This window comes from Dryas octopetala, chromosome 8, assembly GCF_963921425.1.
Source record: "Dryas octopetala chromosome 8, drDryOcto1.1, whole genome shotgun sequence".
Lineage (NCBI taxonomy): Eukaryota > Viridiplantae > Streptophyta > Magnoliopsida > Rosales > Rosaceae > Dryas > Dryas octopetala.
This window is the reverse complement of record NC_141373.1, coordinates 21,073,785-21,145,692: the sequence shown is the minus strand read 5'-3', so window position 1 is coordinate 21,145,692 and position 71,908 is coordinate 21,073,785. Positions and strand designations below refer to the sequence as shown.

The 71,908-nt window shown below is 38.2% G+C and overlaps 4 protein-coding genes and 1 pseudogene across 5 annotated transcripts in view; 3 read left to right on the top strand and 2 right to left on the bottom strand.

Moving 5' to 3' along the window:
* LOC147277958 (Class II aaRS and biotin synthetases superfamily protein) overlaps positions 1 to 7,872 on the bottom strand; it is a 9,472-nt gene extending 1,600 nt beyond the window's left edge. Inside the window, exons 1-6 of the mRNA XM_086253052.1 lie at positions 6,404 to 7,872; positions 5,748 to 5,927; positions 4,389 to 4,646; positions 3,795 to 3,929; positions 1,524 to 1,805; positions 828 to 968 (exon numbers count right to left, since the gene is read on the bottom strand). Of these exons, the coding sequence (XP_086109178.1) occupies positions 828 to 968; positions 1,524 to 1,805; positions 3,795 to 3,929; positions 4,389 to 4,646; positions 5,748 to 5,927; positions 6,404 to 7,753 (2,346 nt within the window). The 5' untranslated portion in view covers positions 7,754 to 7,872. The remainder of the gene's footprint in view (positions 1 to 827; positions 969 to 1,523; positions 1,806 to 3,794; positions 3,930 to 4,388; positions 4,647 to 5,747; positions 5,928 to 6,403) is intronic.
* Positions 7,873 to 16,788: 8,916 nt separating this feature from the next.
* On the bottom strand, positions 16,789 to 19,284 carry LOC147277957 (DNA ligase-like protein). Its single transcript, XM_086255272.1, has 8 exons — positions 19,233 to 19,284; positions 18,593 to 18,717; positions 18,395 to 18,483; positions 18,217 to 18,312; positions 18,037 to 18,131; positions 17,915 to 17,955; positions 17,695 to 17,778; positions 16,789 to 16,938 (listed from the first exon to the last, which is right to left on the bottom strand). Exons 1-8 carry the CDS (start codon positions 19,282 to 19,284, stop codon positions 16,789 to 16,791), a joined length of 732 nt encoding a protein of 243 aa, XP_086111398.1.
* Positions 19,285 to 19,514: 230 nt separating this feature from the next.
* On the top strand, positions 19,515 to 21,669 carry LOC147277956 (uncharacterized). Its single transcript, XM_086255125.1, has 4 exons — positions 19,515 to 19,656; positions 19,764 to 19,817; positions 19,995 to 20,046; positions 21,313 to 21,669. The coding sequence occupies exons 1-4, from the start codon at positions 19,568 to 19,570 to the stop codon at positions 21,532 to 21,534; spliced, it is 417 nt and encodes a 138-aa protein (XP_086111251.1). The 5' UTR covers positions 19,515 to 19,567; the 3' UTR covers positions 21,535 to 21,669.
* Positions 21,670 to 29,810: 8,141 nt separating this feature from the next.
* LOC147277955 (SNARE associated Golgi protein family) lies at positions 29,811 to 38,489 on the top strand. Of its 2 annotated transcripts, none has more exons than XR_015123815.1 (7): positions 29,811 to 30,423; positions 31,906 to 31,958; positions 32,508 to 32,600; positions 32,691 to 32,915; positions 34,063 to 34,120; positions 37,673 to 37,783; positions 38,242 to 38,489. XR_015123815.1 is itself a non-coding variant. In XM_086253759.1 (7 exons), the coding sequence occupies exons 1-7, from the start codon at positions 29,988 to 29,990 to the stop codon at positions 38,263 to 38,265; spliced, it is 1,008 nt and encodes a 335-aa protein (XP_086109885.1). In that variant the 5' UTR covers positions 29,813 to 29,987; the 3' UTR covers positions 38,266 to 38,489. The 2 variants fall into 2 exon arrangements, 1 of the variants encoding a protein (XP_086109885.1); XM_086253759.1 differs by having other exon boundaries at positions 29,813 to 30,423; positions 32,691 to 32,914; positions 34,054 to 34,120.
* Positions 38,490 to 55,687: 17,198 nt separating this feature from the next.
* Positions 55,688 to 61,891, top strand: LOC147277954 (uncharacterized; annotated as a pseudogene).
* The last annotated feature ends 10,017 nt before the right edge of the window (positions 61,892 to 71,908 follow it).

Genomic DNA, 71,908 nt, shown 5'->3' with positions numbered 1-71,908 from the left:
GATGGCAGTGTTGTGGGTAATTTGGTGGGAGAGAAATAGGAGAATTTTTTAGGAGTTTAAGGGGGACAATATGGGATAAAGTTAGATTTTGGGCATCTTTATGGTCTTCAGTTTCACCAGCATTTTGAGAGCTGTCAGTTTCTGTCATTTTGTTGGATTGGAAAGCTTTAGTTGGGAAGGGCTGTTTCGGGTCTTGTGTTGTTGTTGGGCTGCCATAGGTGTTTCTCTTTACTCTTATAGACGGCAAGGGTCGGGGGGTGATTGTTGTTTTGTTAAGATTGGTGGATATCTTGTCCACTATTTTTGTAAATATGTTTTGTTTTAATAAATTTTCTCCTCCAAAAAAAAAAAAAAAATTGCTTTGGAACTGGAATTTTAAGTATATTGAAATGAGATTCTTGCCTTTAGCCTCTGGGTTTATTATGGCTTGGGTTTTTTTCTCTAAAACTAAAAAAAAAGAGTTGGGGATTAAGGGTGAAAATGACAAAATTATCCTTCAGTATGTATGTGCAAGTCACATGATTACTTCTGTTAAATTTTTAATAGAGAGTAGGATTTAGATCAAATCAACCAAAATTCAGGGACCAAAATGACAAACTTTAAAGTTAATGAGACATTAGTTTGGTTTACCATAAAAAAATGTATAACCCAATAAATTTAAAACTCATTCAGTTTTTTTTTTTCTTTTATTCGTTAGCCATTTAGGAAAACAGGGATTAATCAAGGGATATTCTCAATAAAGAAGAACTCAACTACCAATAAATAAAATTCATCAAAATTATAAGTAGAATATTAAACAACATAGACAGAGACATGTCAAATGTCACCTGATTCTGGTCTTTGTAAAGCTGCTCCATTATAACAAATACTCGCTCAATACCAAGGCTGACACCAACAGATGGAACCTGCTTTGTACCGAACATCCCTATAAGGTTGTCATAACGTCCACCAGCAGCAATTGAGCCAACCTGATGACAAGATCAAATATCTAGGTTATCATTGAAACACATAAAGTTAATGCCAGGAAGCAACCAATAGGATATTTATATTGACTTGTACCATTTATTTGAATAAAATTTTTTTTCAGATGCACTATTCATTTATAGGACATAGTTAGAAGGGAAAGAGAGATACATGTTCCATCTTTATTTCTCTCAAGACCATTTCAACAAAACCTTGAATTCAGCCAGAATACAAATATATCCTGGGATGCAATAAATAGAGCGGCAACAAATGGTGGCAGATCTCAACCCAAAGAAGTTATAGCTGGGTCTTGTGTTTAGGATGATATGGCACATAGCAAGCAACAAGTCCCCACTGCAATTTTTTCATTTACAATTATTGCAATCTAATTCAATTCCTGCTTGTACTATTTAAAATGTCCTTGAATAGCTTTTGGAAGGAAACCTTAACAATGATTATTTTAAATGATAAGATGAGTCAAATGTCACAGGGCTGCACAAATGCCAATAGCAAGAAAAAAAACCGCAAAGATAATCCCAACAGCATTTACGTAATGTTACCTGTGCACCCCCCTTAAAAACAGCTTCATATATTACTCCAGTATAATAATCAAGACCCCTTGCAAGACTCAAGTCAAAAGCTACTTTTCCAATACACTTTGATTTTTCCAAAGCCTTGAATAAGATCTCCAGGTCATTCAATGCTTCTACAGATGCATTGTTTTCTAAAAACTTGCCGCCCTCCTGTTTAAGCTTGAATAACAATTCCAAAGGATGTCCCCGCTCTTTTACATAAGAGCCAATTTTGTCTGCTGTCTCAACACTTAAGCCCTTCTCCTCCACCTAGAAAAGAATCATACATGCCAAAATTAAAATCTCACTAAGTTTAGATACAAAAAACAAGTCTATCATCATATGAAAACTGAACATGAACCGAGAAAAACAATAAAGGATAAGAATGGAAAATGTTTACCCAATGATAATGGAGAAAAACACAACAAAATGATAAACCAAGTATATTGTTATTAAATAGAGAAATAAACGATAAACTATATGATATGGATTCGTATATTAATGAAAATTCAAATCAGCAGATATACTTTTTCTGTCAATTGTAATAATCACAGATGACTTCAACAAACATGATTTACTCATTATTTTGATAGACAAAGGGTTTACCTTTTAGTCATTCAGAAGTTGGAACATGGTTATTAAAATCCATATCATTCAGTGTTCAATATTTGATAATTACTTAACAGATAATTAACAGAAGAGCTTTGGGTTGGCAGGTACAGGACAGCTTTGGGTTGGCAGGTACAGGACCAAAGGCTTTACCTCATGGTGTGAAACTTAAGCAATTTATTAGCCAATTGATTCAGATATTAACCAGGACAACTGTCCAACTAGACAGGAATTCCTCGTCAAGAAGCAGACAGATGATAATAATCAAGGTGTTTTGCATGCACAACAAAGCCTTCCTCCCAACTACCTGGGGTCAGCTAGACAAGTACTTCACACAAATAATCTTATGTAGTAATCAATGTTCTGATAAGTTATATATGTGGAACATCTCCATTTATATGAAAAGCCTTCCTCCCAACTACTTGGGGTCAGTTAGTTAAGTACTTCATAAAATCAATCTTATGCAGTAATCAATCTTTTGTTTTTTTTTATATGGAAGCACGGGAGATTCGAACATGGGACCTCTTTCAGCAAAGTAGAGACACATACCACTAGACCAATAGCTAGTTGGTGTAATCCATGTTCTATTAAGTTATATATGTTAAATATCCTCAATTCATATAAACCTGCCGCTCCTATGTATTCTTTTAAAGGCGGGGCGGAGGCACGGGTCGGGGTAAGGTGTTGCCGAATCGCCTCAGGCGGTGGATAGTTTCGCAGATTGCACATTTGGCGTATGCTTTTCTGGCGAGTCATTGAGAGGCGTAAGCCTTGTGCAGAAGGGGGCACCTTTTTGCAGAACAAGGCCTTTTTTTAAAAAAAATGTTACTTTAATGAGACGACATCGTCTTCTGTTTTCTGCCTCTTTAATAAAACGTGTGTTTCAGCTTTCTACCCCATTTATGTGAAACAATGCATTTTCACATGTCTTAAAACCCCTTTCAATTGAAAAAAATAAAGACAATAGACCCAATAACCTAAAACAGAGGATAACTACTAATATTAAATAAAATAAAATTCCTGATAGAATAACAAGTAAAATAAGACTCCAAATATTAAAAAACATAAAATATTAGTGTAAAAAAATTGCAGGGAGGGTTTCATACTATATTTATAATTTTACACATATACATATACTTATATATTTTATATATATATTATATTTTTTAATTATATAATTTATGTCCCAAAAGGCTTACACCTCGCCTTATGGGACATAAAACGCCTAGCCCATACGCCTTGCCTTTCAAAACATTGCTCCTACATGTTGCAGTAAGAGCCTCTTTAACAATTTAGGATATCTTTTAAATCTTTCTGGAAACAAAGAATGACATGAGCAGTGTCATGTTGCCCATGAAAAGTCATCTAAAAATATTAACTATGAATATAAATATTATGCAAAATAAAAATGAACAAATATAAAACCAATCTACAGGAAAGGAACGGCATTCTGATCACTATAGACAACCGTACATTGAGAGGGAAAACACACCAAAAGGAAATCATAGTGAAGTAGAAACAAACGAAGACCAAAGAATTACAGACACCAAGCCCAAGCACATGCAAAACATAGAAACACATAAACCAAGACACAACAAGGTAACTCAAGCACATGCATGTCAAATATGGTTGCAGTTTTTGAGTCTTTACCATTTCTTTTTTTATCTGCTCAAAAGACTGCTTGTCTAACTTGTCGATGCTTGAACAAATAGTTCTGAATTTTTCAGGAGGCACTCCACAAATTTCCAACATTCCATCCAACAACTTCCGGTGATTCAATTTAATCTGTACAAGAAACACCAAGAAGCAATTAAAAAAAAAAAAACTTAAGCCAAAACAATTAAGGCACATGAAGTCTGAATATTAGTCTAGGAAGCACTTCAAGGAGGGTTTTAAATCATAATAAGGAAACTTGTTAGATTGGCACCTCTTACAAGGTGAGACTCAAATACTATGTTGGAATCCATCTTTACATATTGCTCTACATAAGAGTTAAGGATATGAAAAAATAGAATGAATATTGTTAGTGTATGCATAGCAATAAGCCATGAACACTGTGAGAAGGAATCTTTACTTCAACTCTTTTTATTGTTATCAGATTATTTTTATTAATTTACTTTATCATTACATTGCAACTGTGAATCATAGATATGTTTCACAGTCGAAAACTCTATAGTAGGTTATTTGGAGTTACCTATGTGCGCACATAGATACAAGGAATAAAATTCTAAAGAAAATAGTTACCTCATAATCTCCAATATTCAGCTCATCAAGCAGTTCTGTTAATATCTTAATAACCTCAAAATCTGGCCCCATTTTTTCATATTGGCCAGCAATATCAAAGTCACATTGGTAAAATTCACGATATCTTCCCTTAGATGGATTGTCTCTTCTGTAGACCTTTGCTATTTGGTACCTTTTAAAAGATGTGATACCATTCATAGCTACATACCTAGCAAATGGAACAGTAAGATCATATCGTAGTGATAAAAGCTCTCCTCCCTGTCGAGAAAATAAACACAAATTGCATCAAATATGAGTAATGAATCCAGTTTTATTGTCAATCTAAAACAAATTTGATAGCAAGTTATCCCACTAGGAACTTAGGGCAAGTCTTTATAAGGACAAGACAAAGAAGAAATAACAAGGCCTATCTCACACACCTTCACAAATGATAGTTAACTTCAACTACAGGGACTTCCAAATTTATATATGAAACAATACATATTGGGATCACAAGATAAAGGTGATTATTTCATATTTATAATTACAACAAAACCCATCAAAAGAATTGAAAAGGATAATAATTACAAGAAAAATGCAACCACCGCAAGCTCTTCCCATTAGCCAAACAAGCAATTCTTAAGCATAGCTCCCAAGCTCAAGCAAGAAAACCAAAACTGACTAATCTAAAAGGTATTTGAGGTAGTACTTCATAGCTGAATTAAAAAACACTTGAGGAAACTTGCTAAAAAAAAATTAGCAATGATTAATAGTAGTGGGCAAAAAAAAAAAACTAAGCTCAAAGCCTAGGGCTCTACAGTCTTAATGCCTTTCAGCATTTGTATGCTTGGTTAGACTAATTTATCATCTCGTGACCAAAAAAAAAAAAAAAGACTAATTTATCATCTCAAGAAACACTAAGGGCCCATTTGGTTCGCAAAATTGAATTCTTAGGAAATCAATTCTTATGCATTTTCCAAGCGGAAGGGAATGTAAGATTCTCATTCAAGTGTTTGGCAATGTTGGGAAAGCAAACCAAGAAATACCTTTTTATTTCCATTTCCATTCAAGCAAGAAAACCAAACCCAAGTTGAGAGGAAGGAGTCATTTTCCTCCATTTGAGGGCATCAGATTCCCATGAACCAGGAAATGATTTCACATGCCTGCACTTACCAAACATGGGAATAGAATTATTTTCCCATTCCCAAGCTTGAACCAAATAGGCCCTAAGGGATCACACAACATGGACATCCCAACTGCAGACAGTGTGGTCTTTGGCTAATATAGTGTGAGCACCAAGAATCAAAGTTTGTTATGTTTCTACACAACAAGAACATGGCTTCACTTAAACTGAAAAAAATGTAAGACTGAGATATTTACCTGGTCAGCAAGATCATAAATTAATTTTGAATCTTCCCCATATTTCCCCGTGAGAGTTTCTCTCAATTCAAAAACTGGAGTATCCAGGGCTGTGGCACCATGCCTCTCAAAAACCTCCTTTATTATCGAAAATGCTTTCTCTCTTATTGCCATTTGTTCTTTTGCAAAATCACGAGTACCCTAGCATGTGCAATAATATGTCCAAGGTCAGAATGCGAATAACTATTCATTACAATCCAAAAAGAATCATAAAATCAGTTGAAACAAAAACATAATCTGCAAAGATCAAGTGAGCAACTAAGACGACAACCAAAGCATGGTTGCTTAAAAATAAACATACAGCCAACTGTAATGAGTTGTCAATACTTCCAAATGATCACAGATTACATCAACTTCAAACTTCTGTCAGAATCTAACTACAAACTGACAGTACCCACAGTGCTTTCTAAAAAATTATTTCCAATAATAACGTTAATGTTTAGTAGAATAATAATTTAAGAAGCAGATATTAATAACCCACATGAATGATTTTCATATCGAACATACTTGTTAGACAAAAAAAATATTCATTTTTTCTACTAACAATGAATGTAAGAATAGATTAGAGAAAGCATTTCAGACAGAAATGAAAAGCAAAACTCAAGGTATGTCATTACCTTTGGAAGCTTAGGGAGTCTTCTAGTCTCATTGCTTTCCACTATCTCCTTCACTTTGTTCAACAAACTATCAAACTCCGGGTCCTTGAGGTCCAAAAACAATGAAAGCTCCTCAACCCAATTTCCCATCAACCCCAAACTATCAACAGCATGTCCACCCTTACACTGCAATCTATCTTTCATCAACTGTACTATAACACTAGTCCCTTTCCCCAAAACCACCTTCTTCTTCTTCTTCTCACTCTTCTTCTCCACTTTCACATTCCCTCCTCCATTCGCTTCACCCCCTTGACCCTCCCCATTCAATTCAGATCCCTCCAGAGCCAGAAAAGCTGTTATTGCCTCCCAAGCCACAATTTTCCACACAACTCCCACACACGCATTCAGTTCATGAGCAAACTTATCATAATTCTCTTTCTCTTCAAAAGACAATTCTGAAACCAACTTAAACGCACTTCTCAATCTTTCACCGCTGGGGCATTGCTTCTCAAACAATGCCACCAAACTCGACCGCAAATTCTCACAACCAACAGCATCCACATTCATTTTCACACGGCGCAAACTATAATTTCCCAAGTCCCTCAGCGCCGAGGCCAATGCTAACAACGTCGTCCTCATTGCCTCAGCACTCACGGGCACACCTTTCCCCACTTTTGCGCCCGAATTCAGCTCCACCCGAGCTCGGGAGTGCACCGATTTCACTTGATGTCTCAAATTTCCATGAATTTCTGGAATTTTCGAGACTTCTACAGTCTCTACCTTACCCACTAACTTAGACCCGTTGAGCAAAACCTTTAAATCGCTGGCCACTCCAATCTCCTCTTTGGCAGCAGACCCGTCCCCCGAATCCATCAAATTAAACGCCGCCAAGTCGGCCTTTAACGACTCGCAAGATATCGCCGCTACCGCATCCGAAACCGTAGACAAAGCCGAGGATTGGTGGTCCAAAAGCGCACAAATCCCACCCAAAGCAGAGGATAATTTGAGTTTCTCCAATGCATGAGCCTCTTCTTCGGTCAAATCGAGGGATTCGCGCCCTTCTTCGCCAGAATTGAGGGCTTCTGTGATTTGAACTGGAAGAACCGTACGGATGTGGGGGGAACCGGAGAGTGAGAGAAGCTTGCTGAGGAGGACGACAAGGGAGGCTCTGGATTCCTCAATGGTTGGGAGAGAGGGGAGGAGAGAGACGAGCTGGTAGGGTTTGAGAGGTACAGATGAGAAGGAGGGGAGCCTATCGAGCGCCGAAGAGTCGAGGCGAATCTGAGCGAGGCGATTGGCTATGGTGTAGACAGAGGAGGACGAGAGAGATGAGCCTTTGCCACCTAGTGTAATCGCTGATAGCTCCGCCATTGTCGGAGCTAAGAGACAGTGTGAGAGAGGTTCTTGCTGGTTAGTGAGGTTTAGGGTTTTTAAAAGTATGAGACAGAGAGCGAGTGAGGGACAGACCTGTTTTTATAAGAGAAACTTTTTTCTTTTTTTTTGGTCTTGAGTATAAGAGAAACTTTGTGAGCTTGAGCAGCACGTCAAAATGGCAATGGGAAAGTGAAGCTAGGGTATGCTTGCACGTTTCCTTCAATTTTTTTTGGGTTAAATATAAAAATGGTCTTTCAACTTTACCCATGTTTAAAAGTGGTCCACGAACTTCAAAATGTAATAATTTTGCCCACAAACTTTTCAAAGTGTTTCAAAGTGGTCCTTCTATCCAGTTAGTTGACGGAAGTGGTCATGTGCACCATGAGGGTATTTCCGTCCATTTAGAAAAAAAAAACAAACTGAAAAGAAATTAAAAAACAAACTAGAATAAAATAAAATAAAAAAGCTAATAAAACAAAAAAAAAAGGAGGTCCCCCCCCACCAGTAGTGCTAGATATACCACATTTTTATACCATAATTTCATACCACCTTATGTGGCAACTTACATGGCATTCATACATTGGATACTAAAAAATAAAAATAAAAACCCAAAAAGAAAAAGAAAAACTTTGTCCAATAAAGTAATGACACGTGAGATGGTATAAGAATGTGGTATAAGAAATGTGATAAGAATAGCATTATTCCCCCCCCCCACCCATGGCCTCGTCGTTGTCGCACCCCCCCCCCCTCTCCTCCTCCCCCGGCCCCGTCACACCCCGTTCCCACCACCCACCCACCAGCCTCCGCCTTTTTCACACCCATTCGCTCTCTCTGTCTCTGAAAAATGGTCAAATGCTTGTAAAGGAAGCTCATAAATAGAGAAAATTAACCCACAAACAAAATCCTAGTTTTTTCTTTCAAAACAAAGAAACAGAGCCTCTCTGGCTCTTTGAGTGTATCAATGGCCAAGTCAAATAACAGCCATAATAAGCTGATCTCTTACATTTCAGTCTTGTCTCAGATAATCAACTTTTTGTCTTCATCTTCTCTGCATCCCTGCTTGTTTCACCCATTAATAAATCTTCAAGAAGTAAAAACGGGTACTTGAGCTGCTTCACCAAGTACAGGAGCTAGCCCAAGGTTATGGGTTTTGTTCCTCTTCCTTGGTATGCTGAAGTTAAGTGGATGATTAACCAAGTTAAGTGTTAGTTGTGTGCATTCTGTTTCCTATAATATTTCTCATACTGTGAGATTGTGAGTAACTAGCTAAGCTAGCAACTAAGTTGCCTACCTTCCTGTCTTCTTGGCTAGTAAAGGCAAATGTGGTTTGAAAGAAAATAAAAGCTTCATACTTTCATTCAGTTACACAACCTAGACCATTTGATCCCTTTTTCTCCATACTCATGTTCCACAACTCAGTTACAGGCCTTAATCTCAAATAGGTATTTAAAATCACATATGGATGTTGCCTTAAATGGTGGAAATGGTTAGGAAGTTGAGGTTTTGAACAGTTTGAGCTACTCACAGCAGTTGATTTCAAGTGGGAATTTGAAATCAAAGGTTGGTGGTGAAGATTGAAGAAGCTGAGCAAAGTGAGTTTTGGAAGCAACCAGATGGTTTGGGGTATAGCCATGCTTGGATTTCAGTCGGGAGTATAAGAAAGGGAGTGCATGTACAGTGCAGGTACATGGGGTTGCGAATAGGCCATTGGTGGTGGGGGGGGGGGGGGAACCTCCCTTTTTTTGTTTTTCTTCTATTTTATTTTAGTTTGTTTTTTTTAATGGACAAAAATACCCTCATAGAAGTGATCATGTGTCCCTTGACTGGATGGAAGGACTACTTTGAGACACTTTGAAATATTTGTGAGCAAATTTGTCACGTTTTGAAGTTCGTAGACCACTTTGAGACGCATGTGAAAGTTGAAAGACTATTTTTGTATTTAACCTTTTTTTTTTTAGGTCGAAGCACGTTTCCCTTAAATTACTAGCACTTCTTAAATTTTGGTACCCACCAAAATTTCGATGGTTCAAAAATATAAAATTTTTATCACCAATAGTCCTCTTATTTTCACTCAAACATCAAATTGGTCCATAAAGTGCATTTTCAATCAATTTCATCCTTCATTTTTGTTATCGAACATCAATTTTGTCATTAAACACACTTTGAAAATTCGTCAAAAATAGTTTGGGATACGAAAAAATTCTCCGAAAATTCCTACACTCGTCTTGGCTACTATTTTTATATGGGGTCAAATTATCAAATTGATTTTTCAGAAAATTTGAAATTCCCAAACTAATTCCCCAAATTTTCTGAAAAATACTCAACATAAATTTGATAATTTGACCCCATATAAAAATTGTAGTAGTCAAGATGAGTTCATAGGAATTTTCAGAGAATTTTTTCATATCCTGAACTATATTTGGTGAATTTTCAAAGTGTGTCTCGGGACCAAATTGATATTCGATGACAAAAATGAGGGATGACATTAAATGAAAATGCACTTTGGGGACCAAATTGATGTTTTGGTGAAAGTTGAGGGACTATTTGTAATAAAAAAGCCTTTAAGAAAATATCGATATCTATAAAAATTAGATAAAAACGATATAAATTATAAGAAAATTTCAAAAATTTTAGTTGAAACTTTAAGAGTTGTTTATCTAATCAATTATCTACTCATTTGAAAAAAGAAATTGAAGAAACTTAATTACATAGTAGGTTTCATATGAAATTGGATAAATATAATGTGTATTGTCAAACACTGTTACTTAGAAATTGCTCACTAATTTCTAAAATTTGATTGAATATGCCTTCCTAAGTAAATTGGGGCTTGCAGAGATGTAGATTAAATATATATATATATATATGTACTTAAGATATCAATAATTCCCTTAGACGGACGTCCATACTTCTTTATTTTTATGAACGCCCCGCGTCGAGTGCTCAGTAGTACATTTTTCTTCTTTCCTTAGCGATCGGCACTAGTTTGTAGGCTTTATGTTAAATTTTAACTTTGTGATTTTGGGCGGAGTTAAAAACCTAATATGCAGCCTCCACAAGTCTCATTCTACACCTTAGGAAGTTAGGAGGGTATGGGGTGAACCGTCGGGGAAATACCCTAAAACATTGGTGGAGGAAGCAGCGTCAAGCGCTTGCAGCGCTCAACGTTATAAAAAAAACCTTTTCGATTGCTCGGTAACAGTGGGCGGACAACAAAGAAAAAAAAAACAAATGTCTGTCTAAGAGAAATTTCACTTAAGATATATATATTTTAATTAAAAAAACTTAGGTATCCTGAGGATACCACCTGTGTGGTATCACTAGAGAAAGAAAAGAGAGAGAGAGAGAGAGAGAGAGAGAGAGAGAGAGAGGAGGATGGGGATACCACCTGGATATGCAAATTCTTCTCATAATTTAATATATGTATCAAAATAACTTTAATTAGAATATAAATATAATATATTTATATTTATATTTATTTACTTTAAATAATTGTGTAATTTTTTGTTTTTGTGGAAATAGATATATATATATATATATATATCATTCAAGTAAGGATGTCCTTACTTCAAGAAAAGTAAAACATCCTCTTTGGAACTATTCATGTTTTAGGTCCCTTCTCAAGGGTTATTCCTGTAAAAAAATCAGTCAAATCGATAATTATTTGGTCATCTAAACTATGCAGACAAATACAGTCTGTCAAATAAAAATTGAAATGATGTTGGCTGTAATAAAATGGCTAAACAGCTTTTGATTTGACTGGTTTTTTGCAAGGGTGATCTTTGAATGATGTTCTAGAATATGAGAGATTTTTCAGTGTAACCGATACACCGCCACATGATGTAACCAGTATATGTGTCATAATATGAGTGGATGTTATTAATATTATAGCTATTTACAAAAAAAGTCAATAAAACATTTCATAATTACAAAAAGGTCAATGAACAATTTATGAATCTCAAAACAGTCACCATTAACCTATTTATAATAAATGAAATTATGTAACAAAAACTACAAATTACAACCACTGCCACTAACATCACTAACTAACGTATAAAAATTTCAATAAATTACAAAAAAGTCAATCCACTGCCACGTGGCAATACTAACTAACTAGAAGTTGAGAAGCTGACACGTGTCCATAGAAAACCTAACAAAATAACTAATTAGAGAAAATTACAGATTTGGTTTACTTATTTTATACCTAGTTCAATTTTGGTCAACTATATTTTTTAAATTATATTTTGGTCCACTAATTGTTTCATTTGTTCAATAAAGGTTCATATTTGTGACTTTAAATCTTTTGAGTTGTGTTTTCTTCAATTATAATTGAAGTATAAGTTATATTTCATCATTTTTTAGTCATAAAAATAAATTTAGAATATTAGAATCTAAGAGAATTGAGATTAGGTGAAGTTTGAAAAATTGGCAATTTTGAGTACCCTATTTTGGGGTCAATTATCTTGAGTGTTAGAACTTCAATTTGAATGATCTTTATATGGTTGTAAAGAAGAAATGCATAGCTTTAAAACAAGTATATGTTTGCTGAATTTGGGTGAGATTTGATAGGGTAAAAGACATGTCAAATTTGAGAAAACAAATCTGGACCTTTATTGAACAAGTGGAATAATTAATGGACCAAAACATAACTTAAAAAAGGTTGTGGACCAAATTGAACTAGGTATAAAATAACTGGACTAATCTGTAATTTCCTCTAACTAATTAATTGTGATTAATTAGTTAATACTGTTTAATAATTTGTTTTCCTTTCTCCTTTTTTTACTTGTAGCAACGTGTAACATTTTTTTTTCTTCCCATTTCTCCTCTTTTTACCTACAGCAACGTGTAAGTTTTTTTTTTTTTTTCCCCTTCTCCTTTTTTTACATGTAGCAAAGTGTAATGGTTCCCCCCCTCCCCCCCCATCTTCTCCTTTTTTTTTTTTTTTTTTGCATATTAGACACTGTTTTTTAATTGAAAACTGTTGCACAGTTACCGATTTTAAATTGGAAATTTTCGCACAATTTCGAAAACATATTAGACATTGTCTAACAGTGTCTAATATACTGATTTTAAATTGGAAATTGTCGCACAGTTTTAGAAACATATTAGACACTGTTAGACAGTGTGCATATTAGGCATTGTGTGACAGTTATTGATTCAAAATCAATAATTGTGTGACAGATACTAAAAAATTAGTTTGTAAAAATCTAAACAGATACTGTTACACATATATTGAAACAAATATTGTCACACAGATACTGATTTTGACAGTATCTATAAAAACCTAAATGGATATTATCACACAGATACTGAATTAGATACTGTTACACAAAATTTCAATATCTGTAAAAACCTAAACATAATTTCTAAAAAGAAGTAAAAAACCAAATAAGAATAGGGTTAAATACAAAAATGGTCCATGAAATTTATAGTAAATCTCAATTTGGTCCACTAACTATAAAAAATGTCAATTTGGTCCACGAACTCTTCAAGTTGTACCAAAGTAGTACAAATGTTAACTTACATCGAAAAATTTAACAGAAATTAGTCATGTGCATAACAAGTGACTATATTTTCAGGGGCATTTTAGTCCGTTCATCACATTTTTATATGACTAATTCCGTTAATTTTTGGATGAAAGTTAACTTTTGTACTACTTTGGTACAACTTGAAAAATTCGTGGACCAAATTGATAATTTTTATAATTAGTGAACCAAATTGAGAATCAGTGTAAAATTCGTAGACCATTTTTGTATTTAACCCATAAAAATATCAGAGTCAAAAAATTCGTACTTCACAAGAGTGATTAATCAGGTGAGCAATGCTCCAGCCCTTGTGGCATCAATGACTCGTTCATCATCAATCCGGAACATGTAAGTCCCAACCCAGTGCATGAGAACAAGTACAACTTTGTAGAATTTGATAGTGATTTAACTGATGTGGACATGCAACCGATTCTGGCTATTCATAATTTTCAATAAATGTTAATGCTATTTGTTTGTGGATAAATCCACATGGATTCAACGGCCATTCATAGACCAACACGTGGCTGGTCAGGTCTCATTTCAACTTTGACTTTTCAACGGTAAACTTGGTCAGACTTAACCCTCCACGTCACAATGCCAGCTCAGCAACTTAAACACTGTTCAGATCGGATCGGCTCATCCTCGTGGGTTACCCAAATCCGATCCGATCCAAACCGACTGAGATTTTCTAAGAACCTGAGTGTTTATCTTTTCTTAGATATCTCAGATCGGCTCAGCTCGGAATTTGATGATCTTCTTCTCAAAAGTCCAGTCACAGCTGTTTAGCACTTGAGATGGTCATTGCACCATTCATCGGATCTGTCCTATCCGGTTCATCCACGTCCGATCCGATCACATATGGATTTCATGCTTACGCATGAAAGATGTATATGGTCGGCTCGGCTCGGACTCCACCGCTATTCTAGAAGATCAAAGTTGGGACGAACCGCCATACTCGAGTATCTCTAACATAACTCTCTGACAGATGAGATATCCCAGCTCATAGTCATGACTATTAGGGTATCTCACTTGATCTTCCATACTTGCATTGAATGCAGCATTGAATGCAAAGAAGATAGAGTTGTGCATGCTACTGTTCATGACTGAATGCATGGCCTCTTCTCAACCATTCATCTTCATATAACTTAACACTCACTACTTCCTTTGCCTATATATACTTAGCTATGTGCACAAAGGAAGGGGTTTACACTTTACTCACAAAAGACCACTCAAAATACACAACCAGCTGAGAATATCCCAGAAGATCTTACCTTGTTCTTCATATTCTCCCAAGTTCATCATTTGTTCTTACTAAAACACCTTCAAATACACTTCATTGACTTCATCATCGGAGCGTATTTGACTGGTATCACACCGGTTCTTCTCCTTTGATCTTGTGTTCGTACATGAAGATCTTATCAGCTTCAACCAGCAATTCAACAAATCTTGACCAACATCCAACTCATCATCCAGCAAGGCTTCCAATCAGCCAAATCATCCATCCTTAAATTGTTGCATCTCTCTTACGGATTTTTGCATCAACACTATTTATCTCCTGAATCTGTCCCAATCTTTGATTTTCATCTTGAGAAAATATAAAAAAGAAATGAGAAGAAAAAAAAACCCATGGCTTCATCCTTGTTGAGATATGCTCTTCAGTCCACTTGAATTTCTGAGCATGCAAGTGTAAATTGGTTTAAGTTTGACATTGTAATCAGATGATTAATTTCTTGATTGGTCGCATGGAGGGATGTGATTCCAAAACTAGATACACATGTAATTTCTGATGAAGATGACACCCACAACACAACGAAAAAAAATCTTTGAGTACAACCATTGTATAAACTCCTCTTGCATTCAATCCCTCACATGCTCATCATGAGATTATGTTTGCATCTTAAAATTTGGATATCAAATGTTGTGTTATTACATGTATTAGTGTTTTTCTTGTAAAATAAATGAGTTTTTAGAATACAATTTTAAGATCCCTAACACTAAAGAAAAGCCATTGAATTGCGTCTCATAAACTTGTGGAGACGAGCTACAGAGCAAAGGGACATCTTAATTCAGATAAACTGTGTTCGGTCCACGTGCAAATCTAATACAGCTATAATATACTCATCCATACTCAACCAAGCAATTGAGGCTGCAAAACTTACACAACTAGGAATCTGGAGAGATTCTCTGCCTTAATTATTCACGAGTTTTGGTTTGCAGTAATTCATCATACGGTAAGGAGTAAAATTTCGTTTTTTAGGGGTATGAAAATTTTAACACCATACTAAATTAATTTCGAAAAATTTCGCCGAAATTTCGTCAAAATTTTCCGAAATCCTCGAAATTTCGGCGAAATTTCGATGTAGAGGCCGGAGAGAGAGAGGGGAGGCAGAGACCGGAGGGAGAGGGAGCTGCAGCCGCGTCGTCGTCGGAGGGAGATAAGAGATCGGGGAGGGAGAAGAACTTCTTGGCTGCATGAAATTTCTGATCTGTGTTGGCTGCGAGCCTGCGACTGGGAGAGAGCTGAATGAAAGGGAAGAAGAAAGTGAAAGTGGAAGCCAGGAAGGAAAGGAAAAAAAGAGAAAAGGAAAGAAAAGAAAAAAAAAAAAGAAAAAAAAAGAAAGAAGAAAGTCAATGACATGACATGAGTACATGACTCACGGGAAGGGAAGAAGTGGAAGTGTGGAACATTGGAAGGAAAGAAAAAAAGGAGAAAAAGAAAGAAAAGAAAAAAAAAGAGAAAAGGAAAGAAAAGAAAAAAAAGAAAAAAAAAAGAAAAAAAAAAGGAAAAAAAAGAAAAAAAAAAAAGGTTTAAGGTCTTTGGGCAATTGGAAAGAAAAAAAAGGATTTGGGGTTTTGTTTGATTCTTTTGGAATTTCGTTTGATAATCTTTAAATCCTAAATCATAATACATTTCTATATAAAAAATAATTAAAAATACTCTAAAGGGCATAAATTCTAATATTCTATATCATATCCTAAAGAATATAGAGTATATAAAATTTAATGTAATATTATGGCATATAAAGTATAGAGTTTAATGTATAGATTATAGAGTATAAAAAATATACTAATTTTATTTATTCATTATATTAATTTTATTTAACAGTATTTGCCTCCAGCGCGCATTATATTCATCACATATCATATGAAACCTACCATATAATTTGGTTTCTTCAATGTTTTTTATCAATGTAGTACATAATATGTTAAATAAACATATGGTAAAGTTTCATTCAAAATTTCCGTATTTTGATAGTAATTTTCGTCATTTCCGTCTAATTTTTGTCGAAATTTAAAAATCTTCAAAATTTCCGTCGAAATTTCTATCGAAATTTTTTCGAAATCGGAAATTTTATTCCTTGATCATACCATTCCCAGTGAATTTGGTATCGATTATAAACAGAGAAAACAAAAGAGATGGAAACTCTACCAAATAAAATGGTAACTTTAATGTATGACTCCAAGAGTGCTTAAAAAACAATTGAAGTTCATTGAGATAAACCAGTCCTTTCAATTGATCATGGGACCCAGGTAAAACTTTGGATCCCTGAAAAACTTTGAAAGTACTTCTGCCTTGTCAGATGAAAGGTCTGTGTTTTCCAGAACATGCTCCTTCGATGCCTTGGCAATTGCTTCAATCGAACCAATAGCTTGGTTAAGCTGCACAAAATTCCCAGAATAAGCATGTGAATTCAAAACATTAAGATCACACTGTAGAACTGAAATGTTGGGAGGCTATTCTTTACTCCAATGATGCTACATAGTCCAGAAATGTAAATATTGTCTGACCCATCCTATGCATGCAATGCAAGGACTGAATGGGCCTAGGTAGTGTTAGCATACAACTGTAAATACTATCATGCTCCTCTTTTTCTTTTTGTCCTCTATTTTCATTTGTACAAGGAAAACCATAATATCAAAACAAAACGCCTCCAACAACTTGTACATGAATTCCTCATGAAGTAAAGGTGCTTGCTGTTTAAACCGAACTAGCAAATGTTATATAACTACAAGAGCAAGACAGAAACAGAAAGCTGACATCAATCAGTTAGTTTTAGACCAACAACAAGCCTTTCTTTTCATGAGCACATGAAATTACTTTGAATAATATTATTTCAGAAGTGTTCAGATGATTTTTTAGTTCCACAAATAAGACAATTATATTTCATGACATTCCAACAATCACAAACAATTAGCAAAGTTTTGAATTGTAAAAGTATATCTGCCTTATTCTTCTTAAAATTTATTTTTTCTCCAAAGCCAAAAACATGCAAACAATTTTGTAAGAGAAGTACAATTTTCCCAACATAGCGAGGATTCTAAGAATAGATTAATGAATTTTACTAATAGGGAAGATAACAACATAATATAGTAGAAGATCGATTTCATTCGTTAAAATTATGAGGATTTAAGTACCGCATTTGCATCATGATTGTCAATTCCTGGAATGGATGTGACCACTCTCTGGAACACGCCCACCGCTTGCACAGATTGCTTCCTCTTTTCAAACAAGAACCCCCAAAGCAAAAGCAAAAGAAATGTGCATGTTAGATCATCTGAACCAAAGTATATAAATTCATGACATTGTTAATGTTTGTATTGACATTTAAACTCTAAAGCAGCTTGTAATACCAACCTCAGCCTTCAATTTTGTGGTGGCATCATCTCGCTTGCATACTGTGATTAATGGTTACTTAGACAAAATTACTTGGAAAAATCAATCATTAAAGTGAGTGAGCTTTTGAGAACAAGATTTACCCCCACGAGAGTGAGCTATCTTTACCATCTTTTCAAACCCCATTTCCAAGTCTTTAACCAGAACAAATGTGGGTTTCCCAAGCTCCATTTCGAACCTTCACAGATTGAGACAGACCGAGTAACTCTATAATCAGAGACAGTACATAATAATCAACAGGGCACAAGTTTCATATAACCCACTTGAAGTAAGAACGAACAAACAGATCATTTTGCTCTCTGGTTGGGAGGGTGATCACAACATAGAGATTTGCAAATTGTAGCTTCAGTTTCTGAACTCTGTATAATAAAAAAGGATCACATCAAACATAAAAGAGCCAAACAAGACAAGAGGCACCAAAAATGACAACAACTTGGTCACCTGCTGAAGATTTGGGAGATGTTAGCGGAATCCAAGCTTGTCACAAAAAAAAATGCCACTGATGAACCCCCACAGTTGAAAATGAAGTCCTGCAAATGAAACCATCACAGAACTGAGTGAATGATGAACCAAATCTCATTGTTTTTTTCTATAAAAAATAAAATAAAACAGAAGATATGAATGAAATGAAGGAATTACTGGGGCAATTGGGACAAAGTTAAGACGGAAAGAATTTGCAGTGAGGAAGGTGGAGATGAAGTTTATGAAAGACGGGTGTTGTTCATCCCTCCATGTGTTGCTCATCATACAAACCCCTCCACCACCTGCAATCGCAAAACAAAGTTACTCCATAAATATAACCATTTCAAGTCCAAAGTAAACATATCCTAATCTAGTCGTAGACTGATGTTTAACCAAAGTTCTGAGTAATGAGCTGAAAGCAAGTATCTAAAATTTAATTTTGTTAAATTCCATTTTCTGATACATCAAATAGAAAATTTGCTCTACATAAGGTTAACAAAAGGTGTAAGCTAAAAACTTAACCAAATTCAACCTAACCATACCAAAATTTCAATTCCTTTGATTTCTTTTTTCTCGCGAACCAAACTAGGTAATGCTCGGTTTGGAAAAAAATGGCTTTGATTAAGAGAAGATAATGGCAGAGAAGGTTAGAAAAGACTAAAGGTGGAAATTACGATTTGTTTTTCCAAAATTTTCCAAGGAACCAAACAGAGCATAAGTGAAATCGAACGAAGCACAAAATGAGAGTACCAAAGATTAAAAAGAAAATTCTATGAATAAAAGTGGGTGAATCAGTGAAAACTAAAAGAGAAGGTACCTGATTTTATGGCCTTTGGTGGAATTTGAGGTGTTGCTTTCATATTCGCCATTTTTGAAGCTCCGAGTCTGAGAGTGAGAGAATCAGAGAGAATGGGAGAGTCGGAGAGATTCGGGGGACGCGGGAAAATTGAGGTGGTTAAGTCCAGTGGCCTTTCAAATATGAACCCCGGCGGCCTCTTTTATTTACCAATTTGCCATATCAATGGGCCCAAACAGAGTGCTCAAACTAGGCCCAGGCCTAGTTCACTTTTGGTCCAAAATTCCTCTTCCCCATCTCCAACGTCGAAATCCCTAATTTCAGCTTCAGAGACTGAGAAAAGGGAGAGAGAGAGAATGGAGTCCACCACTTCCTCAATCTCCATTACAACCTCCTCAAACCCACCTTCCAAGCGCCTTTTATTCGACCGCCGTTACGGTTGGGTGTAAGTCTCTCTCTCTCTCTCTCTCTCTCTCTCTCTCTCTCTCTCTCTCTCTCTATATATATATATATTCATGATTAAGCATAATATAATTAATATTGATTTTGCAGAATTGATGAATGGAAAGACCCATCAGAGGAAGCTCTGGCTGGTGGCCGAGGAATGTAAGTTCCTTTTCTTTTTTTTGGCCAATGTAAGTTCCTTTAATTTACATTACAACCCACTGGTTGGTTACTGAGAAAAGAAAAAAGAAAATGGGATACAATTGAGAATGTTTGTCTTGTGTGTTTATTGTAGTCCTCAATTTTAAGCCTGATTATAGTCCTATTGGCTTGTTCAAGGTTTTGCATACTGCCTCTAGCAAAAGCTTTGATAAAGATGGCTTCACAGTCGGTATGACGAATTTTCAGCTCATTCAATTGACATTGGGATTAATTTTATTCTGTATTTCACTAAAATTGTGCCGTTAATTTTTAGTGCTTTGACCCATATATAGTTTTATTCTGCCTTTTCACTTATGTGACTTGCACTTTCTTTATGTATAATAATATTTTTGATAACTTATTTGGCATCAGGCATATTAGTTTAATTAGGATGTGCTAATTGGATTCTGAGCATTTTTATTATAAACCTTTTCATAGGCTAAGTTTAAGCACAATTGCTCTCTGGACTTGATCAAGAATGCTTTAAACTAACCAAAAAAAGAAAAAACAAAGATCAACAATTCTTTAAGTTGGGTCAGTTGTTTTCATAAAGGAAGTCAAGGGTAACTTAGAGTCTCTCCTCTTTGCGAAGATATCTACTAGGGAGTTAGCTGATATCGAGATTCAGGAAAATTATGAGCCAAGAAGGGCAAAAGATCCTTTAATTATTTGAGTGTCTTTCATCTTTATGCGTTAGCTGATTCAACATAGACATTTGTCCTGGAGAGAACCAAAGACTGGCTTTGTGAGATAGAATACAAAAAGCTAAGTTTGCTTGGAGGCTTAGCAGTGATAGACCTGAACTTTAGCAAATACATGATATTTAAAGTGTATTGGTTAAGCCTTGTTATGCCTAACTATCCTGGATTTATTAGACAGTAGTCATCAACAAATACATTTTAAACCTAATGACATCTTAATCTTAAATTGCATAACAGTCACTATACTTCATATGACTCCTCTCCCATATTTTATTTTATGCTTTTTATATATGAAGCAGAATGAGTACGTAATACAGATGAGATCTTACAGATTACGTAGATACAGTAATCCTAGTTGGAGTAGGAAACAGTAGGATGTAGATACACATACATAATTGTTCTCTAATAAGTTCCTTATTAATAAGGTTTTTACCATTAGATTAGACATGTACGGCTAAGACAACTGATATGTGTGGGTGTATTTTGCCTAACTTTTTTGTCTTAATTGTAAAATTTCTATTTGGTCACATTCGGTAAAACTAACTTTTTCAGTAAAGTATTATAAAACTTCACGTATCTTATGTTGTATAGATTATCTCAAGTGGCTGTGCTGCATAGTTTAGGGAATGAATTATGGAAAATTGTGAATATTTGATTATAATGTGTAATAAACATGACATACAAATGTTTAACATTTCTTCGACGCAAAACGAATAATTTTTTTTTTTTAATGTTTTCTCCTTGTTTGTGGACAGATTAATCTTGCAGCCAACTCAGCAGTGAAAGCTCTTGAGAGGCCAGACATGCTTTCACCTCAGCTAATGCAAGCTGGTCTAAATGATCAGCTTCACAAAATTAAGTCTTGTTTGCCAAAACTGGAATTCAACTCTTCCTTACTCAAAGGAAATTTCTCGACACAAGTTGCCAGTTGTAGTTCATGTAAACAAATGGAAAGCAGTACATCAGAGACGACTTAGAATGATTTGATTTCTTAAATCCCTCTTAGGAATATTCATCTATTATTATTTTAGGTCAATTTAGACATGTTATTTAAGGTTGTAAAACCATAATTGTATGTTGCAACAAATGAGAGAGCCTTGTCCGGTTGATTATGAGCCTTAACAGTGAATGACAAGCTGATAAGATAACCATAAGATTAGAGTAAATGATGTCGGAGGAGTTCACTTTCAATTTATAGTACAAATCAAGGTTTAACGCAAAAGTGACAAATTTGAACGTGATAAAGAAAAAACAAAAGGAGGGTTAATTTTAACTAGGCAGCTGAGAGGGGCAGAATAAAGGGCATTCATATTGGGAAGGAGGGTCCATTACTGATAAGGGGGGTGTCCCAAACTCAGATTTTAAAGGAGTTTAATGGATTTTAAAATTCATAGAATTTATCAAAATCCAAAAGAATTGGGTAGAATTCTTATAGAATTTGTTATGTGTAAAAAATGCATTCAAATTCAACCAAATTCATCCAAATCCTTCACTTAATGAAATTCATGACTTTTTGAGGACACCTGGATTTTATTGGAATCCATTAAAATCTAAGTTGGAGACACCTAAAGTTCATTGGAATCCATTAAAATCTAAATTAGAGACACTTAGATTTCATTGGACTTTTAAAATCCAATGAAATTTAAGTTCGGGACACCCCCTTAATGTTCGAGGATGATTCTCTTTTCTTTCTTAATGCCTCCCTTATTAAGAAACCAGGGATTTGACTTGATTTGATTAACCCAGTTACTAAGAGTTGAGATATTGGGGTTATTAGCCATTTGATCTCTCCCGGACGATGCTCTGTGCATTCTATCAATGCAGGATACCACTGGTCACTCAGGAAAAGCAAAGGGGCAGTAATCGCAAATTCCCACTCCTCTCACCACATTCACAACGTTAACAGCCCATTGTGACCCTTTTGCCTCTTAAGAAGGAAAGCATCACCTCCCTTGATGTTTGGGTTGACAATGTTGCTAGCAGGAGTTGGGCGCTCACAATGTTTCAATTGCTTAGAGTCCATTAACTTTAAGGTACTCACGGTCCAAAAAAATTAATCAAAAGTACTTAATCTTACAAATTTAATTTTAAGGTAACATCAACCCATCTATAATTATAAATTTAATTTTCAGGTAACATCAACTCACTCATAACTACAAATTTAATTTTCAGATAACATAAACTCACCCACAGCCCAAAACAACTTCAGCACTATGTAAACAAATTTAATCGTAAAAAGTTTCAATTTTCACCTGCAATTTCAGTTTTCACCGCAATTTCAGTTTTCACTCGCAGTTTCAGTTATGGAGAATACTCTTATAAAGTCGTAGTTTTAGTTGTCTGACACAGTTAACAAACTCAAAAAGTTGCAGTTTCAGTTTGCATTTTTATTTTGCAATTTTAGTTCATAATTTCAATATTTTTCTAGATCTAAGTTTAAGATTTTTTGACAAAAAAAAAAAAAAACAAAGTTTCAGATCTGCGAAGAAGAAGAATAAGAAGATGATGAAGAGGAAAGAGAAAAGAGACATAACGGGAAGAAAGAGAAGAGATAAGAGAAAGACAAAAAATAAGAAATAAAATGACAATTGACCATATTTCAAAATTTAAATATGTGATTAAAAATAACAATACCACGACATAATATCTCTGTTATAAAATAAAGAGAAATGTAGAGAGAACATAAGAGAGAATTGGGGAGGAATCAGAGTATATTTCTCATTCACATAATGCTTCTATTTACAGGCTCTTGGATGACCTGAGATAGACCCTTAAGGTCTCGTATTTTACAATGAATTGGACTCCTCATAATTATCTATACAATTGCTCTAGATAATACATGAGATAAATATTGAACATGATAATGGACAACCACATAATTAATGATATTTACAACACTCCCCCTTGAATGTCCATTGAATATGATAGTTGCCTCATTAAAACCCTTACTAGCCAAAACTCCTATGGGAAAGAGACTAGCTAAGGAAAAGAGTACAATCTTCATGTGTTTCTGATAGATATGATGGGCGTACGATACTGCCTCATTAAAACCTTGCCAGGAAAACCCAATGGGACAAAAACCTTGGACAAAGGAAAAAGAGTACAATGTTTAATGGCACGCTCCCCCTGATGTTGATATATTTCTCCAATCAGTGAATGTTGTCTCGTTAAAATCTTGCTTTGAAAAACCCAATGGGACAAAACCAAAGCGAAAGAAAAAGAGTGCAACTTTTACAATATCACTGATACAATGTTGGATGTGCTTTGCCTCATTAAAACCTTGCTAGGAAAAACCCGGTGGGACAAAAACCTAGTCGAAGGAAAAAGAGTACAACACGCAAAATTGTTGGATGCTCCCCCTGATAATAATAAGCTTTAATTTGACTAGCTCAATAATCTAGCAAAAAATGAAATTTCATATGTCATCTTCTAGATAGTGTAGTTTGGCAATGCTTGTATCAACATGACTTCCATACTTTCAGGGGATACATGTTTGTCATCATTTGTTGAAATCCTGTTGAGGTTAGAGCAATACTAACAAAATACAAATCCACTAAATAAAGTGGTTAGAATTTAGAAACTATTATCTCTAAAAAGAGATAAATTATTATGAAAATACTTTGAGTATTGGAAAAATTACATTACACAATCACCAATGCTATATTCGATCGACTGCATTGTGCTAAGTTAAATAAGGCACATTAAGATATGGTGCTTCTGGACCAAAGATCTTTCTTCCATATCCTTAGAAAGCAAGTAAGCAATGTTAATGCCAATAGACCAAATAACCGTTGGGTATAAGAATTTCACCAGTACTGTACTCGATCTGCAGCTCGAGACACTATTTTCATTTCCCAAGGTCATTAATATCAAATTCAATATTCAAGCATTCAATAATCTTATGAGCTCTTCAAGAGCCTCAATTAATTCATAACTTTATTCAAAAGTTTGAATATGTTGCAACAATTTCCGAATTCGGGTTCTAATCAAAGTACTCAATAAGGAAATTTTGACCATATTTATAGTGTTAAGGTTGAGTACATATTTTGAGCTTCAGGCTCTTTCAATCCTTCAAGGATTTGCTTCAAGCACATAATATTTTATGGCACTTTCAATTTGGGATTTGACTTAGTAATTTGTGCTATATCTTGTAGGAAATCGCTTCTGGCGATATGCTTCAGGCATTTCATAATCTTTAAAGGTTTTTCTCCATATGCAATGAACACATTAAATTTACCAAATTTGTTAAAATGCGGTTGCACCTATAACAGGAGAGTATATAACCACAATCTCATGTTTCTTTAGAGAAACCTTGTGCCATTATAAATAGTGATTTTGTTCACTTTATTTCAAACACTCTATAATCTTCAGGGTTAACTTCTTTGGTGTCTGAACTATAAGTTCTCATTATTCCACGTTTATAATGATGTTCAATTCTATTGGAATTGCCTCTTTTCAGTTTGGCCAATCATTTAATTTTATCGACATTTATAATAAACGTGGTTCCACATTATTATAGCCCATGATGATTTTTAGTAGCTACCATAGACAAAACACATCATCAATATATCAACGATCTCACAATTCTCATTTGCATGCTTTAGATATAAATATATATCTTTGTAATCGGTACACATGCCTCTTCAGGGGCTTTTATAGTCTCTTCAGGGACTGTCATCTCTTCTAAGATGATTTGTGTACAGAATGTGGATCTTTAAATTTAATTAATTGGGCTTGTGTGGACCATTTCATATACTCTCCACTTCTGGGGAGCTAAACTTTGGAACCTATAGATTTGTCACGCTTCAGGCGTGCAATAAACCATTTTCTGCCAAATTGATGAACTACCATGTTAGGACATCAATCCATGTTGGCATATATAAATCTTCTATACGTGACTTTGCAGTTTCGTTGAATATATATGCATCTAGCTTCCAAATAAATGTATTCACTAGATTTGCATTATCATTCATATCTCATTCGCATATTGAATGGTATGAAAAGACTACTATATGCATATTATAATATTTCATGCCGTTCTTCAGGAACGGTCATTTCTCCCCCTAACGGCGGGAAAATTTTCATAAGTGCATATATAAAAATCAATAAAGTGAGTGGTTATACAAACTCAAATGCTTATATAACTTCAGGTTATATAAAAACGAAACATAATTAGGTTTGCAATGCACATGTAGGTATATGAAACTTCTGGTTGCAAATAATTCTTCAACATCTAACTTCAGGTTATAATGTGAATTAATAAATTAATTATGAACAACTATGAACATATATACCAATTTGTTCTAAATTGAAGTGATGAAACTTTAAGTTTCTATACAAAATATAGGTAGAACTTCAGGTTCTTGAATTTTGTGTAAGCACAGAACTATAAACTCTAATGAATCATATGAATAAAGACTTTTTGCTTAATCGAAACTTAATCAAGAACTTCAGGTTCATAAGAAAAATTATGGAGTTATGAAAAATTTGAGTTCTAAATCATGGAATGATAGATCAAAGAACTTCTGGTTCAATTTGATTATATAACATAGAGCATGAAGATCAAGGAACTTCAGGTTTTGACTTGATTAAGTAATGCACATTGAACTACAAATTTTAATCAATCATAAGAACATTAGGTTCTATCGCATCTCCAAATTTTATCCACTTCTGATAAAGAAACAAAATGTTAAAGAACTTCAGGTTCTTATTTGACTGTAGAACTATATGTTCTGATCATATTTTTCAAGAACTTCAAATGTCTCAGGTTTTGAGTAAAACTAAGGAATAAGGAACTTTACATTGTATACGTTAGAATATCAATTTCTTCATAAGTTTGATCTCTTCATTCCGTGATAGGAGGTATAAATACAGTATAGATCAAAGATTTAGAACTTCAGGTTCTATATAAAGAAAATGATATAGCCAACTAGTGTATATAATGAAAATGATTAATTACCAATGTACAACATCTAAATTTATAGATCTGAACTTTTGGTTCAATCAATATTGGGAAATTAAATACAAATAATATGTTCTCATGTATTCCCAAAACCTCAAATTTGGAGTAGGTTAGAACTTCGGGTTCTAAATATTTGCTCATCAAGAGTCATAACATGAACATCATGTTACATTAACATATTTCTGAAACTTCAGGTTCCAAATTCAAAACATAGATTTAAATTTAATTTAAAACTTCCGAGTCTAAAATGTTCGAGCTTTGAACTTCAGGTTCATATTTAGACTTCAAGTCCTTATTTTCCTAATGTTTGTACTATGTTAGAACTTCTAGTTCTTAACAAGATTCATATATTTTGAACTTCAGGCCAAAATAAATTGCTCAAAAACTTTAGATTGAGGCTGCATTAATTAGAATTTCAAATTCAAAAGATATCTATACTCGAAGCTTCAAGTTCGATGTTTAGGACTACAGGTCCATATAAAAAGAATGATGAAATTCTGCATAGCTAAGAATTAAAATAAGGAAATAAATAGAACGACAAAATTAAAGAAGAAATTGTAAAACATTGCATTAAAATAAACTATGGAAACTTCTAGTTCCAATAAAAAGAATCAACAAACTTTGGGTCATGATTTGTATACGAGATTGAGAAACTTCAGGTCCTCATTTAATTACACGATTGGATAAAGATTGAAGAATTTCGAGTCTTTATTATATATAATAAAAACAAGACACTTCAAGATTATGATTTGATCACATGATAAGAACCAAAGAATTTAGGGTCCTCATAAAAATGGAAGAACTTCAAATCTTCGTATGATTAAATGATTAATCAAAATTAAGGAGCTTCAGGTCCTAATATAATATGTGATAATCGTCGTGTATATCATATATAAAGCAAAATTGAGTGCTCAACAATATCAAGACCTCAATGATCGAATATGTCATATTTGTACTATCATCGAACGTGTACTTCATTGCATATTGTTCCAATATTGACCAATCATCATGAAACTTCAGGTTTCGATTGAGTCATGAAACTTCAGGTTTCGATTGGATCGTATGATAAGGAACTTCAGGCCTTAATCTCATTTATGTACGAATAATCATATATTTAGTGCATAATAATATAGAATGGGTAGTGAAATATAAACATAATTAAAATAATACTGACATTAAAATTGCATAAGAAAATTCATATAATATAATCATATTAATTATGAAACTTCAGGTTCATAATATTATGATCCATAAACTGTAGGTCATCAGTTTTGATATATTCGAAACTTCGGGTTCGAAATTTTGGTACCCATTAGAACTATGGTTCTCAAACTAGGTATTAGAAATTTAAGACTTTTGTATGGATCAAGGAACTTCAGGTCCTTGTATGTTAAGTAATAAGGAGCTTCAGGTCTTTATCTTATTTAATTGTATAACATGCAATTGAGGAACTTCAGGCCCTTCTTTTAAGGAACTTATAACACTCATTTGATTGTACAAAAACTGAAGTACTTTGGCCCTTATCTAATTTTATGAGGATCATTAGGCCCTCAATTTAATGATCAAAGAACTTCTGGTCTTGATCACAATTGTGATAATTAAGGATCTTCTTGCCCTTAATTAATTTTAGATATATATATATCAATTTAAATCAATAATCTCATAAGCAAATTCCCAAAACAGGAAATAAGTAACATAATTAACCAAAAGATATTATATATGTCGCAATATAAAACTAGAAACACACAATATTGGTTGTGCCGGAAACAACACACGCATGAATAAAGTAAAAGATGATAGCCCTTACTTATAGTTCATGCATCTCACTTATATATATGCCCAGAAATCTCCATAAATATTATAATATAATATTGCCATATATATGTATACGAAAGCACAAACTAACTGGAAGCATACCAGCCGGAGATTAGATGCAATAAGATCATAGATATATTGATCGTATATAAATTGTTATATCATCACTAACAAACTCATGAAAACAAAATCTCAATGTTGAGAATAAGGACATATGCGGCATATAGCTAGGCAACAAACTCCATCCTTTTAATCTAAATTGAAAATCAGGATTGTAAATTATAAGATGAAATAACATAATAATATAAAAGGTTGATATGTATATAGAAGCGTGTATATATAACATACTTGGAAACATATATGTCAATTTGCAAAAAACGTGCAAAAATCAATAAATAAATAAAAAGGTTTGAATCCTAAACAGTCGAGTGGCATATGCACCCAATAAGTAGAATCAATAAATATGGTGCTATTCACAGCATATTGAAAGTATTCAATATAAACATATATACCAATTTAGTAGAATAAATCAAGCATATGTGGAATTTGGGATGGTGGTACATTAGAGATCTTTGCCAACCAATGCTCAGCCGAATAAACAATATCACCATCAAGACTATCGTGAGTTTGCATCAAATATAAATAAACACAACAGTCTAATTTAAATCCAACATATGAATAAAATTAAATCCTATGATCAAGAGTATTGGACATTAGCAACTAAGTTGCTCCACATGACTCTTAGATTTAGAAGAGTTTATGAGAGAGACTATCGTGCTGATAACGTGTTATAAAATAAAGAGAAATGTAGAGAGAACATAAGAGAGAATTGGGGAGGAATCAGAATATATTTCTCATTCACATAAGGCCTCTATTTATAGGCTCTTAGATGAGATAGACCTTTAAGATCTTGTATTTTATAATGAATTGGATTTCTCATAATTATCTATACAATTGCTCTAAATAATACATGAGATAAATATAGAACATGATAATAAATAGCCACATAATTAATGATATTTACAACAATCTCAAATATTTAAGGAGAAAATATTAACTTGTCAGTGACTATGTTTCTTTAATACCAAACTTACACCTTAGGAGAATAATTTGTCAGAGAAAAAGAATAAGAGAGATAGAGAGAGATATTAAGAAGGGATACACCTGCCTCTGTCACCGGGACACGTAAGTTCCTCAACGCACCTTAGTTGCTTTAAGTGGCACAAATAATGATCCGAACTTCCGAAGTAATGGCCTCCACACTTTTTGAGTCTATAGTCTTTAGACTCTTTTTTTTTTTGGCCAAGATAGTCTTTAGACTCTTAACTCTTTACAAACCAAAGGTGAACCAAAAGACTACATGGCACTCCCTCTACCACTCTTTTACTCCTACTCAAATCCGAACCACAATATTTTCCCATAAATGATTATATAATTATACATGACTTTAACTGCCATCAAATCAAATCCAAGTCGGTCACACACACACATTTCAGATTTCCAGTCCATTCCAAAATTTTTAAAAACCACTCTTTTTTGTTTTGCTGCTGCTTTCCATTTCCCTCATAATCCCATCATCCTTTATCCCATTCCCATACATGGCAGTGGTGCCTCCTCCTCCGGCCTTATCCTACACACACCCCGCCACTTAAAATGCGCACCCTCCTCACTCTGAGGCCACCATCAATACCATCACTACTGCCATGCCTCTCTTCCTTCTCTCCTCCCCCTTCTTTCCTCCTCAGCTTCAGACCCAGCAACCGCTTTCACTTCCTCAGCCCATGCTCTTCACTCAAGCAGACCAAGAAGAAGAGCCTCCAGAAGACCACCACCAGGCCTCCCATTGCTCCTCCTCAGAGTCTCCGCTGGTTCTTTAATAACCCCAAGAGTGATGAAAACAGTGGTGGTGGTGATGATGATGATGATGGTGATGAGGGTGAGAGTGGCATCGACGGTGACACTGCGGTTAAAGGTACTATTTTGGCGGGTCTCTTGCTGGTTGGTTTCGTTGGTGGGTTTGCCGGTGTTGGGTATGTCTACAAGGACCAGATCAATACCTTCTTGAATCAGTTTTCGACCTTCATTGATGGTAAATTTGCGAAATTTGTATACCCTTTTGAGGTTTATTTGAATTCTGCTTGGATTTTGTTGATTGGGGTGTTAAAATTTGATTTTGTAACGATACCCATTTGTGATTTTATGCGAATTTAAGTGGGTGTAGGATTGGGCTCTAGTAGATTGCAATTTATGCAAATTTGGGTTGTAGCTCGTAGCTTTTATCAGTTTAGAAGAGAGCAACATGAGGATATTGGTTCCCTATTCACTTCTTAAATTAGTGAAGGCATTTACATACTATTTGGGAGCATCACTCAGTTATCACAACTAGGATTCATTCCCACCTTTTCCGATCTTCGTGGGATTCAATTTTGATTGTATGAATTGGCATATGAAATATTTGCTTATCTGATTGTAATATGAAAATATTTGAAATATTCGAGGTGGATTATATGTTTTAACTCAGTACCCCAGCTCTCATTAGATTTAGCCATGTGGAACTGTAGGTGTCTGAGCTGAGAAGCACTAGAAGACCTTTTAGCCTATTATTCACATTTTCCCAATTCATTCATGCCACTGCTTGGCATGAAAATCTCTGGCAAGGCACCTAACAGTTTAATCATTCATTGCAACATAGAATTCCCATGTTCATCCTTTTTTTCCCCGTTGAATGAAACTTTTATTCAAACCAAGAGAACTAGCAGCAGGAAGAAAACAACACTACAAATAGAACACAGGCTACCAGCCTAACAAAAGCAGAGATACAAATCAAATAAAAAACTGGACTGGAAGTTGCCACTTAAAACATATTCTGTTGTTTCCTCTGTTTCTCTGAAATGGCTATGAGGAAGGATCTTCATTTGAGTAGCCTCCATTATGATGTGAGCTGGATCATCCGCTACTGTTTCTCTCTAGCCAAACGTAGTATCCTTAAGCAGTTCAAGCTATCATTAAAATCGGAGTAGAGAGCTTTCTTTCCTTCAAGTTAGCAGTTGCCCACCAAAGTTCCCAATCCTGCAATTATTTTACTAAGAAAACAATGCTGCAGAAGTTACTGCCTTATCGGCTTGGCTCTGTGAGAAACAAATGGGATAGCTAAAAGGGAGAACTAGAGATCCCTTATTTAAAATAAGAAATCCCATTATGCTTATCCAAATAAGAAATTTCAAAATCTCATCTTTTTAAATTCCATCATTTTGAAATTTCTTGGTACTTTCAAACTCCCTCATCCAAACACACCATTAGAGTGCTCTTGCAGTGTCATTTTCCCTCCTATTTCTGTAATATGAACGTAAGACCTATACCTACCACACTCAACCCTTACCACGTGGTCCGAAAATAGGAAAATCTCTTCTCCGTATGTTATCTCTTGTGAAACTCTGGAATTGTCAGTTCTTGTCCCTTGAATTATCTTTTAATAAAAACAGAATCCTAGCTTTACTACTGGGCTTTGAGTTTCTTTTCTTTTAAAATAATGGTATATATGACCTAATCTCATGTAGCTTTTGGTGAACAGGTTACGGTCCAGCTGGATATGCGTTGTTTATAGCAGTTTATGCAGGACTGGAAGTATGCATTTGATACCCTTCCTTGAATATATTGCTATATCTTTATGCACTTTTAGCCTTTAATATGTTTTTTTTCCCCTCTTGTATGTTTACCTATGCTCAGTATTTACATTTCCTATAAAGGACAAACAAAACTAGCCATTTTACTTTTGATGGATCATGAACAAATATTTGTGTGACCACCTATGTGTCTTTTAAATTCATTTTAAAAATTATATAATTGAGGAAATAAGCTGGTTCTCTGTGGGCTATATTGTAGATATCTATAGACCTATTGGAATAAATTCAGATGTCTATTCTTCTCCTTTAGGAGGTAATTTATACTATACATCTGATTAAACAATAGGAAGGTAATTAAGCTAAGAAGTAGTATTTTCTATATACAGCAGAAAGCACAAGTCAACATATATGATTTGATCGCGATTCCCTCATATCTCTTTCATAACAATATTTAACACTTTTATAGCATCTATTTATAATTTCTGATGATATAGAAAAGCATACCAGTCTTCTTTCACCTTCTGATACAGTGAAATTTATGTTTTCCTAGATCCTTGCAATTCCAGCTATTCCATTGACCATGTCAGCTGGTGTTCTTTTTGGCTCGGTTATTGGTTCTATTCTTGTCTCTATAAGCGGAACAGTGAGTCAGTTTCTTTGCAAGTATACAAAGAAAAAATTATTATTGTATGCACCTTTTTTTTTTTGTTCTGATATTATTTTCCGATTGCAGGTAGCTGCTAGTGTTGCCTTTCTGATCGCTAGATATTTTGCTCGTGAGAGAATTCTTAAAATGGTTGAGGGAAACAAAAAATTCCTTGCAATTGATAAGGCTATTGGAGAAAATGGCTTCAGAGTTGTTACTCTCCTTCGTTTGAGTCCATTGCTTCCTTTTTCTTTGGGGAATTATTTGTATGGATTGACATCTGTAAAGTTTGTTCCATACGTGTTGGGAAGGTTTGTTGCCCTGCTTCTTGTTCAGTTAATTAAAGTTCTTGCACGTTAAGTTGGTTGTTATACAAATGTTCTCATTAGCTGCTATTGAGAGTTAGGGCTATCATTCAGACGGGCTGAGCCGAACTTAGGACCTGTTCAAGCTCAATTTTTTGAGGTTCTTAGCTCGAGTTCAGAACGGGCCGATTATGAGGCCAAGTGTTTAAAACATTCTTAACGTGCCTACTATGATGGGTTAAAGGCCAATTTGGGCCAGAATGAAGTGCATAAGGTCTAAATGGTTTTGGTAATTTTAACAAGATTTTCTTTTAGCTTTGTGGCTTGAAGTGATTAGCTTTAGGTTGCTTTGAAACGACTCCACCACCAACTTGCAGACAGCCTTTAGTTTAAAGTGACAAAAGATAATATCCGTATATAAAACTTAAGATCACTCTGAAAAATACATTGGATCCACCTACATCAGGTTGAGCTATGTTAAGACTGAATTGATGCTTGGGTTCTAGATGTCCGAAATCATCTCAGTCGAAGCTTAAAGTGAGTTCAGACTGAAAATTTTTGGAACACACCAATTGGATGAGGTAGTAAGCTCGAGCTAAAAGAGATTCTGGAAGGCTTCTATGCATGCATGTTTTAGTCATTGCTTTCCCTCATAAGGGCGGACATTTTCATGTTTGTTCTTCTCGCGCAATGCATTATGCTAGCTCTTCATATTTTCCATGAAACTATGTAATTAGAGCTCATGTATCTGCTAGTTCAAGGACTTCATTTGTTCCATGTACTTTTTATCCTGTTTACATTGAATAGTCCCAACTTGTGATAACACATATTGTCAGTTTTGAAGTTATAGAAGCCTGATAGTTTCAGTAAAAAGATGATTATGCTCCTTCTCAATTTTGTAAAGATGATTAAGCGTATAAAAGATGTAAGACTGAGATATCTTTTAGACTGAGATAAATTAGGCATGGTGGCAGTGGTCCATTGGAAAATTAATAAATTAAAGGAAGAGAGTATGATGGTCATGTCAAGCAGTTTACCTTCAAAAGTAGTTGATTTTTAATATCATGAATTGACTTAAACATGTATAGCCTGTTTGTAACATTTTTCACTCTATGATTCTAATTCAATCTATATTTGTCTTGAAGCTGGTTGGGGATGCTTCCAGGAACATGGGCTTATGTGAGTGCAGGTGCATTTGGGCGAGCCATAATTGTGAGTTTCTCTCTGTTTTTCCTCTATTTCTGTTCCGGTGATTCTCTCTTTATACAACTAGACCTATATTAATATGTTTATTCTCTAGTTCTAATTATTCTCCCGCTGTCTGGGGGAGGGGGGCGGGATAGGAGAGTGAATATAAAACAAATAATTAATATACTACTATACTGCAAAAGCGAAAAAAAAAATTAAAATCAATATGATATTGACTATTTGACATTCATTAGATCAAAACCCAACATTAGAGAGCAGAAACAATTACTCTTATGTTTTATTTTAATCATACTAATTATTGTTGAACCAAGCATCTGACTTGATGTTGATAGATGCTATGCCTAGTCTTTCCATGGTAAGAATCCATTTAAAACAATAAAAAAAACTGAAGCAGTCATATATAGAACAAATAACTGAATTATTGCACGTCATATGGTTATAAAAAAAAAAGGAAAACACTATTGGCACTCCAAAAAGGTCATCCTGCACTCCAACATGTACAAATTTTCTCTTATGTTTTTTTAAAATTGGAGTGCAAGATGACTTTTTTGGAGTGCCAATAACATCACCCTAAAAAAATCTGAATTATATTTCAAATCTGTAAGGTCTACGAATTAGGGGCTTTCTTTGCCAGCTTAACATGTGGCAATGTGTTAATATATTGTAGCACAGTGAGGAATATATTGTGGATTTATTTTCTCAATAAAATAAACTGGTAAAAAATAATGGCAGTTAATCAGGAGTAATGTGAAGCAGTAGGTGTAACTTGGAAAATCAATAATAACTATGAGTGAAAATGATTAATGTAATACAAATTTAGAGAAATCTAACCCTCCCACACATGCAGACACAGCTTCCCTAAATTTTGAAGTGCTATTAAATTAGTCCGTGGCCGGCTAGGAAGCACTGATACGGGTATGGCACCGATACGTGACACGACACCGATACGCAATATGGCAAATTTCTAAAAAATAAGAACACCGATACGGCTCGGATACGGATATTAAAATTATATATATATTTAAACTTAAAAAAAAAAAAATCACATATCATCTAAATATACCAAATAAAACACACCATAATTCATAAAATATGTTCCAAACAAAACACAAAATAAACAGTAGCAACGTCAACAGTAGCTAACAGACCCAACCCAATATTATTTACTATTCATATTTCAGAAAAACAGTGACAGACCCAACCCAATACTATTCATTATTCAGATTTCATAATTATATAAAAAAAAAAAACAGTAACAAACTATCCAATACTATTCATGATTAATTGATTACTGCTCAAAACAAATAAACCCAAACCCAATACTATTCATGATTTCACTTTTTTGAATTATAAAATGAAACAAACAAAAGTTATACATATACACTTATACTGCCGAATTGGGACCAGACCAGAAATTCAGAGAAAACAAACACAGCGTCAGAGCCAAAGCTAACCTCGACGACGATGGCTGCTCGACGGCGATGGCTGCTCTGCTCGACGAAGATGGCTGCTCTGCTCGACGGCGATCTCTACTCGACGGCGATGGCTGCTCTGCTCGACGGCGATGGTTGCTCTGCTCGACGAAGATGGCTGGCTGGCTGCTCTGCTTGACGGCGATGGTTGCTCGACGGCGATGGCTGCTCGAAAACAGGTTTCTCGACTTTTTGAAATTGCTATTAGACCCCCCATTTTTACAAAAAACTTGAAAAAATACCCCATACGTATCTAGACCGTATCTTGACCGTATTGCTAAAGTATCGCTGAAGTATCGCAGCCGTATTGAGTAGTCAAAGTCAACAGATACGTTTAGGATGCTTTCGATACGCGTATCCCCGTATCTAGTGCGTATTGGTGCTATCCTCGGCCCCGATACGACATACCTCAACAAATTTGCGTATCGGTGCTTCCTAGGTGGCCGGTTATATTTTATTGGGCAATTACATTTAGATCGAACTCTTATTCTTTATCTGGTAGTTTTGAATAAATAAGATAACTACTAACAGAAAAAGAGTGATAGAGTGAAAAAGTGTGATGCCCTCGTAGGTTCTTTCTTTATATGATAGAATATGTAGTTACCAGACGTAAGTCGGGTATCAACCTCTATATTCTGTGGTTGGTATAGTTACAAGTCTGGGAAATGGAAAGGTGCCAGATCACATCCAGATGCGTTGGTGCTTTCCATGCTGGCATCTGCAACACTGGGCTCTACACATGTATCAACGCATGTGCTTTTCATGCAGTTACTAACTTGGATCTTCTAACAGATTAGTTAGACTTGTTTGCAATTCTTGTGACTGGGGAATTTATAAAGTGAATATTCAGAAATTTTCAGCAACCATCAAATTGGGTTAGAAAAAGAGATAATTGATTTAGTTTATCCATCTTTTTGTGGGGTTCATTGGACACATTGGGACTATAGGGTTATAGAACTGGAGGCATCTCTCCTATCCCATAAACCACCCATCCTTTGGGTGAAGGCAGGAATAATTCCTAGGTGTCTTGTATGACAAGACACTTCACAAGCCGAAGCAGCTGGCAATTTCAAGAGAAGATTTTGATTGATTATATCTTTTAGCAGCTATGGGACACTATTTACATGATAAACTTATAACTATGGAGGAAGAAAATCTGCGTAACATAATTGCAAAGAAGCATCTCCTCAAGATATTTTGCATCCATTTCACTAGTTCAGGAGTCCAAGTTGTATTTTGGAAGAAAAGGGTAACCAAAGGAAAAGCCGAACAGCTGAGAAAGAATCTGGCTTTACAAGTTTCCTATTTGTATATTTACAGAAGCCTACTGGAAACATATCTGTAGATTAATTTTCACATTCAAACCAAACATTATTGATCGAAAGGAAGATTCAAGAACATTGGATGGGTGAAGGGTATTTAACATGAGTGGTTGAAACCTACTTTCCTAGCTTTTTTACTATTGGCAAATGGCAATAGTTGAAGATAGATGATATCATATTAGTTCTTATCTTATAAAAAACAATTGGTTACATAAGAGATGATTGTTAATTGATCATAAAAAGAAAAGCATCATGCTCACATGATTATCTTGAAAGCTAAATCTTTCTTTGCATTGAGGATTGAAATCACCATTGAGGTTGTGGTTAGTCCAAGTCAATTGACTGTATTGACTTAGCATCACCTTTATCAGAAGCTATGTATGCCTTGCATACGCAATCAACATCCTGGTGTTGCTAGGTGTATCAGTAATTTGAATGTGGAGGTTTGTGAGTGAAATTTAGGGAAGAGCCTAGTGTTATTTTTCTAAGGACTTGAAATAATTGGAATAGAAGTTTATCAGAATTATTTTTCATGAATAAGTAATAAGCAGCTGGTGCTCTTGAAGCCAATATGGGATGTTTTACATACTAACTTCACTCTGCGAAGCCCTCCAGAATATGTAGTTGTAGATTGGTGCTTCTCTCTTTTATCATAAGCTATTTGAGAACTCAGCATTTCCTTCTACTGAAGTTCTTCAATTAGGGAAATTAGTCGAATTCCATCTGGTTACCTGAATTTTACTTCAATTCATTTATTTCAGCAAGAAGAATCTGATGTTGGTTTACCTGGAGGAAATGGTCAGCTACTGACAGTAGGGCTTGGACTGCTAGCCACAGCATTAGCTGCTGCTTATGTAACACGACTAGCAAAGGTAATTCCCAAATTGATAAGCATTCTCTTTTTTTTTTTTTTTTTTTTAAACCAGTTAATTACTTATTCAAATCATAAAGGCTACATAGTCCATGAGGTAATGTTTATTTATTTATTTATTTTTCACAAGATAAGTCAATTATGATGCCTAAACAGTCATTCCTATCCAATTGAAGTTAGTGAGCTCTATTTGTAATGCTGCTAGTAACTCTGAGGCAAATTTATGGAAAAATTTGAGTTGTTAAATCTTGGGGTGGTTCTAGTGTACCCATGGATACGGGAACATGAGTTTTAGCGGGTTATAAGTAAAAGCGTGAGTAGATACCAAATCCTGGTATTAATACTGCCGGTATTATATATTTAGAATCCCAAATCTTATTGTTCTTATTAAATACTGGATGGCTAAGAAGGCAATATTTTTTCCAAGTTGAAATGATTGTCTTGCTGGTTTTGGTGCAGGATGCTGTAAAAGATCTCGATTAGGAGACAGGGTCTCAGTCTTCCCATGAAGTCTACACACAAATGTTTGAAACTTAAAAAAAGGAAAAAAGAAAAATATGACAGTACTGCATCACTGCCGTGTAATTAACTTTTGGCAAATTGAATAGGAAATGTGTTAATATTCATTCTTGAATTGTATTATTAATCTGTGATAACAATATGCTACATAAATAATTTAGCTGAGTTGTAGTTATATTTTTACCTCATTAATTTCTTACCTTTCTCTCCTATTACGTGACCTCTTAACATTGAGAAATGTGATTCTGCATGTGTAGTAGTGTTGTAATTTTTTTCCCAAGATATGGACTTAGTAATTTTAGTAGTTAAGTGCATTTGTATAAACCGAGTTTGAATTATTTTTTCTCCAACATAGTTTATAAAATAAATGTAAATTTATACAACAAGAATTAAAAAAGGCTTTACTTTACCTGGAAGGCCAAATTGAGAAATTTTTTTTACCCATAATTCACTTGGCTCAATAATTAACTTTTAGGACAAAATTCTTACCAAGTGCTCTACAGTTCTTGTTGAGCATTCGGCTGGCTGCATTTGTAACCGAAACACAAATTGCATATATATGCAACCTCAAAATATCCTAAAAATTACAGATGCAATTTTAAAATTAGCTCCAAATGCATCTGTATCTCAAAAAAGTTGTAGATGCATGCTCATGCAGATGTAGGTGCATTTGCAATTACTCCCAAGTACAAAAATCACAAGGTTCTTAATTAGAAATCCAAAAAAAAAAAATTAAGCCAAAGGACATTCTATATTGCGTCCACGCAATTGGCAGTGTAAAATAAGTTGTTGAGTGCTTGACATTCTTTCGAGAGCTCGACAGATACAGATGCTCCCTGCATTTGCATATGCATCTCTTTTGAGATCTGCATCTGCAGCTAATTTTGGAGTTGGATTTGCAGTTTTTAGGAAATTTTAAGCTTTAAAATGCAGTCTGCATCTGCAACCTCCAAGTGCTCGGTAAGAATTTTGTCCAAGAAGTTAAATATTAGGCGAGTGAACTGTGGGTTAAGTTTCTTTCTTATTTTGACATTCCAGAAAGGTGTTTGCCTGTGCCTTATTTTTAAAGGAAAAACAATGAGTTTTATATTGGTCTATTCAGTCATTATTAAAAAGAAAAAAATGATTATGACATTCGTATTTAAGTCATTTTTTGAATGTCACATTAGACTATTAACACGTCAACATTTTTTATTTTCTATAAAAATATTCATTTTTTTTAATATCCAAATTGTCTTTCCCTAATTTTAAGCTAATAATTATCATTTATTGTGTAATTTTTGTTCAACATTATCTTCTTTTTATTTTTTATTTGTTTAAGCAATATTATCTTATTTTGAATTTCAATTTAATGCATGAGATAATTATCATCAGAATATACTTCTTTATTTTTCCCTATCTTCTTCTTTCTTTTTGCATATCTTTCTTTTCTCTACCAGTGGCTGATCCAGGATCCCTAACCTGGGGGTCATGGTGTAAAACGATGACTCCCCGACGAGATGTGGTTGGGTGTTGGTTTTGAGGTTTGGTTGGTTAAGACTTGGAATTGGGGGCTGGGGGAAAAGGAATGGGGGGGTGGGGGGCTTGGGTTGGTTAAGCATGGGATGTTTGTTTTATTTTTTATTTTTCTAATTCTTGACTCAAAACGACGCCATTTTGAGCAGGATACTTACAAAAAAAAAAAACTTAATCTTGACTCAAAATAACATCGTTTTGGCCATGCTAAATTAAAAAAAAAAAAAAAAATAAAATTGCAAAACCCAGAGGGTCTATTCGCCTGCTCAGGGAGCATTTCATTAAACAGTTGATGGGCGCTAGGGGGTCACGTCAGTTGAGAAAGGTGTTTCAAAGGGAGGGGTCGCCGGTGTTGGGGGGTCGCCCAACCCCCGGTGCATTTCTCTCTCCCTCTCTCATCAACCCTCACTGCCATCACCATCGTCATCATCACCATCCTCTTCATGATCTCATCAACTCATGCTCTCGGCTTTGAATCCACCATGACCATATATTATGGTTCAGGCACCGTAAGCAATGTGGTTTTAGACCAACCAAGTCGGCGCATCGTCATAATGTTTTTTGACCAAACGAGTTTACTATTCTATTGGAAAACCTTGTGGTTAAAATGCACCAACTCAAGTATTAGTACAATTGAAATGTACCAACCCCCTTATAGGTATAATTAAAATATACCAATCCACATATCGGTACAAACGAAATGTATCAAAAAAAATTCCACGGATTGGTACAAATGATATGTACAAACCCTTTTACTGGTACAATTGAATTGTACCAACCCCTTCTTGGTACAAATGAAATGTACCAATGCAACAAACAAGTACATACCCAAGACTTTTTAAGGGTTTAGGGATTAAGCTCTTGGATGAACATTTTGGAGCTTCTAATTTAGGTTTTAAAATAAATTTAGGGTATAAGTTTAAGGATTAGGGTTAAAATATCATAATTTGTGGGATTTTAAAATTTAAATCTCATATAGTTTGAGATTTATATTTCTTAAATTGTAGGATTTAAATCCCACATATTTTGGGATAATTATTAGCTTAAAATTTGGGAAAGACAATTTGGATATTGAAAAAATTAAATTTTTAGAAAAAAATAAAAAATGCTGACTTAGAATTAATAGTCTGATGTTGCATTCAAAAAATGACTTAAATACGAATGTAAAGGACTTGACTATGAATTTGAAATCACTGCCGACTTTTGTCTAAACACTATTTTTTTAAGGGATCTAAGCCTAATTATGTACCTTTACAATTAATTTGATATGCACCACTCTTTTTAGCCTATTAAAATGTGGTTTCATCATCAAGGTGGTCTATTTTTTAAGAGTATATTATATTTATAAAAAAAGTCAAATTGAAAGTCATTTAATTGGTTAATTATCTTCAAAATCATTTATATATTTAATAATAAAATTGGCAATTTTGGAATACAAAAATCCTAAGTGGCATAAAAGAACTTGATTAAAAACCCTAAATCACTATTGGTTTTAGTTTATGAAGGGCTTATAAAATAGTAGATTTGATCAGGTGCGCACCAACGAACATGCGCACATGTTACTAATCACTTGGTGGCTTCGTCGAGCGCTCGACAATGTTTTTTAACACAAGCGAGAGCTGCAAGCAGCGTCGAGCTGCTTCCTCCGTCGAGTTTTGAGGGTAAACCCCAATTTTTTCACCTTATCCCCTCCTAGAGTATATAGAATGGGCTCGGTAGAGATATTATGTTAGAGTTTAATTCCAGGATTTTGGGCGGACCCGAAGCTCAATCATAACATAAACGCCGACAAATTAGCACCGAGTGCTCGGTAGCTGCAAAATTTTGCACTACCAATATTTTGCAGCTATCGAGCACTCGGCGTCAGGTGCGAACGTGTAGACGTTCGTACCTAAATGTGCCTGTATAAAATAGACTAAACTCTAAATCTCCTTATATTTTATTGAGAATATATACTATATTCATTCAATTTGTCTGACTTTTGGTATAAGCGATTTTTGAAAGAAATTTAAAAAATAAGCAGTTTTAGATTGTACAATGATCTTGGGAGGCAGGCTCGGTAAAAACCATGTTAGATTATAAATTGGTATGTGCTTAAACATTCTTTATGAAGGTCATGATGTTTCCATAGTTTGTAGTATTATAATCGTGTTTATTTGTTCCATCTCATGTGCGCTCTCTCAAGCCATCAGAGTAGCAAAACCTTTCGGCCGGATAATGCAGTCAAACCTTAGATTTGCTGCATGCCCATTTTGATCGAGTGTCATTGGTCTCCTCATGTGATATTGTGATACTGTCAGATATATGGCATGTTTGGCAGTGACCAAATGTCTCCCACATGCACCTCAAAAATTAAGTATAAATGCATTCATTGCTTTTACCTCATTTATTATGTGATAGGGAAACACTATAAGAGAGATAAGAAAATTGATGTGTACGATAAATATTACATTAAATTATATACGAGAATGTGATTCAGCATTTACATATACAATAATATGAAGGTATCTGCCTAGTTTGTAATATAATTGATTGTGTTTATTGAATTTTTAAAATTAGTCCAAGAGATGAAGGAAATATACTAAAGTAAATCAAGATTAAAATAAGGTCAAGACTTTTTTTCTTGTCAATTAAGATCAAGACTCGTTTCTTGTTATATAATCAAAGTTGGTGTTTATTTGTTCCATCTCATGTAGCTCTAAATTCTTTTGTTTTTTGTTTTTTGTTTTTTATGATTTTTCATTGCGAAAGGATGTTCCATATATAGGATATGTCATGAAAGATTTTCTTTTGGTTTTCCCATTGTAAGAGATGTCGTTCCATAAATCACCATTCTTCTCCACATGTTGCTCTGTCTGCTCAAAGTATGTTTGGAAGTGACAAGTGTCTTCTCCTATGCACCTCCAAAAATTACCTTGAAACACTCAAACCCATTGAATCACATTCCTTCATTCAGATTGGTTTTTGCCCTTTTTAGCCAGTTAGGTTCACATGAAAGTGCTCAAGCTCTGCCACGACTTCACCTACTGCATGCAAACAGATCCCTCTTTATGCCACTTGTCGTTGCGTAATAGGATATAAAAGTAAAAACACACCTCATTGGATAAACAATCTGTTGATGCAAATTTCCGTAAGAGAGATGCAACAACTTAGAGGTAATGACCTGGCTGATCCGAAGTCCTGCTGGATGATGACGTGAGATCTTCCTGTAAGGGAAAACAAGATCAAAGGAGATGGACCGGTGTGGTACCAGCCAAACACGCTCCGATGATGAAGTCAGTGATGATGTTTGATGGTAGGTGAGGAAGAACAAAGGATGAACTTGGGAGAATAGGAAGAACAAGGCAAATGTTCTGGGTTTATTCTCAGCAAGTTGGGTATGCTCTTGGGTGAGTGGAAATTTTGGTAAGTGTTTGTCTGGTGAGGAGTTGATAGCTAGATTTATGGATTGATCCCCCCATTTGTGCATATATGGTGCCTTATATAGGCAAAGGAAGACTTGATGAGTAAGTTACCTGCATATGAATGAATGGTTGCCAGAGACCCACGCGCTTGGTCAGAACCAGTTGCATGCACAGCTACTCACCTCCTCAGTATTCAATGCTGCATTGAATGCTCCATTAAATGCAAGGTTGAAAGGTTCAGACAAACTACCCCAATAGTCATGGATGCAGGCTGGATATTCCATCTGTCAGAGGATTTGTGTCAGGTGCATTTAAGTGTGGCGGTTTCGTCTCAACGTGATCTTCCTCGGAGTGGCGGCGGGATGCCGAGCCGAACCGAACACATGTTTTTATGCGTATACATTAAGTCCATATGTGATCGGATCGGGCATGGGATTCCAGATCGAGCCGGTCCAGTATATTGGGGTCCCTCCGAGCCCTGACTAGTCGACGCCAGAACTCGAAAGGAGATTATATCCGTGCCGAGCCGAGCCGAACCGGGATGACCATGGAAAGATGAACACTCAATCCCTTGGAAGATCATCGGTTCGGCTCGGACCGAGCATGGAGGACTCGGCATGGAGATCCGACCTGAGCTGGCGGAGGAAGTGCTGAGCAGTGATGATGTGGAGGTCAAAGTCTGACCACTGGGAAGTCAAACATTGAAGTCAGGTCTGACCAGCCACGTGTCCGGCCCTGGTTGGCTGTTGGATTGGTGTGGGTTTATCCACAAACAGGAGTCCCCCAGCTTCCGATCCGAGCAGACAGTGGTGGATTGGAAGTTGAAGTGTAAGGACTTTCCCAAAGATAGCATGTTGCTTGATCCGAGCCGAACCCGACAGGCCCATGTTCCCGAAGATCCGAACACATGACGACTTGTGATTGGCCAAGATATCTCAGGGACAGGTGAAGGGACGTTTGGTGTCTGCATGGGGGAACGTAAGGGTCACATCATTTATGGGTATTTTGAACGTTTGACAGGTGTCAAGATCTGGGATTTGAAGCGCCAAAAATGAAGGGTCGGGATCTGATTTGCATGGGGTATAAATGGCTACTTTCTCTCTCTTCCCCTTCATTTTCTGTCTTCAGTTTCCAGAAACCACCTCTCTCTCCCTGCGAATCTCCCTCTCTCTTCGCGACTGAGACGGTGGTCCGATCCCAACTCCGACGAGGTATAGCCACAGGCGAGGTGGTTCCGAGGGTATTGGGGGCGGAGAGATTTGGCCGGACAAAACCAGTAAGTGATTCTGTCCACTTTTGAGTTTTTTGCACTTTTCGGGTTTTGGGTGTGTGTTCTTGAGTGTTCTTGAAAAAGCACACTTTTTGATTCAAAAAGCGAGAGAGAGAGAGAGACAAAAAGGTGTTTGTGATGTCTGAGACCGATTCGAGCGGTCGGCTCGGCTCGGGGGGTGCCTTTGAGGGTGATAGTGAGGCTGAGCTGAGCCGAAGTCCGCCAGGGGGTGAGGCAGGCTGGGATAGTCTGTCCGAAGAGCTGAACGAAGTCATCTCGACCTTGGATCGGAACCCGGGTGGAGTGCGCCAACCTCGGGGCGAGGAGGAGGATGATCAAGCCGAGCCGAGCCCAAGAGTTCCGAAGAGACTTATCTCGGGTTCGGAGGAAAGGGACAGGGGTCATGAGGCGTCGACCTCGGATCGGCTCGGATCCGTGATGGGGAGTCCGATCGATCCGGATTTCTACGAGGAGTTGGCGTGGAAGGCCGATCAGATCCCAAACGAGATGACTGAGTTTCATCTCGAGGATCTGAGGGCTCGGTACACCGTCCCCGAGGCCGTGCTGATGAGGCTGCCGATCGAGGGAGAAAAACCGAGCCGACCTCCCAAAGGATGGGTGACCATGTACCCTGAAATGTTCGAGAATAGGGTTCGGCTCCCCCTACATCCCTTCCTTCAGAACTGGCTGGCCATGATCGGCACGGCGCCGCACCAGCTAAATCTCAATGTGTACAGGATCATCCTGTCCATGCATATCTTGTGGCACAAGGTGCACAAGTGTGTGCCGGACAAGGATATCCTATTTTGCTCCTACGCGCTGAGGTCGAAGCAGACCGAGCTCGGCTTCTACAACTTGCAGGCCTACTCGGGGCCGTTGTTCTCGGGAAATCCCTATTCTCAGAAAACCTGGAAGAGGAGATATTTCTTTGTCTCTGGGGATTGGGAATTCGCCGATCCGAGCAGCTCCACCCCGGCTCGGGTTCCCAGAGCCTTTAGGATTCCAGGTGGGCATTGGAAGTCCGGGGCCGATCCGAGGGCAACTTGTATATGTTTTGTGATGATTGTATATATATATTTTGTGGCTAACTCCTTTTTGTTTCATCTCTGCAGTTAGCTGGGGCAAGTATAAACTCCGAGGCGAGTTGAGGGATCAGATCGCTGTGATCAGGGACTCGCCGGCAGAATATCTATCCACCAAGTTCCTGCTCGGGCAGACCCAGATCAGGTCAAGCGGGATCTCCTGGTTTGTACCCAGGTGGAATCCGCGAGCCGAGAAGGGGATGAGTTCTGCTGAGATGGAAGCTCGGCTGAGGAAGAAAGCAGAAAGAAGCGCCCAAAGGAAAGCTGCGGGTCGGACGCCAGTCGAGCTGATCCCGACGCCCGCCGCGGCGGCAGCCCGACCTGGTCCCTCCATGCCGAGGCCGGACCGGCACGGAGAGAAGAGAAAGGGCCCTGCGACTGAGGCCCGCCCAGAAAAGAGGACCCGGGCCGAGCCCAGTGGTACCGATGCCGAGGTTTCTGGCTCGGCATCCATGAAGGTGGTGGAGGTGGACTCCTCCATCGAGCCATTCGTGACCGGCTTCAAACGAGTGGTCACGCCGAAGGTGGTCGAAGGGCTCTGGGCCGGTCAGGAGACGCCGAGCTTCGGGAGCAAGGCACTGAACACCTCTCGCCAGGCCATGATGGTAAGTATCCCTGACTTCGGATTTATGCTTTTCCCAGTTGGCTCGGACTAACATTTTTCTCTCTGTTGTGCAGCTCGCCCTAAAGCAATTTGAAGCAGCCCAGGCCGCAGTCGACGCCGAGGCGAGGATGGGGAGGCTTCGGGAGAGGAACGGCGAACTGAGGGAGAAACTAGTCGAGGCTGAACGAGAGGTCAAGGCCGAGTGCGGTCGGTCGGCCGATCTTCGTACCCAGTTGGCCGAGAAGGAAGCGGAGGTGGCTCGGCTCGAGAAGGAGCTCCTGGAGTCTGAGAGGAAAGTGGTCGACCTTGGTCAGTTCGTCGGCGATCTCCAGCGGGACGTCGAGGCCGCCGAGCGGAGAGCCGTCGAGTCTCGGCGTCAAGCTGGGCTGCCGAGCGTCCAGGCACTTACCAACGCCCAATTCGAAGGATACCAGGAGCTGCTGGAAAAGATCCGGTCCAAGAGGCCGGACTGGGACGTGTCCTTCCTCGGCGAGTCCGACGAGGAAGGACACGTCCCAGGCCATGATGGTAACTATCCCTGACTTCGGATTTATGCTTTTCCCAGTTGGCTCGGACTAACATTTTTCTCTCTGTTGTGCAGCTCGCCCTAAAGCAATTTGAAGCAGCCCAGGCCGCAGTCGACGCCGAGGCGAGGATGGGGAGGCTTCGGGAGAGGAACGGCGAACTGAGGGAGAAACTAGTCGAGGCTGAACGAGAGGTCAAGGCCGAGCGCGGTCGGTCGGCCGATCTTCGTACCCAGTTGGCCGAGAAGGAAGCGGAGGTGGCTCGGCTCGAGAAGGAGCTCCTGGAGTCTGAGAGGAAAGTGGCCGACCTTGGTCAGTTCGTCGGCGATCTCCAGCGGGACGTCGAGGCCGCCGAGCGGAGAGCCGTCGAGTCTCGGCGTCAAGCTGGGCTGCCGAGCGTCCAGGCACTTACCAACGCCCAATTCGAAGGATACCAGGAGCTGCTGGAAAAGATCCGGTCCAAGAGGCCGGACTGGGACGTGTCCTTCCTCGGCGAGTCCGACGGCGAAGAGGACATCCAGGACGGTCAGCAAGAAGACCTTCCTCCTTCCGATCGCCAAGCTGCCGCCGAGGTGGTTGTGTCAGTTGCCGTGCCGACGCCGGAGGATCCTCCGCTGCCTGAGTGCGAGCCGATCCCGACTCCCCCGGTCCCCGAATCCGATCCCAACGTTGAGATGCAGATCGGCGGGGTCGAGGTGGTGCAGATCAGCGAGGAGACGCCCGAGGAGTCCACCGAGCCGATCTTGGAGAGGCCTGCCGAGAGATCTGCATGATAGCTGATTTTGTTATGTTTTTACTTTTTGTGTTTTCCGTTTTCTCCCCGAGCCGATGTGTGGCTCGGGTTTGATTGATTTTGGAACAATTTGTATTTGGATTTATCTTGTTTATTTATTTTATCAGTATTTTCTTTTTATGAACCAAGTTGTTGTCAGTTCAGCTCGGAAATTAAGCTAAAGACATAACCAAGTAACACATGAATAAGAAAATGATAAAAGTAACAAACATAAAGGTATTTTGAGATCGGCTCGGCATACCGATCGCAATGAAATGAATGGTAATGATAAATTAAAACTTGTCTTCGGATCAGCTTGATAAGCATAACGAAGATAAGTAAGAATTTGAAAAACCTAGTGATCCCGGATGGGCTCGGCACACCCATTGAGATATTTAGGAATTTTGTTTTTTTGAGAAAAATATTCAAACCTACTTTCAGATCGGCTCGGCATGCACGATGAAAGTTTTGGTTGGAGTGTATATTTTCCTTTTAGAAATATCCTGTTGAACGTTAGGACTGTAGAAAGTCGCTTCGGCTCGGACAGGGATTTTTATAGACCTGATAAGTCTGTACTATGTCGAGCGTTGGGCCGGAAAAGTGGCGCGCCAGCTCGGCACAGGAGTTTATAGACCTGATGAGTCTGTAATATGCCGAGCGTCGGGCCGAAAGTGGCGCGCCAGCTCGACACATGAGTTTATAGACCTGATGAGTCTGTAATATGCCGAGCGTCGGGCCGAAAGTGGCGCGCCAGCTCGACACATGAGTTTATAGACCTGATGAGTCTGTAATGTACCGAGCGTCGAGCCGAAAATGGCACTTCGGCTCGGCACATGGGTTTATTATTTTTTTGAAGGAAACACTTAGATCTTTCCTCTTTGTTGAAAGTGTACAGGAGTAGAGTCCCCAGTGTTTGCTTCGAAAAATAAGAAGAAGATGAGTCAAAATGTGTTCATCCTTTCATTGATTGGAATGAGTGTTAGGTCGGACAGTCCCCGATCCTAACTACATTTTTACTGATAATAAGTCTTCAAGTGTTCAGCGTTCCAGCTATGCTTGAGAGGCTTCCCGGCCAAAGTGGCCAAGTTGTAAGTGCCAGGCTTGACTATGCCCGTGATTCTGTATGGTCCGGTCCAGTTCGGATTGAATGAGCTCTCCTTGACGGCAAGGGGATTCTTTTTCATGACGAGACTGCCCAATCCGAAGCTCCTAGGCCTGACCCTTTGATTGTAGTATTTGGCTACCCTCTGTTGGTAAGCGGCTCGGCAGAGATTGGCGTCAGTTCGCCTCTCTTCGATCATGTCCAGGCCGAGCCGAAGTCCGATGTCATTGGTCTCTGGATTGTATGTACCGGTCCGGAATGAAGGAGTCCCCATTTCGACCGGGACGACAGCGTCAGTTCCGAATGCCAATGCATAAGGTGTTTCCTTCGTGGAGTTGCGATAGGAAGTTCGGTAAGACCAAAGCACCTCTGGCAAGAGTTCAGGCCAATTCCCCTTAGCATTATCAAGCTTAGTCTTGAGGGTCTTCTTGATGATCTTGTTGATGGCCTCGACCTGTCCGTTCGACTGCGGATGGTAAGGAGCGGTGAAGCGCGAGTTGATGTTCAGACGTGAACAAAAACTCCTGAATTTCTTGCAGTCGAACTGTTTGCCATTGTCCGCAATGATGGTGTGCGGCATGCCGAACCGGCATATAATGTTCTTCCAGACGAAGGTTCCATCCGTTCGGCTGTGGTAGCGGCTAGATGCTCGGCTTCGGCCCACTTGGTGAAGTAGTCGACTGCTACTACGGCCATGGTGACTTACCCTTTCGCCTTTGGCATAGGGCCGATCAGATCAAGTCCCCACTGCGCGAATGGCCAGGGACTGGATATAGAGGTCAGCAACTGGGGAGGTTGATGGGGGACCGCGGCAAATTGCTGGCATTTGATACAAGCGCGAGAGAGATGATCTGCGTCTTTGTTCAGCGTCGGCCAGAAGTAGCCCTGCCGGATCGTCTTGTAGGCGAGGGCTCTTCCTCCAGAGTGGTTTCCGCATATCCCCTCGTGGATTTCTCTCAACACATCCTGACCTTCTTGGGGGGTGACACACCGCAAGTAGGGTAGGGAGAAACTTCTTTTGTAGAGCTGACCGTCGGTCATGCTGAACCGAGCCGACCTCGTCTTGATGAGACGTGCCTTGTCCCTCTCTGGGGGGAGGATCCCGGAGACCAAGTAGCTGATGATCGGCGTCATCCAGTTCGGCTCGGCCTCGGTCTGTGCAGGATTTCAACTGGAACGTGCCTAGCGGATCCGGTGTCTGTGGCCGAAGCCAGGCGTGCCAAGGCGTCGGCTCTGCAGTTCTCTGCCCTCGGGATTTGGGATATTCTGTACTTGTGGAAGTTCCCGAGCAGCAAACGAGTCTTCTCGAGGTAGGCAGTCATGCTAGGTTCTCGAGTCTCATACTCTCCCAATATCTGGTTGACGATGAGTTGGGAGTCGCTGAAGATGTTCAGTTTGGTCGCGCCGAGCTCTTTTGCCAGTCTGAGTCCGGCGATGAGTGCCTCAGACTCTGCTTCATTGTTGGATGCTTGAAATCTGAAGCGAAGAGCATACTCCATCATAACTTGTTCTGGGGAGATCAAAACAAGCCCGGCTCCGCTGCCCATGGCGTTGGAAGATCCGTCCACGTAGAGGGTCCAGGTGAGAAGATCAGCCTGGCCGCGATCGCCGTTGGTGTTCGGATCAGATGCGGTTGGTGTTGCGTCGGCGCATGGTGGATCTTCCGTTGCGTCGACTCACAGATGAAGTCTGACATGGCCTGACCTTTGATGGCCGTCCTGGGACAGTAGGTGATGTCAAACTCGCCAAGCTCGATTGACCACTTGATGAGCCGACCCGAAGTCTCGGGTTTGGCCAGGATTTGCCTGAGCGGCTGATCGGTCAAGACAGTGATCGAGTGGGCCTGGAAGTAGGGCCTTAATTTCCGAGCCGAGGTGACCAGAGCGAGAGCCATCTTCTCGAATTTTTGATACCTGGTCTCGGTATCGGCGAGGGCTCGGCTCGTATAGAAGACCGGGTGTTGTACACCGCCGACCTCTCTCACCAGAACTGAGCTGAGAGCCGAGTCAGAAACAGAGAGGTAAAGAAAAAGTTCTTCACCTTCCTCTGGTTTGGATAAGATGGGAGGTTTCCCCATGTGCTTTTTCAGATCTTGAAAGGCCTGCTCGCATTGGGGGGTCCATTCTATGCCCTTCCCTGCTCCCCTTAAAGCTTTGAAGAATGGGAGACACCGGTCAGTGGACTTCGAGATGAACCGGTTCAGGGCGGCGACTCTTCCAGTCAGACTCTGGATTTCCTTGCGTGTTCTCGGGGACTTCATGTTGATCAAAGCCTGGATCTTCTCCGGATTGGCCTCGATCCCCCGTTGGCTGACCAGATAGCCAAGGAACTTGCCTGACCGAACTCCAAAGACACACTTGGCTGGGTTCAGCCGCATCTGATATTCTTTTAGGACTCCGAACATGTCTGAGAGGTCCTTGACGTGATCGTCCGCCTTTATGCTTTTAACCAGCATGTCATCCACGTAAACCTCTACGGATTTGCCTATGAAAGATCTGAACATGTGGTTGACCAGCCTTTGGTAGGTGGCTCCGGCATTTTTGAGACCGAAGGGCATGACCTTGTAGCAGTACATGCCGCGATCTGTTTTGAAAGATGTGCCTTCCTGGTCGGATTTGTGCATGAAGATCTGATTATACCCAGAATAGGCGTCCATGAAGCTGAGGAGCTGATGTCCTGCTGTTGCATCGACGAGCTGATCTATTCTGGGCAAGGGAAAGCTGTCCTTGGGACAAGCCTTGTTCAGATCGGCGAAGTCTACGCACATCCTCCATTTTCCATTGTTCTTTTTCACCATGACCACGTTGGCAAGCCAGTCGGGATAGTTGACCTCCCGGATGAACCCGTTGTTTTGCAACTTGGTTACCTCTTCAGCCATGGCGGCGTATCGAACCGGATCATATGACCTTCTCCTCTGACGGACCGGTTTGCATCCCGGGTCGATGTTCAGCCTGTGGGTGATCACGTCAGACGATATGCCTGGCATGTCATCGTAAGACCAGGCGAACACTTCCGCATTGGCACGAAGGAAGTCGATTATGGCAGAACGCTGTTCGGGACTGATCTGAGTCCCCACTCGGACGAGCCGATCCGGTGTATCGGCCGAGATAGGCACTTCCTCCCAGGCCTCGGCGGGAAGGGGCCGAGAGTCTGGGTTCGGCTCGGAAGTGAAGTCGAAAGTTTTCGCCCTCAGCCACCTGCCCGAATCGGCGATGGAGTCAAGTTCCTGTGAGTTCGGCAGCTGACCCTTCTGCTTGATTGAAGTGGCGTAGCAAGACCGAGCTGAGCACTGATCTCCCTGAATGACAATGCAATCGTCGCCCACCGGACATTTGATAAGGAGGTTGGCGTAGTGGACGATACAGTCAAGGTCGACCAGAGCTGGTCTGCTCAGGATGATGTTGTAGGCTGACTGCCGCTTGACGACGATGAAGTACGTCATGCAAGTCTTTTTGATCGGTCCTTTCCCGAGCGAAAGGGGAAGGTAGATGTGTCCGAGGGGCTGAACCACTTCTCCCCCGAACCCGACCAAGGCGGGAGTGTCAGTCTCTAGCTTATCCTCGCCGATGTCCATCTGTGCGAACGCAGAGTGGTAGAGGATGTTGACTGAGCTCTCTCCATCGACGAAGGAGCGCGCGATGGTTGTCCCGGCCACCTCAGCCACTATGACGACCAGATCATAGTGGGGGAAGATGATCTCATTCGCCTCGTTCGGCTCAAAGGTGACCGGTGCCCAGTCTTTCCGTTGTCTTTTGGAAGTGCTGGGCTGACCCGCTTGGATCGACAGGGACTCGTGAACTTGAGCCGCCTCTCTGACATACTCCTTCTGGGATCGGTTTGAGTTTCCCACAAAGGTTGGCCCCCCGCCGATCGATCCGATGGCAGCATCCCGGACGTCGATGGTGTTGGTGGGCTTCTTCAGCGCGGCCTTAGGTATCCTAGGCCCGCCGGCCATGAATTGATTGATCTTACCCGCCCGGGCAAGAGTCTCAATCCCGTCGCGGAGAGCGTAGCAATCACCCGTGACGTGGCCGTGGTTGGAGTGGTACTTGCAGAAGACGCCCTCCCTGATCTTGTCTGGGGGTGGTCCCTTGATCTCCTTGCAGCTGGGAGTTGGTCCTTGATTTTGGAGAAGATCGTCTCCAGACCGGTGTTGAGGGGAGTGTACTCTGTGTACTGGACGAACTTGGGCCCCTTGCCCAGAAGTTGGCGTGGCTCCTCAACTCGAGACTTCTTGGTTTGGGCCTGAGGCTTAGGGCTCGCGACCTCTCCCTCCTTCCGTTTGGCCGGGGTCGGCTTGGAATTCAGAGCCTCCACCTGAGCATCCCACTCCTCTTCCGTTTCGTGGCTTCAGCAGAGAGCTCATCGTAGGTGGATGGAGGGTTCCTCATCAGATGGGAGCGGAGTCCCCCGGCGAGCAGACCTTGCATGAGAGCGTTCTTAGCCGATCTGTCGTCGCAATCATCACACTTCGTGTATTCGATGTTGAAGCGGATCAGATAGGTCTTGAGGCTCTCCCCTTCCTGCTGTTTGATGAGCGACATATCGTTCAAGTTGTAGAGTCGTTCGGATACAACCCGATATCTCGTCAGGAAGGCTCTCCGGAGATCGGAGAAGGAGTCGATGGAGTTCGGCTGGAGAGTTCGGAACCATCCCCGAGCCGAGCCCTTTAAGGTTGAAGGGAAGATTCTGCACTTCGTGGCTTCAGATGCCTGGCGGGCCTCCATGGCGTATCTGAAGCTGTCAAGATGGTCGTAGAGATCTTTGGTCCCGTCGTACTGATCCATCATGGGGGGTTTTGTATCCCGGGAGACTTCAGCATCCATGATTCTGCTGGTGTACGGGAGGGGAAGCTCTTTCCCGTGGTCGGCTCTACCGGTATACCCCCTGGAGATTTCGACCTGGCCAAGCCGATCGTGGACACTCCGGATTTGGCTTTGGACCAAAGTCCGGACAAGATTTTCCACATTGGGTGGGGTCGGCTCGTCCGCAGTTTCCCCCGAGCGCTCGGTCCGGTTACCGAGTCTCTCACTCACCGGCTGACGAGTGATCCTCTCGTCTACCGGTCGTCGATCGGACATGACCATGGTAGATCCCAGCCGGTCACTCACAGATCGCCTCCCCGAATGAGCTCCTGATGGGGGAGGATCTTGGCTGGTGGTAGGGCCGAGTCTATCCCTGATTGGGACCCTGGGTTCGGCCGAATCGATTGGACTGATGGCCCCCAACCTGGATCGGGTCGGGGGTCGCTGACTTGTTTTCGGATCGGCACGGTTTCCCCCCAGGCCCTCAGGGGAATGTCTCCTAAAAGCCGTTTGCTTCTGCTGGAGGAGGCGGTGAGCTTTCAAGAACTCGACCTGTTCGGCCGGGGGCATGTCCTCGAAGCCTGGAAATGTACAATCCATGTTTTGCCGAGCCGATCGATCGTCCACGTCGGCCGGGGTGCTCTGCCGAGAAGGAGATGGTGAAGAAACCTCCGGCTCAGTTCGGCGCGATCGGAAACCCGATCTGTCGCTGTTCTCAAGCTGAGCACGATGACGCGCAAGTTCCTCGGCCAGTTCGGCCTGTTTTGCGAGCAGCTCATTATTCTGCTTGAGGAGCGCATTCTCAGCGGCCAGATGTCGTTGGCTCTCCTTAAGGAGTTTGTGAGCAGCCCTGATTTTTGAGGGACCTTTGGACTTTGGCGTTCTGGGGAGTTGTGCTCCCCTCGTCTTCTCAGGTGTCTCAGGCTGATGTTGTTCATCATTCTGAGACACTCCTGAAGAAGAACTGCTGTCACGGAAGATGGTAGCCATGATAACTTGTTTGGAGGAAGAACTTAGCACTTGTGGTGATGAACACAACGGCTGAAGATGATCTTCCCACAGACGGCGCCAATCTGTTGATGCAAATTTCCGTAAGAGAGATGCAACAACTTAGAGGTAATGACCTGGCTGATCCGAAGTCCTGCTGGATGATGACGTGAGATCTTCCTGTAAGGGAAAACAAGATCAAAAGAGATGGACCGGTGTGGTACCAGCCAAACACGCTCCGATGATGAAGTCAGTGATGGTGTTTGATGATAGGTGAGGAAGAACAAAGGATAAACTTGGGAGAATAGGAAGAACAAGGCAAATGTTCTGGGTTTATTCTCAGCAAGTTGAGTATGCTCTTGGGTGAGTGGAAATTTTGGTAAGTGTTTGTCTGGTGAGGAGTTGATAGCTAGATTTATGGATTGATCCCCCCATTTGTGCATATATGGTGCCTTATATAGGCAAAGGAAGACTTGATGAGTAAGTTACCTGCATATGAATGAATGGTTGCCAGAGACCCACGCGCTTGGTCAGAACCAGTTGCATGCACAGCTACTCACCTCCTCAGTATTCAATGCTGCATTGAATGCTCCATTAAATGCAAGGTTGGAAGGTTCAGACAAACTACCCCAATAGTCATGGATGCAGGCTGGATATTCCATCTGTCAGAGGATTTGTGTCAGGTGCATTTAAGTGTGGCGGTTTCGTCTCAACGTGATCTTCCTCGGAGTGGCGTCGGGATGCCGAGCCGAACCGAACACATGTTTTTATGCGTATACATTAAGTCCATATGTGATCGGATCGGGCATGGGATTCCAGATCGAGCCGGTCCAGTAGATTGGGGTCCCTCCGAGCCTTGACTGGTCGACGCCAGAACTCGAAAGGAGATTATATCTGTGCCGAGCCGAGCCGAACCGGGATGACCATGGAAAGATGAACACTCAATCCCTTGGAAGATCATCGGTTCGGCTTGGACCGAGCATGGAGGACTCGGCATGGAGATCCGACCTGAGCTGGCGGAGGAAGTGCTGAGCAGTGATGATGTGGAGGTCAAAGTCTGACCACTGGGAAGTCAAACATTGAAGTCAGGTCTGACCAGCCACGTGTCCGGCCCTGGTTGGCTGTTGGATTGGTGTGGGTTTATCCACAAACACAATCAATAAAGTCATTGACTAATAACTTTTTTCAAATGCTATAAATATAAAACCACCCATCAACTCTGTTCTCTCAAATCCTCCATTAGATTGATCTCCTTCAACCCATTTGAAGTTGACCTTACAAGTTCAAACAGTTTCTTCCTATTAGCAGCAATTCGTTTGCAATGGAAGCCTACTTACACACTCTTCAGCTGGTAATTTCTACTACATTATTGTGGGAAATTTTCTTTTGTCTATCTTACCTCGTGAGATTGCTAATGTGGATCATATCATTAATTAAGTAGAATTTTACTTGTTTAAATGTGTAGTTCAGATTGATAGTCTAATAATAACATGCTAGATATCTAGTTAGATAATATTGATATCCAATTAAGTTTTTAATTTCTCCTTGGTTTCGTTAATTAATCGATTGAGTAATTTGGGTGTAATTCACATGCAATATCGCTAGTTGATATCTCATCCTGTTATTTTCTTCAATTCAGTGTAAGGTTCACAATGATCAAGACATTAGCCATGGAAGTAGCACAAAGTAGTAGAATCATAGAACCAAAATGCATGGAATTCATATCAGCTTTGGCAGCTGGAAAAGGAGCAAGAAGTGTTAGGATTGGTTAGTACATAATGGAAATCACAAACAGAAACCAATCAAGGAAATAAACAAGAAAATAGAGACACCAAAGATTTAGTGTGGTTCGGCAATATGCCTACGTCCACAGGGCAGCAGTAAAAATATCTCCACTATAAATAATGGGTACAACAATTAGAGAGTACAAGAGGAACCCCTAAATCTCCAAGCTACACACGTCTTCAAGTAAAGACACAAAGAACACTCTCTCTTTTGTCTTCTCTACACTCTCTCTTTCTCAATCTTTTACTCTTATTGTATGAGTGGTATACTATATCTTAACTGAATACTTATCCAAAGAGATGACTTTACCTCTTTATAATTACAGGTGTAAGGCTCAAGAAACAGAACATTAAAACCAACTCCACCGCCATGCAAATAAGGAAGCAAATGGAAGGCTAAAAGCCTTGTTAATAGCCCAATATACTGACAGAGTGATATTGATCATTACACACACTCCACCAAGGGAATAACCCACGTTGTATCCTTCTTTCATCAATTAATGCAAGACATGCATTAATTGGAATCCCAAAGGGCATGGGCTGGAAAGCACGCCCAACAATCTCCCCCTCCAGACCATGAGGGAGGAAAAACCAATCATGACTTCGAATTAATTGGAGCTCATCCCAACAATCTTGATGCAAAACTCTTGCTTGTGTTTAGGTACAACTTTTGTGAGCATGTCGAATGGATTCTTATCAATGTGGATCTTCTTTAATTGTAACAACTTGTTCTCAATTGCTTCTCTTATCCAGTGGTAGCAAATCTCAATGTGTTTGGTGCGAGGATGAAATGTGGCATTCTTGCTCAAATCAAGAGCACTTTAACTATCACAATGAATCACATAGTCATCTTGCTTCAACCCCAGTTCTTGTAGGAACCTCTTTAACCACAACATCTCTTTACTAGCCTCAGTAGCAGCAATATACTCTGCTTCTGTTGTGGAAAGAGCTACACACTTTTGTAATTTAGATTGCCATGACACAGCTCCCCCTACAAAAGTAAACAAGTACGCAGAAGTGGACTTTCTACCATCGAGATCACCTGCCATATTAGCATCTGTAAATCCCTCCAAGATTGGTTTAGAACCACCAAAGCACAAACACACTTTAGAAGTGCCTTTCAAATATCTGAGATCCATTTAACTGCTTCCCAATGCCCTTTTCCTGGATTAGAGAGAAATCTTCTCACCATACCAACTGCATGAGCTATATTCGGTCTTGTGCACACCATTGCATATATAAGACTTCGATCCCACTGCTGAAGAATACGGTGTAAAGGCCATTTTCTCCTTTTCTTCTTCTATCTTTGGGCATGACTTTTTGCTGAGCTTGAAATGACTAGCCAGAGGAGAGCTTACAGACTTAGCTCTTTTCATGTTGAACCTTTCAAGCACTCGTTCAACGTAACTTTCTTGTGACAACCATAGCTTCTTAGCTTTTCTATCACGAACAATCTGCATGCCCAAAATCTGCTTAGCTGGCCCTAAGTCCTTCATGTCAAAGGACTTGAATAAATCTTCTTTCAACCTGCGAATCATGGTGGCATCTTGACCGACAATCAACATATCATCAACATAGAGCAACAAAATAATAAAATTACCACCAGGGAAGTGCCGAATGTAAACACATGAATCGGCATTAGTCCTCTTATATCCATGACTCACCATGAATGAGTCGAACTTCTTGTTCCATTGCCTTGGTGCTTACTTCAAGCCGTATAAGCTCTTTTTCAGCTTGCAAACCATGTGCTCTTTCCCTTTGATTTTAAAACCCTCTGGTTGTTCCATGAAAATCTCTTCCTTTAAGTCACCATGCAAAAATGCAGTTTTCACATCTAACTGCTCCAACTCAAGATCCATACTTGCTGCCATACCCAATATAACACGGATAGAGGTCATTTTCACAACTGGTGAAAAAATCTCATCAAAGTCTATGCCTTTCTTCTGCCCAAAACCTTTGACCACTAAGCGAGCCTTGTACTTTGTTAACTCCTCATTGTCATCTATCTTCAGCTTGTACACCCACTTATTCTTGAGTGCTTTTCTGTCTTTTGTACGCTCCACTAACTCATAAGTACCATTCTTTAATAGAGAATCCTTCTCTGACTCCATGGCCTTCATCCATTTATCACCGTCTTTAAGAGACTTGGCTTCTTCAAAGTTCTCAGGCTCTCCATCACTAGTCAGCAAAATATATTCTGATGAGGATACTTGGAAGATGTTTTACGCTCTATAGTGGATCTTCTAGGTTCAGGTCTTGGACTTTCATGTTGAGTTGGCAGCTCCCCCTGATCAAGCTCCTCCTGATTTTGCTCCCCTTGATTGGTAATTTCTGGAGGCATCTCATCATCACTCTCTTCAGTTACCTCTTCAGCTTCATCATCTTGTTCTTCTACATTCGTAGTAGCATGTTGTGATGCATCTGGGGTCAAGTCAACAACGCTTTTGATTGGGCTTCTTGGTTGTCCATCATTGTCAAATATCTCATCTTCATGGAAAATTACATCTCTGCTCCTTATGAATTTCTTCTGCTTTGGGTCCCACAGCCGATAGCCAAATTCTTCATTTCCATAGCCAAGGAAGATGCATGGAGTTGACTTATCATCTAACTTTGTTCTCTGTTCTTTGGGTACAGGTGCAAACGCCTTGCAACCAAACACCTTTAGATGAGAGTAGGAAACATATTTCCTTGTCCAAGCTTTCTCTGGAACTTCAAGACCCAAAGGTGCTGATGGAGATCTATTGATAAGATAGTAGGCGGTCCTCACAGCTTCAGCCCAAAAGTGTTTGGGTAACTTAGCAGTCCTTAACATGCATTTGACTCTCTCCATAATAGTGCGGTTATACCTCTCAGCCACACCATTGAGTTGTGGAGTGCCAGGAACAGTCTTTTCATGCCTTATGCCATGCTTCAAACAATAATCTCTGAATTGATGAGAAGTGTACTTTCCGCCATTGTCACTACGAAGACATTTAACAGATCTCCCTGTCTCTCTCTCCACCATGGTATGAAACTGTTGAAACGTCCGAAATACCTGATCTTTTGACTTCAACAAATACACCCAAACTTTGCGTGAGGAATCATCAATATAAGAAACAAAATATTTGTTACCACCCATTGATTCCACCTCCATCGGACCACACATATCAAAATGCACAAGATCAAGCAAATTTTCTTTCTTTGTGGAGGATTTAGAAAAACTTAATTTATGTTGTTTTCCATATAGACAATAATCACAAGAGTTCAGTGGCATACCTTTGGCAGAAGGAATGAATGACTTCTTTGCCAAAACATGCAGACCTTTCTCACTTATGTGGCCTAATCTCTTGTGCCATATATCTGGAGAAAGATCATCCACTGCATTCAACTCATTCTTGATTATCTTGCCATGTGTTTTGTATAGGGAGCAACAAGCCTTGCCTCTTAGCAACCACCAACGACCACTTTGTGAGCTTCCACTTGCCATTTGCAAAAAAAATTCTCAAAGCCTTGGCGATCAAGAGCTATTCCAGACATCAAGTTGAGACGTAAATCAGCAATGTGTCTCACATCCTTTAGCATCAACTGTGAGCCAAGATCGGTCTGGAAGCAAATATCACCAATTCCCAAAATTTTGGAATGACTGGTGTTGCCCATCTTTACTATACCAAAGTCACCTTTCTTATAGTTGGTAAAAAACTCCAGGTGAGAAGTAGCATGGTAGGATGCACCAGTATCAACGATCCACTCAACTCCTTGGTCACCCATATGCAAGCATTCTTCTCCAAAAGAAAGGATTTCAGCTTCATCATTGGTCAAGGCAGCAGTAGTGTTGTTGGTATCTTCTTTCTTCTAGTTGTTGCCATTGTTCCCTTCATTTTGCTCTCTTTTCCACACTCGGCAATTCTTCTTTATATGGCCTTCTTTGCCACAATGGTGGCAAGCACCTTTAAACCTTGACTTGGATCTGTGTGAGCTTTTGCCACGACCCCATGATTCTCTACTCTTGCTCCTCTCTCTATTCTCCATGACAAAGACTTGACCATTGTCTGTACTTGAGGTCTTTTTCCTTGTCTCTTCATTAAACATGTTATCTTTAACATTATCCATAGATAGAACACCATTAGAGGCAGAGTTACTTACAATCACCACAAAGGTCTCCCAACTATCTGGCAAGGATCCAAGTAGCAGTAGCACTTGTAGCTCATTCTCAATATTCATGCCTATAGTGGACAACTGATTGAGCACATTCTGAAAGTTGTTTAAGTGTACGGCTACACTAACACCATCGTTGTACTTCATGTTCACAAGTTCCTTGATCAAGAATGCTTTCTTGGCTGCAGTCTTTTTCTCAAACAAAGACTCTAACTTTAACTACATCGTCTTAGCATCAGTCTCCTTGGAAACATGGTGAAACAGACTATGATCCACCCATTGTCTAATGGTGGCAATTGCTTTCTTGTTCAACTTCTTCCAATCGGCATCAGACATATATTTCTGGCTTTGTTGCAACCCCTTCAATTGGCTCGTGCAAATCCTTGCAGATTAGGATGTCTTCCATTCTTGTCTTCCACATCACCCAGTCTAATTGATTAAGTTTGAACATGGTGTTGGACTCTTCCATATATTCTAAAAAACCAAAGCTCTGATACCACTTGTTAGGATTGGTTAGTACAGAATGGAAATCACAAACACAAACCAATCAAGGAAATAAACAAGAAAATAGAGACACCAAAGATTTAGTGTGGTTCGGCAATGTACGTGCCTACGTCCACAGGGCAGCAGTAACAAATATCTCCACTATAAATAATGGGTACAACAATTAGAGAGTACAAGAGGAACCCCTAAATCTCCAAGCCACACACGTCTTGAAGTAAAGACACAAAGAACACTCTCTCTTTTGTCTTCTCTTACACTCTCTCTTTCTCAATCTTTCACTCTTACTGTATGAGTGGTATACTATATCTTAACTGAATACTTATCCAAAGAGATTACTTTACCTCTTTATAATTACAGGTGTAAGGCTCTAGAAACAGCATTAAAACCAACTCCACCGCCAAGCAAATAAGGAAGCAAATGGAAGGCTAAAAGCCTTGTTAATAGCCCAATATACTGACAGAGTAATATTGATCATTACACACACTCCACCAAGGGAATAGCCCACTTTGTATCCTTCTTTCATCAATTAATGCAAGACATGCATTAATTGGAATCCCAAAGGGCATGGGCTGGAAAGCACGCCCAACAAGTAGAAGAATGCTGCAAATCACATCTGAAGGTATAACCCCACTGACTGTTTCACTGGCTGTGGCTGCTAAGCAGACTGGAGGCAAGCTAATTGTTTGCATTAACAATCATGATGTGCAGAAAATTAGCAAAACCCTATTTGTTGAAGATGGTCTTGATTATGTTATTGAATATGTTTATGGCATTGATCCTTGTCTAGTACTGGCCGGTGAAGTGGTTCAAGAACATTGACTTTGCGGTTATTGACTGCAAATTTGAAGGGCCGTTTGAACTGTTGAAGAATATGAATCTTAATCCAAATAGGTGTGTAGTGGTAGTGAACAATCTTGAATATCACTCTAAAAGAGAGATTGGAGGTCCATTTTTTGATCAAGTTTTTAAGGGAAAGAAATGATCGATGTGAATATGTGACCATGCCTATTGGCAAAGGAATGGAGTTGAGAAGATTCAGAGCAATTGGCAAGTGCCTCCAGAGCAAGAGATATAAGAGATTTCATGTAACATTTGAAAATTGATCAATCAAACTTTTGTATGTATTTTCAGGTTTACTAGCTTTGTAAGAAATTTGATTTCATCCTACGAACCAAAACACCAATGTTTGCAATTGCTATCTGCGACGGGCGTACGGCGTGCTGGTATTGTGCTTCGAGACAGTAAGGGGATGTTGTGGTTGCCATAGCCCTTCCCCTTCAAGACATCTCGTCGCCCCGACATGCTGAGATATTAGCTATCTCTCGTAGATTACAATTGTCCAAGATGCGAGATATTCTTCTGTTCATTTACAGATGAATACTTACTACTTAAGGCCTCGTTTGTAGTTCATTATGGGTGTATTATCACTTGGGGAGGGGGTGGGCTGATATGGACTAAGAGGGAAACTAGGAAGAACAATGAAAATTTGTAATTTAGGGGTTTATGGAGAATCCGTGACCTCAAGAAACAATAAGGCTAACAGAGGAGCCTTTGACCTCTAAGACTTTTATGCCTCAATTGAGAATTTAATAATTTGATGCCTTTACTCATGAATAACTCTACCTTAATATAGGTGAGTTTACAACAGGTAATACAGAAAAACAAGCAACTAATAGCAACAAAGCAATAACTAACCAACAAAATACGAACCACTAACCTACTAACTCACGTTAATAAGGTTCACCCCACCTACTAATTAACTCTTATCCAAACAACTAACTCCACCTCTTTCTAGCATTTATCATAGCAAACACTACTAACTTATTCAAAACTAGGATAGGTAAAATTAAACATATTACAATTGTAAATGAACGTAATATGGGCTGTCTTGGTTTGCCTTTCTTGATTTTCTTCAATAAAATGCTTTGGAAATAAATTTAAAAAAAAATTGTTCATCACATCATGATGTCAACAACCACAAAATAAAAAATATAACAGAAGTAAATTAATTGTCACATGCTTTCACAGTCTCACATATTACAATGCCAATCACATGCACAAGATAAAATACAAAATAACAATTTGTGCAACTCCAAATAGGTGGGTGTACTTGTGGGTTTATAGTTCCAGCACTACAAAAAATGTGACCAAAGCCCACCTTCATTGGTGGCATAGAATGAGGTGACAATTAGGAAATAGGGACTGAAGTGCCTTGATTTTAACAAAAATTGATGGCACTTGGGCAATAGGGACTAAATTTCCCAATTGCCACCCCATTTTGTGCCACCAATGAGGGGTGTGCTTTACTCACATTTCTTGTAGTGCAGTGTGATGTTGGGTGGCATGAGCACACTCAATAAAATTGAGTTCAATACATGCATGATCGAATTGTCTGTTTTGATACAATGTTGAAAGGCCACAACATGCTGAGCACCGAAAAAAAGAAAAAGAAAGGCCACAACATGCCAAAAGGTTAGGGCTTTGTTTATTCGGATTTTTGAGTTCAGGTAATGCAAAAGTAACCCTTAAAAATCTGAATAAACAAAGGTCTAAGCCATTTTGACATGTCGTGGGACACAAACGAACCAAAATAACCCTTAAAAAAAAGTCACGTGCAATGATGTGCTTCTTTTTTATGGAAATACTAACAGGTTTAGGTCATCAGGGGATGTTGTGGTTGCCATAGCCCTTCCCCTTCAGGGGATGTTGTGGACACCTGATGACCTAAACCCCTATCACTTTAGAAAATGACTTTTTTTTCTTTCCAATTGTAATGGACGTACTTATTATGATTACAATCATATGGCTTATTTGACACTGCTTTTAGAACTGTTAAAAGTTTTTTCAAATTAATAAAAGCATTTTTGGTATTGTTTGACAAATATAATTACAAGTGTATTTTTGTTATAAAAGCACTAGCTTTTATGTAGTTTTTTAAGTGAACCCAAATTTTTGTCAAAGTTTTAGTTAATTGAGTGGTACCTGAATCATGTTTAAATACAAATTTGTAGTACCAATTAATTGTGGTCGAATTAGCTTCTTTTTGTTACAGTTTTGAAATGGCCGTTATTCAATTACAGTCCATTTAGTATTATTATGTTATATATTGTCGTGAGTAAGAAAGAAGATGAGGAAGAAGTTAAATATATTAAAATTAATTAATGTATTGACTGATATTATAAAATATAACAACAAATTATTAGCGCAATGCTATTTTGGTACATTTTGTGGCGATCTTCTTTCATCTCATCCATAAATGTTAATTGAGTGTCTAATATATTAAAATGATTTTTCTTCACTACAAGAAAAACCTTAATACATATCACTATTTTAATATCAGTTTTTATATAAACCGATATTATAAATTTTTAGATATCAGTTAATTTTTTAAACGATGTCTTAATTCATTAACATATCACCATTTTTTTTTTTCGATATCTTAATTTTACATTTTTGATTAACAAATAAATAAAACTGATATGTAAAAATCATAACTGATAACTATATTTCACCTTAAAATCACGTTTCCCCCAACTTAAAAATTTTGGCTGAGTTTTCTAACCCAAGTCACCATATCCCTCGCTGGCCTCTCGATCAAACACACACATTCCCTCACACTTGCATCGCACGCCTCCCTCGACCCTCAGCCTCTAGCTCTCTCTCTCTCTCGCCATCGTCGCCAGATCTCTCCCCATCGCCGTCGCCGCCAGATCTCTCCCCGTCTCCGTCGCCATAGCTCTCTCTCTCTCGCCACATCCTCTCTCGTCTCATCCATCTCTCTGTCTCACGTAGTCGCCGTCGCCATTGCTATCGCCATCGCCGTCGTCTCCCTCCCTCCGTCTCACCACCATCCTCTCTCTATCTCATCGTGGCCTCCATCTCTCTGTCTCACCACCATCCTCTCTATTTATAACCCATCGTCTGTCCCGACTCTCACCTAGTCACCCATCGCCAATCTAAGGTAATTTTTAATTTAGGTTTCTGTTTAGGGATTTCGGTAATTTTTAATTTGGGTTTCTGTTTAAGGATTTAAGTAATTTTTAATTTGGGTTTCTGTTTAGGGATTAAGGATGTAGGGTTTCGATTTCTATGTTCTCTGTTAGGGTTTCCAAGTTACATTTTGATTTAGTGATTTTGATGCTAAATTTCTCCAATTTTGTCTCAGATTTTGTACAAATGAACAAGCAGATATTTACTTTCTTGGGTGAGTACTTCCTCCATTTGTTGGTCCTATATCATTCTAAGTTTCTTCCTTAACATAATCCACTTGGGCATATGCGTTCAGTGGCTTTGTATAGAAAAAATTGCATATGGGTAGACACAGATTTCCTAAGGCATTTCATCATGTAGATTACCTTGGGAAACCGATTAGAAAGATCTTATTATCTCTTCATTGTTTGATGTACAATATATTCTATAGAGAAACACTAATTCTTTCCATCAGTAATATCTGGCTTGAAGAAGCCCTATGTGTATTGCAGTTTGGTATGTTGATTGAATTCCTTTTTGAAAAGTTCCCAAACTCGGATGATGTTAGTGACTGTGAAACAGCCATTGGTGGTCTGCAGGTAAGTGATTCTCACTATCCTTTTGTCATTTAAATTTCTAGCCACATCCCTCATTTTGCATTATGACCGAGCGGTTACAAGTAATTAGTGATTCAATCATGTCCTTTTTTTAATTGGATCAGCTTCATGCTCTATAAGACGATATTAAGCTCTTTATGCCCATGAACAAAGACGACTTCTCAATTTTGTTTTTTTGTTGTATTCCATTGGGGTGAGCCAAGGACTAAATTGACTGATAGTTGGGCAGAGCCTTCATTAGACAGGAAGTGACACATTTTTATGCCGTTCTTTTGTGGTTAATGGCATTCTGTGATGAGTGGATGATTGTATTATCAAAACTAAGCATTGTCTTATGATACTGTACTTTTATTGTATTATTGTTATTACCACATTCTGTTTTGTGCTTTAAGATGACTCAGAAAATAAAATAAAATAAATCATTACTTAATAGTGACTTTAACTGAGTGGTATTCTATTAGGCATTTTATAAGGTATCAAAACAGAGATTTGATAGTGATCCTGATTTTAAGGAGAGAGCACAGCTGGCTGTGGTTCGCCTTCAGGTGAGTTAAGAAACATATGAGGTTGATGTCTTTGTCCATGATGTAAGAAAGCATTTAAAATTTTGGGACACTGCCGTTTGAATTTATCTTTGTATCTTGTTTGTATTTTGAACTTTATTTTCAGGGTGGGGAACCCAAGTACCACAAGGCATGGGTGCAAATCTGTGAAATCAGCTATAAAGAATCACACAGGGTATATTAATTGATGCCTTGAAGTTCATTTAGAGGAAAGGGTATGTTCTAGCTTTACAGGCTACAACTTACTGGTTTTCTTTTCTTTTTTTTTTTTTTTTTTGGGATAAGAACAAGAATTGTATAGAAAATAAGTTAAAAAGTACAAGTAATGAGAGAAGGACCAGTAGTCCATCCAATGCTAACAGAAGCTTTTGAAATATGTACTTCATTATTAGCATGCAAGTTTTTTTTTTTTTTTTTTTTTTTTTTTTTTTTTTTTTTTTTTTTGTCTGAGTGGGCCATTAGAAAATTTTGTACTTCTTGGTTTCCTCCTAGATTGGGCATTAAAGGAAGACTTGTTGTTTGTGCAATTACTGTATGATTACAACAAGATGATATCTTAATGCATATTATTGCAAGAGAATGAAGATAAAATTAGTATATATTCTGATTGGCTCATTTGACATAAGGGTAGTGATGAGAATAGTCATTAAACTTGTTTTTTGGTTGTTTGAGTTTGGGGGTGAAGGAGTTTCAAGTAGTTTGACAAGAAGGTAATCTATAGCTGAGCAATGCAATGTTCTCCATCAGTTTGGGTAGCCACAGATTTTCTTTTTTCACTCTCACTTGCAGCTGAGAATACCGAAAAATCAAGAGGCTTCTTCAGAAGGAGGGGAATGCTTGCTATTCTACTGCTGTCTGGTTTGCTAGCACTATTTTTCATCATGTTTGCCTATTGGTGGCTTATGAAACAGAGAAAGACAAAAGGTATGAGAGTTTCATCGCTAGTGAAAATAAATTCCATGAAGGAGAGACAATTTATTTGGTCCATTAGTGTTTGTAATTAATTTTTATCATTATATTGTCAATTTTCTCAGGTGAGTGAGAAGAAAATGGTGCAGACAATACTTTCATTTAATTGATTGCATTTAGTCTATTGTGGCAGATGAGCTAGAGGACACTAGTGGACACCCAGAGATATATGAACAATAAGTAAATCTTATTTACCTTTTCTATGGACCCTATTTTTTACTTATTTCTTTTAGTAAATAAGATACTCAAAAATTGTTGTTATCCATACATTGGTGAGTGAGATTGTTCTAAACTCACGCATTATATGTTATATTAGATTAGATTGATGTTACAACAGAACCTTTGGACTAATTAATAGCTCTCCAATGAAACTAACCACTTCAACTGTATTGGTATGTCGGATATGAAGGAAGAGAAAAGTACAAATCATGCATGCACCTCTAGTGAACCAATACCTCATTTGGAAATAGTAAACCAAATTTTTCATCCATATTGTGCTACACAACCATTGGACCACGTGCATGTATATACCTATTTTGGGCGTGTAGAGAGACAAATGTTAGACAATATTACAAATAGAGTCCTATCTATTCTCATCACTATTCTTTCTTTTCAGGTAAGCTTTACAGAGGAGTATATGTGGAATATTGGTGCATTTATAAGTTCTCTTTTGCTGGAAATTAAAGCCCTTATGGGTTTAAAAAAGTGTAAGTGGCACAAATTACTCGTGTTTCCTATATTGTTATTTGTGGGATAAACTAGATAAAGGTATCTTGCTCTTTCATATCAATATAGTTATTTCTGAACCATTCATGAGTATATATATATGGATTGTATATTAATATGTACCATCTTACATAATATGGATTGTATATTAAATTGTGATATATAACTTAAATTGATATTTTGTCTAAACTAGAGCTATTAGACAATTTAATGGGGTTACGGGAAGGAAAGGTCCGAAATCACCAACTTGGAAGCATCTCTATGTAAGTGTCTATGTATTACTTAAGTCTTTAAGTTTCTTATGTCTTACACATTGGACTACTTTAATTAAGTATAACTCTATATAATTTCCTTTGCTTGTTTGTAGTGTCCTAAACAACCGGGTGGTGTTGAATGTGGATATTATGTCATGAGGTACATGAAGGAAATGTTGAGAACACAACCCTTGCATATGAGTCGCAGGTTAGAATACTTACTCCTATTGGGGCAGTTGACTGGTATATTTTGCTATCCTTTGTACAGTTCTAACTTAGGAAACTTGTAAAAGGGAATTACAGGAGGAAGGGATGGCCTAGCTAGGATACTAGTTTGTTGCTGGTTTTTAAGACTTTGTTTTTTGGCTTTGCATCTTTTTAATTTTTTCTGTGTATGTGTGTTTGGGTTGGTGCTGTGTGCATTAAAGAGTGTTTGGGTTGATGGTCTGCATTTCTCTTCTATTTCCATTATTTTTAATGCCCTTTGGGATCCTTGCTGAATGCACTTTTCAATACTTTGGGATCCTTGCTGCAATCTTATTAATTAATGCACTTTTCTTTCTTGTTTTCAGTGGAGTCACCTGAAGAACAAGAGGAGCAGTTACACACATGAACAAATAGATGAAGTCCGGGTTGAATGGGGAGATTATGTTTCCATGAATTTTATTTAGACTAACATGCATGTTTTTCGTACCTTTTTGAGCATTTTGTTGTAGATATGAAGATATATACTAGCTAGTTCACATTCAAATCTTTTGTATAGGCTGAATTTAGGCCTAGCTGAATTGCACTGTCATGCTTTCATTATTTTTGTACATGTTGGCATGTGTTTAATAAGGATCTAGCTAGCTAGAGATGGATTTTGTGAAGGTTATGGAGATAGGCAAGTGATTTTGAGGTATACATGATGAGGGCTATCCATATTTTTATATGGATTTGTAATCTTATTTTGTTAACTTTATTACTGAGTTTGGATGTTGGATTCATTTATATGAATGGAAGAATTTAAGTTGGATTACTTTAGAAGCTTAGTAATTGTTGCGTGGATGCATATTTACCAATTAATTTTTATCAATATCAGAAGCCTATTGCATATCAGATTATGTAAAAATGCAACGATAAGAAATGATGTTTTAACATCATTTAAAAACAAAAAACCGATATCTAAAGGATACTTTTATATCAGATTTCAAGTACCAAACCAATATATTATACACCTTTTATATCCGATTTTAAGTACAGAACTGATATGTTATACACTTTTTATATCCGATTTTAATTACAAAACCGATATGTTATACACCTTTTATATCAGATTTTAAGTACCAAACCGATATGTGATACACCATTTATATCCAATTTTAATTACAAAACCGATATGCTATACTCATTTTATATCTGATTTAAGTACCAAGACGATATTGAATACATTTTTTATATCGGTTTCAAAATTACTAATGATATCATAAGTATCTTACATATCGGAATGCAGTTTTTAAGATATCAGAAATGATTAATATCTGATAACGATGGTGGTATATCATATCAGATTATCAAACAAATACGATATCTAATATAGTATAGATATCAGTGTATAACCGATATGTAATATGGGAGAATAGATATCAGCACTCAATATATCGGTTGGAAACCTAAATAGATATCGGTTTATCACTGATATATATTAAGGTTTTTCTTGTAGTGCTTATTAATCAGTTGTTGTCTATGAGAATTAAACTCAAGACCTCTTCCTACAAAAGAAGACTGAATGTCATCTACTAAATCAAATAAGCATTAACATATAAAATAAAGTTTGATAACTAGAATCGCACATATAATTATTGTTTAATTTAGTAATTATATGGCATGTTGAATAAAATAATATTAAGATTTAATCAATGTAATACATGTTGAAAAGTAAAAAAAAAAATATTGTGAATATGAAAAAAAAAAACAGAGGTCCGTTGACTTTAAGTACTAAATTTCAATGTTTTTCATTTTAAGTACCAAAACGTTTATGTCATTTCACTTTAGATATCAACTTTAAAAAAACCTGGAGATTTTTTTTTTTTACAACCCAACTGTGATTGTCCAACAATCATAACTTTTTTTAAGGATTTGGTTTTTTTTTTTATTGTTTTTTTTAGAACCAACTCAACTCCTGTTTGACTAGGAGTCTAACTTATTCAAACTAAACAAAAAAAAAAACATTTTAAATCAAAATTAAGCAACGTAACAATGAACTAATTATACCATTGTGGTGGCCATTTCTTAATTGCAACAATCTTTCCTGACTATACAAGCTCACAGAGAAACGCCATTGCAACGCGGGAAAATCTCATCCCTAGAGAGAGACGGTGGTGTTTTTTCCCACGTGTTTTCTTTAACTAAGCAAAATTACAAACAACTTGTATTTTAGCCATTTCGATATTGTGAGACAAACGAGGCTAGACCCCACTTGATGACTTGAATTTAATTGTTGTCGCCTTTGCCAAGATTTTATTTTTCTACACTACTCCAATTTCCTTCTTTCAAACCAACTCAACCAACTATTAGTCATTTAGTAGTATTTTTATCAATTTAATTTTGTTGAAAAAGTTTTATATTTGAATCACCATTACTTGGATGAAAAAATAAAATCTTCATGTATGCATGTGTTAATTAGTTACTCGATCACTTCACTAACTAGCTATTAGTCTAATGATATTTCTCTTTACAATGTTGAAGATGTCTCAAGTTCGTATCCCCCAACCCGTTCCCTAAATAAAAAAGAAATCTAGTTGCTCACATCTCATAGGAATCAATACATTTGTTGTTAAGCCTCCTATAGCTATTGCTTTTATGGTTTGTATTTCCCCAATACTTTTTAGTAACAATAATGCGAGGCTTAGGCTCACCAAATTTTATATTTTATATCTTAGAAATAAATAAGATTTATTTTTTTTTTCTTAGAAAGTATTTCCCCAATACTTTTTAGTAACATAATTGTCAATATTTTATATCTTAGAAATAAATAAAATTTAGAGTAAACTCAAAAGTGAATAAATGAAACCCTATTTGTCATATCATTTAGTCGCAAAATTTGGTGAAACCCTATCAGCAAAGTGTTGTGCTCTTATAGTAGAAAAATTATGTAGTACACAATTTTAACTCTTGGAAAGATTAATTTTTTCATGGATAAATTATGGTTTTGGTACCTGTAGTTTGGGCCTAGATACCTGTGGTTTTAATCTTAATTTTGATATTGTAGTTTACTAATCCCTTGTTTCAATTGATTAATTTCATCAAGTGTTTCAACCTAAAAAGTCAAACCTCCTCAAGTGCAAATTTTTTTATTTTTTACAATGGAGGCCAAAGGAAAATATTCGAACTCTAACCTTGGTGTATGGGTCAACCACTAGAACTACAGGCCCTCGTAGCAAACGCAAATACTTTTGTGTAACTAAGCTTAAACTACATATATCAAAATCATAATTTGGCCTTTTTCATGAACCATTAGACATACTCGTATGTTATAGGTGTCCAGACACTAAATAAAATCCTTGTAGGAAACTCAATTATGTTTATGGGTAGATCTTATTGTTCACACCTGGTTGGTAAAGCGATAATTAGAGGGCTTTTATTGAAGATATTGAAAGAATTAATATGCAGTAAATATGGTTCTTTACCTGTTTATAGTCAACATCTTTGATTTAGGCTTGTGCATCTGTAATTTAGGATCTCTGTATCAATCAAGTACGTACTGTAACTTAGGATCTAAATTACTTACCTTAGATAGCAGTTTTGTTCTCTTATAAAGTTGTATCCTTCTGTATTGTACAGACACACATATATGATAATATTTTTACATGGAATTAGAGCCTACACTAATCCATTAAACTCCCTTGCCTTTCCCACGTTTCCAACCATGTCCATGTCTGATTCCGAGATCATTCTTCCCAAATCTGATGGGAAGAAACCAATTAATGAGGAGATGTCGCCATCAACAGAATATGTGACCTCTTCTCCCCTTTATCTTCATC

What these genes read in the sequence shown, in the direction of transcription:
- LOC147277955 (XM_086253759.1), top strand. Translation starts at nt 29,988, where the DNA reads ATGCGCACCCTCCTCACTCTGAGGCCACCATCAATACCATCACTACTG. An exon ending in TTGTCTCTATAAGCGGAACA is followed by an intron (nt 32,601 to 32,690) that starts GTGAGTCAGTTT and finishes TTCCGATTGCAG; the next exon opens with GTAGCTGCTAGTGTTGCCTT. An exon ending in ATGTAACACGACTAGCAAAG is followed by an intron (nt 37,784 to 38,241) that starts GTAATTCCCAAA and finishes GTTTTGGTGCAG; the next exon opens with GATGCTGTAAAAGATCTCGA.
- LOC147277957 (XM_086255272.1), bottom strand. Translation starts at nt 19,284, where the DNA reads ATGGCGAATATGAAAGCAACACCTCAAATTCCACCAAAGGCCATAAAA. An exon ending in ACCAAAGGCCATAAAATCAG is followed by an intron (nt 18,718 to 19,232) that starts GTACCTTCTCTT and finishes TTGCGATTGCAG; the next exon opens with GTGGTGGAGGGGTTTGTATG. An exon ending in ACAATCATGATGCAAATGCG is followed by an intron (nt 16,939 to 17,694) that starts GTACTTAAATCC and finishes AATTTTGTGCAG; the next exon opens with CTTAACCAAGCTATTGGTTC.
- LOC147277956 (XM_086255125.1), top strand. Translation starts at nt 19,568, where the DNA reads ATGGAGTCCACCACTTCCTCAATCTCCATTACAACCTCCTCAAACCCA. An exon ending in GACCGCCGTTACGGTTGGGT is followed by an intron (nt 19,657 to 19,763) that starts GTAAGTCTCTCT and finishes TTGATTTTGCAG; the next exon opens with AATTGATGAATGGAAAGACC. An exon ending in TAAAGATGGCTTCACAGTCG is followed by an intron (nt 20,047 to 21,312) that starts GTATGACGAATT and finishes GTTTGTGGACAG; the next exon opens with ATTAATCTTGCAGCCAACTC.